The sequence below is a fragment of the Haematobia irritans genome, chromosome 4 (assembly GCF_050003625.1).
Source record: "Haematobia irritans isolate KBUSLIRL chromosome 4, ASM5000362v1, whole genome shotgun sequence".
Classification (NCBI taxonomy): Eukaryota; Metazoa; Arthropoda; class Insecta; order Diptera; family Muscidae; genus Haematobia; species Haematobia irritans.
The window spans coordinates 35447790-35519878 of NC_134400.1; the positions used below are offsets into that span (position 1 = coordinate 35447790).

General features: G+C 33.2%; 5 long non-coding RNA genes across 6 annotated transcripts; 1 reads left to right on the forward strand and 4 right to left on the reverse strand.

Moving 5' to 3' along the window:
* Positions 1-22032: 22032 nt before the first annotated feature.
* On the reverse strand, positions 22033-22429 carry LOC142234034 (uncharacterized). The gene is made up of 2 exons (XR_012721544.1): positions 22351-22429; positions 22033-22295 (listed from the first exon to the last, which is right to left on the reverse strand). It is a non-coding gene; the product is annotated as an uncharacterized LOC142234034 (long non-coding RNA).
* Positions 22430-25244: 2815 nt separating this feature from the next.
* LOC142234108 (uncharacterized) lies at positions 25245-25632 on the reverse strand. The gene is made up of 2 exons (XR_012721563.1): positions 25577-25632; positions 25245-25519 (listed from the first exon to the last, which is right to left on the reverse strand). It is a non-coding gene; the product is annotated as an uncharacterized LOC142234108 (long non-coding RNA).
* A 3090-nt stretch (positions 25633-28722) lies between these two features.
* LOC142233905 (uncharacterized) lies at positions 28723-29206 on the reverse strand. Its single transcript, XR_012721510.1, has 2 exons — positions 29051-29206; positions 28723-28993 (listed from the first exon to the last, which is right to left on the reverse strand). It is a non-coding gene; the product is annotated as an uncharacterized LOC142233905 (long non-coding RNA).
* Positions 29207-42879: 13673 nt separating this feature from the next.
* Positions 42880-43522, reverse strand: LOC142233683 (uncharacterized). The gene is made up of 2 exons (XR_012721468.1): positions 43200-43522; positions 42880-43138 (listed from the first exon to the last, which is right to left on the reverse strand). It is a non-coding gene; the product is annotated as an uncharacterized LOC142233683 (long non-coding RNA).
* Positions 43523-44878: 1356 nt separating this feature from the next.
* Positions 44879-45556, forward strand: LOC142233940 (uncharacterized). 2 transcript variants are annotated; one of them, XR_012721518.1, is made up of 3 exons: positions 44944-44958; positions 45083-45237; positions 45298-45556. It is a non-coding gene; the product is annotated as an uncharacterized LOC142233940 (long non-coding RNA). The 2 variants fall into 2 exon arrangements; XR_012721517.1 differs by having other exon boundaries at positions 44879-45237.
* Positions 45557-72089: the final 26533 nt, after the last annotated feature.

Below are 72089 nucleotides of genomic sequence, written 5' to 3' on the forward strand. Positions count from 1 at the left end.
AATTTTGTCAAAATTTAATTTCTAAAAAAATTTTCTCAAAATTTTATTTCTATAGAAACTTTTCTCACAATTTTATTTCTGTAGGAAATTTTGTCAAAATTTTATTTCTATAGAAACGTTTGTGAAAATTTTATTTCTATAGAAAAAGTTTTATTTCTATAGAAAATTTTGTCAATATTTTATTTCTAAAGAAACATTTGTCAAAATTTTACTTCTATAGAAAATTCTCTCAAAATTTTATTTCTATAGAAAATTTTCTCTAAATTTTATTTCTATAGAAAATTTTCTCAAAATTTTATTTCTATAGAAAATTTTCTCAAAATTTTGTTTCTATAGAAATTTTTATCGAAATGTTATTTCTATAGAAAGTTTTCTCAAAATTTTATTTCTATAGAAGATTTGGCAAATTTTTATTTTTATAGGAATTTTTGTCAAATTTTTATTTTTTATAGAAACTTTTGTAAAATTTTTATTTCTATAGAAACTTTTGTCAAAATTTCATTTCTTTAGAAAATTTTGTCAAAATTTTATTTATATAGAAAATTTTGCAAATTTAATTTCTAAAGAAAATTTTCTCAAAATTTTACTTCTATAGAAAATTTTGTCAAAATTTTATTTCTATATAAAATTTTGTAAAAATTTTATTTCTATAGAAAATTTTGTCAAAATTGTATTTCTATAGAAAATTTTGTCAAATTTTTATTTCTATAGAACTTTTTGTCACAATTTTATTTCTAAAAAAAATTGTCAAAAGTTTATTTATATAGAAAATTTTGGCAAAATTTTATTTCTATAGAAAATTTTGTCTATATTTTATTTCTAAAGAAACATTTGTCAAAATTTAACTTCTATAGAAAATTTTCTCAAAATGTTATTTCTATAGAAAATTTTCTCTAAATTTTTATTTTATAGAAAATTTTGTCAAAATTTTATTTCTATAGAAAATTTTCTCTAAATTTTATTTCTATAGAAAATTTTGTCAAATTGTTATTTCTATAGAAAGTTTTCTCAAAAATTTATTTCTATAGAAAATTTTGTCTATATTTTATTTCTAAAGAAACATTTGTCAAAATTTAACTTCTATAGAAAATTTTCTCAAAATTTTATTTCTATAGAAAGTTTTCTCTAAATTTTTATTCTATAGAAAATTTTGTCAAAATTTAATTTCTATAGAAAATTTTCTCTAAATTTTATTTCTGTAGAAAATTTTGTCAAAATATTATTTCTATAGAAAGTTTTCTCAAAATTTTATTTCTATAGAAGATTTGGCAAATTTTTTTTTTTAAGAATTTTTGTCAAATTTTTAATTATATAGAAACTTTTGTAAAATTTTTATTTCTATAGAACATCTTGTCAAAGTTGTATTTCTATAGAAAATTTCGTCAAAATTTTATTTATATAAAAAATTGTGTCAACATTTTATTTCTATAGAAAATTTTCTCACAATTTTATTTCTATTGAAAATTGTGTGAACATTTTATTTCTATAGTTTTTTTTTCAATTTTCTATAGAAGATTTTGTCAAATTTTTATTTTTATAGAAATTTTTGTAAAGTTTTTATTTCTATAAAAAATTTGTAAATTTTCTATATTTTTGTCAATTTTCTATAGAAGATTTTTTTAAATTTTTATTTCTATAGAGAATTTAGTCAAAAATTTATTTATATAGAAAATTTTGTCAAAATTTCATTTCTAAAAAAACGCTTGTGAAGATTTTATTTCTATAGAAAAAGTTTTATTTCTATAGAAAATTTTCTCAAAATTGTATTTTTGTAGAAAATTTGTGAAGTACCTTTTAGTTGGAGAAAAATATTTTACTAAATCTACCAAAACATCAAGAATTCTACCAATTTACCAAACAGTAGATAATCTAGTATTTTTGGTATTTTACCGATTGTGGCAACCGTATTCAGAAGTCAAATTGGGGGTTCGCTTTATATGAGGGCTATATATAATTATAAACCGATATGGACAAATGTTTGCATGGTTGTTAGAGACCAAAGTCCTACATCACATACCAAATTCCAACCGGATCGGATGAAATGTGTTCCTCCAATCGCTAGATCCACTCAAACTTTCACCACGACCAAGAGTAGAAATATTTTGATCTAAAGTTGAAAATAATATTTGTGGTAGAATTTAGATTTTGTTCTTGTCAACCGTAGGACACAACTCTTTCAATTTACTATGGCTACTGTCGAGAGGCAAGCCTATAGTTAATTTGCTGAACATGTGCTTGTGTTTATTTATTTGTTTGATTTATTGATTTTTGACTTAAAATACCTTGTCCCAAACAAATAAGCAAAAACTGCTGCACAATAATATAGAGCGGTAATATAAACATTTTTATAAAATATATACAAAACATAAGCCTTAAGAAATACATAAAATTTGTCTTAAATTTTATAATCGGAAAATGTTTGTTTAGGTCCACTAGGAGTTTGCCGCCTTATTCTTTGGTCTGAGAAATTATGAAAGGTAACTGTCTTCTAACATGCAGTAGCCTATGTTATATGTATACACGAAAAATACCAGTGGCTAGGAAAAGGATTCGGATTCGTCTAGCCGTTTGGAAAACGTGCACCGAAAACGTTTTTCTTTTGTTAGAGTTTTTGGAATTTCTTCGAAAATTTTTAAACTTTTATCACCAAAAAAAAATTTTGTTTGTTACAAAATTTTTATTTTTTCAAATAAAAAAAAAAATATTTTTGAACCAACAACAGTCCATTTCGTTTATATCAAGCACTGTTCTTTTCTGACATTAAGTCTTTAATAAGACATATTTTACAGTTTCATAACAAACATTTAATATAGTAGTATTTAATGTTGAAGACCTTTTCGGAATCTTCCGAACATATCTGGAATATATCGATGTCCTCATTCCAGAGTACGCTAAGTCGACTTAACCCAACTAAATGTATGTTTATGTTAAATAAAATTGTTTAATCGGTTCGTGAGCGCCGCAAACTATGCTTTGTAAATATAACTTATAACGATAATTGTCTATTAATGACAATAACAGCTACGTAGCCCAGTGGATAGTGTATTGGCTTACAAATTGCATGGTCCGCGGTTCGATTCTCTGTCCAGGCGAAAGGTAAAATTTAAAAAATATAAAATCGAACAAGTATATACGGCCGAACTTATGTACCCTCCACCATGGATTCGTAGAAACATCTTCTAAACACTGCCATCCACAATCGAATTACTTAAGTTGCGGTAACGCTTGTCGATGGCAAGGTATCTTAAAACCTCGTAATACCGTCTTCTAAATTGTATGTAAATCCATACGTGGTATATATTAAATCAAAAAAGATCGATCAAATACGTATTTAATTCAGTTTGACAAAATTTTCTATAGACATAAAATTTTGAAAAAGTTTTCTATAGAAATAAAATTTTAACAAAATTTTCTATAGAAATAAAATTTTCAAAAAATTTTTTATAGAAATAAAATTTTGACAAAATTTTCTTTAGAAATAAAATTTTGACAAAATTGTCTACAGAAATAAAATTTTAACAAAATTTTCTATAGAAAAAAAATTTAACAAAATGTTCTATAGAAATAAAATTTTGACAAAATTTTCTATAGAAATAAAATTTTGACAAAATTTTTTATAGAAATAAAATTTTGACAAAAATTTTCTATAGAAATAAAATTTTAACAAAATTTTCTATAGAAATAAAATTTTGACAAAATTTTCTATAGAAATAAAATTTTGGTAGATTATTGTTGGCTCGAGTGGCAACTATGATTACGAACCGATATGGACCAATTTTTGTGTGATTGGAGATCGGCTATATATAACTATAGACCGATAAGGACCAATTTTTGTGTGATTGGACCAATTTTGGTATGGTTGTCAGCGGTCATATACTAACACCACGTTCCACATTTAAACCGGATCGGATGAATTTTGCTCCACCAAGACGCTCCGGGGGTCAAATCTGGAGAACGGTATATAAGGGGGCTATATATAATTATGGACCGATGTGGACCAATTTTTGCATGGTTGTTAGAGACCATATACCAACACCATGTACCGAATTTCAGCCGGATCGGATGAAATTTGCTTCTCTTTGAGGCTCCGCAAGCCAAATCTGGGGATCGGTTTATATGGGGGCTATATATAATTATGGACCGATGTGGACCGATTTTTGCATGGTTGTTAGAGACCATATACCTACACCATGTACCAAATTTCAGTCGGATCGGATGAAATATGCTTCTGTTAGACGCTCTACAAGCCAAATCTGGGGATCGGTTTATATGGGGGCTATATATAATTATGGACCGATGTGGACCGATTTTGGCATGGCTGTTAGAGACCATATACCTACACCATGTACCAAATTTCAGTCGGATCGGATGAAATATGCTTCTGTTAGACGCTCCACAAGCCAAATCTGGGGATCGGTTTATATGGGGCTATATATAATTATGGACCTATGTGGACCGATTTTTGCATGGTTGTTAGAGTCCATATACATACACCATTTACCAAATTTCAGTCGGATCGGATGAAATATGCTTCTGTTAGACGCTCCGCAAGCCAAATCTGGGGATCGGTTTATATGGGGGCTATATATAATTATGGACCGATGTGCAACAATTTTTGCACGGTTGTTAGAGACCATATACCAACACCATGTACCAAATTTCAGCCGGAGCGGATGAAATATGCTTCTGTTAGAGGCTCCACAAGCCAAATCTGAGGATCCCTTTATACGGGGCTACACGTAAAAGTGGACCGATATGGCCCATTTGCAATACCATCCGACCTACATCAATAACAACTACTTGTGGCAAATTTCAAGTCGATAGATAGTTTCGTTCGGAAGTTAGCGTGATTTCAACAGACGGACGGACGGACGGACATGCTAAGATCGACTCAGAATTTCACCTCGACCCAGAATATATATGCTTTATGGGGTCTTAGAGCAATATTTCGGTGTGTTACAAACGGAATGACAAAGTTAATATACCCCCCATTCTATGGTGGAGGGTATAAAAATTGCGAATTTGTGAAAATATTTGAGATCAAAGGTTTCAGATAAGCCTTAGAATGCATTAAAAGTCATAAAAAAATTAAAAAATTATCTGGCAAAATATTACAAATTTGTTTTAATCACATTCAAAACACTGAATTCGGATGACACCTTAAGCGGTAATGCAAATCCAGTGCAACGGGTATTCTAATGGTGGACATCCGCCCTGTGACAAGTCCGCACTCAAAAAAAAGTTTACTTGGATCCAAAGATTTTGACCTTCCTGTAAGGATTTTGGTATTGATTCCGAGCCAAAGATGCGGCTTCTTTAAAATAAAGACATTTTTTAGGGACCTCCCTGGCTTTAAATCTAGGATTGATAAAATTAAAATTGGTACTTCAAAGTAAAAACTGTTTTCTTAATGCTAAAAAAAAACTTAAAAACAAAGATGCAAATCCTTAAAATAAGTCTTATCCTATATTTGAAGCATTTTTATCTAAAATTTAAAAATTCAATATGTCATGTGAGTTAAAGACGATTTCTTTATATTAGAAATGTTTGTCTTTATTTTAAGGAACATTTGCCTTACTTCAAAGATCTACAACTTCAACAGAGCGACGCAAAATTTCAAGATTTGTGTCCTTAATTGAATGAAAAAAATTTTTGAAGCATGGATTAAAAACACTCTTTTAATTAAAATGTCATTATTTTAAAGAATTTTGCCCTTAGCATTGCGTAAATTTCAAGTCCTACAATTTAAGTTGCATAATCTTCCATATTAGGCCAATATTTTTTTCAGTGCGTATGAAATTCATCGCCAATTTTGCGTCACCTCTGGATACAAAAAGAAAATTTTCACAACGTTTTTGGCGACGCTATTTTTGCTGGGCTACAATTTAGAGTTAATACACAATCCACGGTGGGGGGGGTACAGAGGATGCGGTCTGGCCGTTCTTTCGGCCATATATATTTGTTTTCTTTTAATTAACAGCCTTTGCAAACATTTATACAGCTGAAGTGTCCAAATCCTTTCCCATATACACTACGAATTAGTGTTTGAATTAGGAGGCAGGTTTTATGCTTGTAATTAACCATGAAACATGGCTACCTAGATGCACTAGTGGCTACTGACTTAGAATTTTAATAATTTGCTGGACATATGTTTTTTCGGACTCCTTGATTTTTATTATGGCTTCGAGTGGCTTTTCCCAAGCAAATATAAGTCACCGCCTTTGTGGGATATTGGCCACTTGAAAAAAAGCAATATAAACATTTTGGTAAAATATATACCAAACATATTACAGGCCTTAGCGAAAATATTCAAATAGCCTTCACAAATTTTATAGCCGAAATTTTGTTTGCTTAGGTTCCCTGGAATGAGAAGCACTTATGGCTTTCTTGGGTTAGTTTGAAAGGGTATTTGTTCAGTGGTCAAATATTGGCTTATTTTAAGATTGCCATGTCATATTTGGCGGCTTGGACTTTTAGTCCTTTGAGTGTTACTAGATAACCCATCGATCATGACTCTTGACATGTGTTAGTTTCCATCATCGATGGGTGTTGATGTTGGATTTCAACCATGTGTTTTTTTTTTTGTTTCTCCTATGAACGCTACAATTCCATAATGCTCGGTGTTAATTCATAATGTGTCATGTCTTTAACATGTCCTTAGCATGTGCAAATTAGTAACGCTTCACCATTGGACCACAAAACCAATGAATCGCTCACCAATAACGTTTCCACTCAATTCAAAATCTCCAAAAATAATCGTTGACATACATCCGAGTATGATTATAGAGGAAATCAGGACATGTACTCTATGAAAAAAAAGGACTAATAAACAACGAGATAACATCATACAAATGTTCTCTCAATTTTTCACGCATTTCAAATTACACTTTCTTTCATTTTATTTCATGAACGAGATAGCATTGTCCTCTAGATTCATGAACGTTTAGCTATTCACCATCGAAGATCCTTAATAGTCGATCTACTCACTCATGGAAAAATTCTTTTATCCGATCATCGTATTAGTTACGCTTGTATTTCATTCTTATAGGCTTATGGTGTATGTGTGTGCCCGCATGTGTGTGTACAGCATCTCCTGTTCCATGTCCTTTTTCCACATGATAATCAATTCGTTTTGCATGATTTTCGAAACAATTATGTATCATAATGGATGATGTTTATTGAAAATCTTTTCCAGATGTTAAACCAAGAAATTTTAGATTTGAACGCTAACATTTCATTTAGCCATATTCGTAAACTTGTTGATGCTTGATTTTCTTGTTTGAGTTTTCCTTTCTTTTTGTTTTACAGTGATGGAGATTAGAGCATTAAATATCTGTGTAATGCGTTAAATGTGCACTTAATGAAAGTTGATAAAATATTGGCTTCTGACATTATTATTTTGTCAAAGTTTAAATACCATCGTCAACGTTGGTTGCAACGAATTTCAGACCAAAATCTCAACGCTGAAAAAATGCGCAAGAATTGTTGCTTTATAGCACACAGCATGTCAAGTATAGTCTTGTTTTAGAGGATATCAAAAACAAAAAAAAAAAAAAAAACAAGTAAATAAAGTCTAAAGTCGGGCGGGGCCGACTATATTATACCCTTCACCATTATGTAGACCAACATGTGTGCTACCATCTCAACTCCTTCAAATTTTTTTTTGGCAGATTATCAAGGGTTATGTTCCCATTTACAAATATTTATATCTGAAACGATTTGAAGACAATTTTGTGTACTTCTACAAAATCGCTAGAATTAAAAATTATATGGGATGAAACACAATGTTAGTAAAAAATATGGGAAATATAAAGCTAGAGCAATTTTTATGCAATTATACAAAATAGCATTTATGATTTATCGGGCGATACATATGTATTCGAGATATGGGACAATTTGAGTAATATTTACAATTTTTGCTACTCAGCAGTGGCAATTTTACAAGGATATTGGTTAAATCTCGCCAAGATATGTGGTCAAAATTCATCACAGAATTTTGTGTAAAATGTGGGTATTTTGGCCACATTAGATCAAGATGACACACTTAAATAGCATATTAAATGTATCGAGTCCATTGGAGGAAACTCCCATTGAAAATTGGTCTAAAATATAAAACATTCTACAATATTTCCCTACTCTGGCGTACATATATATGGGAGCTATATCTCAATATGAACCGATTTTGACCGAATTTGATATGCATAGTTAGAATAATAATCTTGCTATTTCAGCCAAAAACGTAAATGGGAGAATAATTTTAACCTCCGTGGTCATATGGGTGTAAATCGGGCGAAAGATATATATGGGAGCTATATCTAAATCTGAACCGATTTCAAATTTGGCACACTTAACGATTCTATTAAACGTACTCGTTATGGAAAATTTGAAGCAACTCAGGGCAAAACTCTGCCTTTTGAAGCCATATAAGTGCAAATCGGACGAAAGATATATATGGGAGCTATATCTAACCCTGAACCGATTTGTCTGATATTTTGCATATTTTACAAAAGCCCCAAAATATTTGACTGCCCGAAATTTTGAGAAAATACGTTGATAAATATGTGAATTATAAACAGATCGGTGATAAATGTATATGACAGCTATATCTAAATCTGAACCGATTTTTTTCAAAATCAATAGCGATTGTCTGTGAGCCAAGTTTAAACTCTGTGTCAAATTTGAGGACGATCGGTATACTAAACGATGGGTCTCAGGCTTTTCCTTCTTGGCGTTACATACAAATGCACAAACTTATTATACCCTGTATCACAGTAGTGGTGAATGGTATAAAAATGACTCCTGGTGTTGGTCTAGATTAAATGTTAGACCAGATTGCCTCCTCTAAGCCCTTTTTGTACACTGAAAAAACAGTGAAGCCACCAGGAAGAAATTTTGGTTAATTGTAGAAAATTTCGATTTTTTTTTAGAAAATGTTAAATAAACAGTATTACAAACGTTGACATCACGCCGATATCACAAAAATAAGTAAATATTTGTCGACAAAATCAAGAAAATTTATTAGACGTAATTAATATTCAATTGTTAAAGAAAAATTTGTAGTTTGAAAAAAAAAAAATGGAATTCAAAATTGCAAGAATGTCTTTAGCGACATACGAAGTTTCATATTTTCTATATAAATAAAATTTTGACAAAATTTTCTTCAGCAATAAAATTTTGACAAAATTTTCTATATAAATAAAATTTTGACAAAATTTTCTTTAGCAATAAAACTTTGACAAAATTTTCTATAGAAATAAAAAATGTCTTTAGCGACATACGAAGTTTCAAATTTTCTATATAAATAAAATTTTGACAAAATTTTCTTCAGCAATAAAATTTTTACAAAATTTTCTATAGAAATAAAAATGTTGGTAGATTATTTTTGTCTCGAATAGCAACCATGATTATGAACCGTGTGTGATTGGGGATCGGCTATATATAACTATAGACCGATATGGACCAATTTTTGCATGATTGGTAGAGACCATATATTACCACCATGTACCAAATTTCAATCGGATCGGAAGAATTTTGCTCCTCCAAGAGACTCCGGAGGTCAAATCTGGGAATCGGTTTATATAGGGGCAAAATATAATTATGGACCCATATGGACCAATTTTTGCATGATTGGTAGAGACCATATATTACCACTATGTACCAAATTAGGAGGTTTTAAGATACCTTGCCATCGGCAAGCGTTACCGCAACTCAAGTAATTCGATTGTGGATGGCAGTGTTTAGAAGAAGTTTCTACGCAATCCATGGTGGAGGGTACATAAGCTTCGGCTTGGCCGAACTTACGGGCGTATATACTTGTTTTATTTTATTGTTGTGGTAAACGGCAACGACTCTACAGGATGTTAAAACATCTTCCTTATATCTTTCATTTCCACATGATTTATTTAGGTTTCACCACTTTCTCTTCTGCAATACAAATAATACACAAGGGTTGCCAACTTATAGCTTTACCGTAAAAATAGAATTACATTGTCTACAACCTTCGATGTAGATTAACTTAACAACAGCGCATTGATGAACCTAATTCAAATTTTGGCGTTGAAGCTCGGTCAAGGACTAGTGTTTATCGTTTATTTAAAGAGCATATACTGACACTGTACTAAATGTCAATTGATTTATATGGGTCTGTATCAACAAATAGTTCGATATGGTCGTGTTGCAATCACAATTGCCAGCCAAAAATAAACTACAAAAAATTTGGGAAAGATTTTACTAAAAAACTACCCAGCAAAAAAAAATTGGAAGTTCTTCTAAAGGCCCAACTTTAAAAGCACTTCCAAAAATGTCCTTCCAACGAAGTTCTTTATCTTAGCTGCACAGGAAGTTCATTTGAGTCAATTTTTTTATAACTTGCTTTTTTCATATTTTTTATGGAAAATTTAATATTTTTTTTTTCAAATAGGTTAAAAATAGATTAAGAAATAATAACATGGAAAAATTATTTAAATTTTTCCGAAAAAAATGCCAAATCCATTCTGGAAAAATTGCGAATTTCAAACGTTCCACACAAGCGTAAAAATGCATTAAAACTCATAAAAAATTTTGAAAATTATTTATATGTCAAAATATCACAAAATTTCTTAATTCACATCCAAAACACTGAATTCGCATCATACCTTAAGAAGTGATGCAAATTCAGTGCTTTGGTTGTTAAAATGGTGGACATCCGTCCTATGAGAAGCCCATGATAAATTCATCGTTCTGTGCCAATTTTGGATCACTTCCGGATCCAAAAAGAAAATTTTCACTATATTTTAGGCGACGCTTGTTTTTTGCTGCACTGAAAAATATATTTACGTGATATTAAAGATAAAGATAAATTTTAGGATACGCAATTTACAAAATATTAAGGACCGAATTCTTCAAAATAATGACATTTTTATTAAAACAAAGTTTATAATCTTTACTTCAAAATTTTTTCCTTTAATTTAGGACACAAATTTTATAATTGGACAAATTTTGCTTAGAATAAAGAAACAAATTTTTGATTTATAGAAATCGCCCTTAAATTAACTGAAATATTGAATCTTTAGATTTAAGATAAAACACTTCAAATATAGGCTAAGACTTATTTTGAGGATTTAGCATCTTTGGATTAAAGTTTTTTTTTTGGAATTAAGAAAACAGTTTTCCTTTGAGGTATCCGCTATAATTTGGATTTTGAAACTGGCATTTGTTTGTATTTGAATAGCTTTATTAATACACCGCGAAAAGAAAATGAAAATTCGATAAATGAGATCTGAATCCTAATTTTAATTTTATTGATCCTAGATTTAAGGCCAGATAGGTCGCAAAAAAACTCCTTATTTTAAAGAAGCCGCATCTTTGCTTCGAAATTAATTCCAAAATCCTTAAGAGAAGGTCAAAAACTTGGGATCCAAGTAAACTTTTTTTGAGTGTGGGTACCAAACAAAAAAATTATTTTTCCAAATTTTATTTCTATAGAAAATATTGTCAAAATCTTATTTCTATAGAAAATTTTGTAAAAATTTTATTTCTATAGAAAATTTTGTCAAAATTTTATTTCTGTAGAAAATATTTTGTCAAAATATTATTTCTGTAGAAAATCTTGTTAAAATCTTATTTCTATAGAAAATTTTGTTAAGGTTTTAAAGCTATAGAAAATTTTGTCAAAATGTTATTTCTATAGAAAATTTTGTCAATATTTTACTGCTATAGAAAATTTTGTCAAAATTTTATTTCTATAGAAACTTTTGTCAAAATTTTATTTCTATAGAAAATTTTGTCAAAATTTTATTTCTATAGAAAATTTTGTTTCTATAGAAAATTTTGTCAAAATTTTATTTCTATAGAAAATTTTGTCAAAATTTTATTTCTAACATATAGAAACTTTTGTCAAAATTTTATTTCTATAGAAACTTTTGTCAAAATTTTATTTCTATAGAAAATTTTGTCAAAATTTTATTTCTATAGAAAATTTTGTCAAAATTTTATTTCTATAGAAAATTGTGTCAAAATTTTATTTCTATAGAAAAATTTCTCCAAATTTTATTACTATAGAAAATTTTGTCAACATTTTAAAATTAAAATTTAATTTTTAAAGAAAATTTTGTCAAAATTTTGTTTCCATAGAAAAATTGTGAAGTCAAAATTTTGTTTCTATAGAAAATTTTGTCAAAATGTTAGGCAGTAGCCGCCTATCAAACCCTTTTTCGGGAGGTTCAAGTGTAGTTCACTTTGGGTTGAGTGAATTACTCGAATTTATTCTGATAATTGGTTGATAGTTTTGCTGCAAGTAGAGGATGCTGATGAGGAATGTGGTAATTCCGAAACAGCTGTACATCCAACCATCTTGTAGTCTATAGGGCTTTGCCCAAATAAATTTGACAAGCATACTTTTCCTCTGTTGGTTAAGCTACACTTGTAGTTTTGTCAATGCATGGCTTTAAGCTGAGATAAAAAAAGAACAACAACAAAAATAAATTTTATTTCTATAGAAAATTTTGTCAAAGTTTTATTTCTAACATATAGAAACTTTTGTCAAAATTTTATTTCTATAGAAAATTTTGTTACTATAGAAAATTTTGTCAAAATTTTATTTCTATATAAAATTTTGTCAACATTTTATTTCTATAGAAAAACTTCTCCAAATTTTATTACTATAGAAATTTTTGTCAAAATTTTAAAATTAAAATTTAATTTTTAAAGAAAATTTTGTCAAAATTTTGTTTCTATAGAAAAATTGTGAAGTACCTCTATGGAAAATTTGTGAAGTACATATCAGTTGGAGCGGAAAATTTGGAAAATCTATCAAAATTCTGTCAAAATTTTATTTCTATAGAAAATTTTCTCAACATTTCATTTTTAAAGAAAATTTTCTCAAAATTTAATTTTTGAAGAAAATTTTGTCAAAAATATAGAATAGAATTTTGTCTAAATTTTATATTGCTTCTAGGGAAATTTTGTGAAGTGCCTCTCAGTTGGAGCGGAAAATTTGGAAAATCTACCAAAATTTTGTCAAAATATTATTTCTATAGAAAATTTTCTCAACATTTCATTTTTAAACAAAATTTTCTCAAAATTTAATTTTTAAAGAAAATTTTGTTAAAAAATTTATCAAAATTTTATTTCTATGGAAAATTTTGTCAAAATTTTATTTCTATGGAAATTTTATTTCTATAGAATTTTGTCTAAATTGTATATTGCTTCTATGGATAATTTTCCAAATTTTCAGTTGGAGCTGAAAATTTGGAAAATCTACCAAAATATAAAAATTTCTACCAATCTACCAAGCAGTAAAACAATGTACTATTTTCGGTAGAATTCTACCGACTGTGGCAACAGTGGTTGCAATACCAACCGAGCTTCATAAATAAAAACTAATTGTGCCAAATTTCAAGTTTTTGGCATTCGGAAGCTAGCTTGGAATAAGGATGGATGGATGGTTGGATGGACGGGCGCCGGTTGAATGCCACGGCCAAGAATTTATACACTTTATGGAATCCAAAATCAAAATTCCGATGACTAAGTTGGTATAAAAATATATGTTTTGTGTTAAATGGACCTAAAATGGGTCTAATTAATTAATCATAGAAAAAGACAAAAACAAATTAAAGCATGAAATTTCCCAAGAAACCAAATGGACTCTAAACAATTCTATAGAATTTCCTAGAAATATTGTCAATTAAGTAGTCTAGAAAAAAGACATTGTGAGGAGAAAAGTTCTATGATGACAATAAAATTAGCAGGAAAATTGCAAATTTCATAGTGTGTCGCCAGAATTAAGCAAAAAATGAAAACCCTATTTGCCTTAATGTCTCATTGGAGATATTTCTTTTCTTGAATTACAAGTCATGGTCACGGTTTAAAAGTAGCATAAAGTTTTCAAATTGCCCATAGCAAACAGCTGTAACAAATTCTGGTGTCTTTTTTTTTTTCTTGTTTTGCTCTTTTCTCTCAAGGATACATAACCCACCGAATACTGGCTAGCCGAGAAATTCGATACAAAACCTTAGAAATGCAATGATATGTAGCAAATCGATTCTGTGTGGCCGATTTGAAGTTCAGGTCATTTGCTATTGTGTGGCAAAATTTCGATAGAATAAAAAGTTGCAATGCGGCGACATGACAAAGAATCCAACAAGAACGGCAAAAGGCAAAAATGTAACATCGAGCCTCTGTGGGATTCTGGGACAAAAACAAGGACATGCGAGAGAGACAATGATCGAATCTAAAATGCTAACAATAGAGAGCATAACGAATTGTCTTAGACGAAGGAACAAAAAAGAACAACAACTATCAACCATTTGATTTGAGGACAAGAAGTGTGTCCTCTTCTATGTCATAGCTAGAAAGACGTGCGCATGCGCACAGCATGTTGGCTGCCGGTGTGCTACAGTAGGAACTACTGACCTCATTGATACATTTCCTTTTGAAAATTGTAAATTTGTTACGCTGCCTCTGTACATTATTTGTTCATCCTTTCCCGTAGACCAAGGATGTTCATGGTAAATTATAAACTTTTTATTCTAAAGAATTTTAGGGAAAACTCTTGGATGCTTGGATATTTTCGTGTTCGTATTCAGACTCGGGGAATCGATTTGTTCCATACGTTTGACATTCAATAAGTAAATTTTCCAAGTCAAGTCATTCCATCTATTCAAAAATTCGTGACAGCTGTTTAGTTATGGCTAATATTTCCTCTTACATAAAATTTGAAGTAATTTCAGTTTTGTTTTTTTTTTTTTCCTTCGAATATTGACGAAAAATACAAAAAAGCATGACTAAATGACCCAAAATCAAAGGAATATGCTTTCTTCGATTTTTATTGAAGAAAGCCTTGAAATTCCTATGAAATTTTCATAGGATGTGATGTTCAACTAATTATTGTGTCTGTGTATATGGGGTAACAATGAAATTTGCAATTTTCCCCGTAATTTTATTGTCCTCAAGATTTTATGCTTTCCTTTTAAATTTTAGTCATTCCATTTAATTGTCTGTGAATGAGAATTATTGGTTTTTCGGCAAATTTCATGCGTTTCTTGTGAAATGTTTTCGTTTTACGGCTATTAGAATGTATTTAGCTAGATTACTAGCGTAACCAGATATTTTCATTAAACATGGATAGTTTACTACTTGGCACAATGACTTAATTAAATTATATTTTTACGATAGAATACAAATTAGTTAACGGAAGGACAGACAAACAGATGCTCTATTAAATAACACCCAAAAAAGAAAACATAACAAAGCAAAAGCGACTGTATAGAGAAAAGTATATACGGCCATAAGTTCGGCCGATTCTTATGTAGTTCGGGCAGGTCGATTCTTATGGAGGTCAAACCTACCAAAATTTGGAGAAAATTTGACCAACAACTACCAAACAAAAAATCTTATATCTATAGATATAACAATTATATTTCTATAGGAAATTTTGTTACAACTTTGGTTCTATAGAAAATTTTCTCAAAATTTTATTTCTATAGAAAATTTTGTCAAAATTTTATTCCTATAGAAAAGTTTGTCAAAATTTTATTTTTATAAAAAATATTGTCAAAATTTTATTTCTATAAAAGTTTTTGTCAAAATTTTATGTCTATAGAAATTTTTGTTAAAATTTTATTTCTATAGAAAATTTTGTTAAAATTTTATTTCTATAGAAAATTTTGTCAAATTTTTATTTCTTTAGAACATTTTGTCAAAATTTTATTTCTATACACCCTCACAAAAAATCGCTTCTGTAACATATACTCCCAAACATATTTTGCTTCAAGCATATACATTTTTGGTTATTGCCCAAACATTTATATGTTTGATCTCAACCAATATATAATATGTTTGAAAGCATATTGGTCTAAACAATATATGTTTGGGTAGTCTAAGTTCCAAACATTTTGTATTTTTGCATCCAAATTCAATAATGTTGTCTTCCAAAAAACAATATGTTATTATGTGACCATATAATATGTTTGGAAGCATTTTGCACCCAAAAATATTATATGCTTAAAAAAAATTCTCCCAAACAATATTGTGCTCAAAATTTTATTTATTTATTTATATATTTACAATCATAATGAATTATGAAAATAAACAGGTAATATAGGTGCTAACAACATAGGTTTTCGACCTGAATGCTCAAAATTTTGTTTCTGCCCAATTGTATATTCCCCGACATCTTTCTCACTTCCACGAGATTTTTTAGTTCTTAGCACCTTTTTCTGTAATACAAACATTGTAGAAGAAATTATTCAATTTTATGATTTTTTTTATTTTAATTTTACCTTTTGCCTGACGGGGATTCGAACAGCGGACCACACAGTTTGTAAGGATCAAAGAAGTAGCTGATCAATTGCCCAAGGAAAAATAAAATGTTAATTTTGTAATAACAAGCAAAAACCACCAACTTAATTCAATATCGCTCCCTGTTAAATAGCGCTCCAAGCTACTAAACACATATATGTTTATAGGCTATTTCTAAATTAATATATGTTTGCATCCAAGCATATTATATTTACAAACATTTTATGTCCCAAACATAATATGTTCTAACATATTAACATATATGTCCCAAACATGTTATGCTAGTTTATGAACATTATATGCTTGCACTCAAAAATATTGTGTTTAAATATTTGTGTTCAAAACATATAATGTTTATAGCCAAACATATGAAAACCAGTCTTTTTTCATCCGTGTAGACAATTTTGTCAAAGTTCTTTTTCTATAGATAATATTGTCTAAATATTATTCCTATAGACAATTTTTTCAAAATTTTATTTCTACACCCTCAAACAAATCGCTTCTCTAACATATGTTCCAAACATATTTTGCAGGAAGCACATATATTATTGGATACTGCCGAAACATAAATATGTTTGTTTTATGTGAAAATATCATATGTTTGGAAGCATTGTGAGCCCAATAATATGATATGCTTGGAAGAAATTTCCCCAAAGAAGATTGTGCTCATTCTCTCACATAATTTTCACTTCCACGAAATTTTTTAGTTCTTGACACTTTTTCTGTAATACAAATAATGTTGAAGAAATTATTAAATTTTATAATTTTTTTAATTTCACCTTTCGTCTGGATAGAGAATTGAACCGAGAACCATACAGTTTGTAAGCCAACACCTATCCACTGGGCTACGTAGCTGTTATGGTCCTCAATAGACAATTATCGTTATAAGCATAGTATGCGGCGCCCACGAGCCGATGCAAACAAAACATTATTTAACAGATACATACATTTGTTTGCCACGTGGAGCAATGGTTAGCATGTCCGCCTTGCAATGAAAGGGTCGTGGGTTCAATCCCTGCTCGGACCGAACCCCAATTTTTATACACTCCTCCATAAGATGGGGGGTATATTAACTTTGTCATTCCGTTTGTAACACATCGAAATATTGCTCTAAGACCCCATAAAGTATATATAATCTTGGTCGTGGTGAAATTCTGAGTCGATCTAAGCATGTCCGTCCGTCTGTTGAAATCAGGCTAACTTCCGAACGAAACAAGTCCGAAAGCTATCGACTTGAAACTTGGCACAAGTAGTTGTTATTGATGTAGGTCGGATGGTATTGAAAATGGGCCATATCGGACCACTTTTACGTATAACCTCCATATCATGGGGGGTATATTAACTTTGTCATTCCGTTTGTAACACATCGAAATATTGCTCTAAGACCCCATAAAGTATATATAATCTTGGTCGTGGTGAAATTCTGAGTCGATCTAAGCATGTCCGTCCGTCTGTTGAAATCAGGCTAACTTCCGAACGAAACAAGTCCGAAAGCTATCGACTTGAAACTTGGCACAAGTAGTTGTTATTGATGTAGGTCGGATGGTATTGAAAATGGGCCATATCGGACCACTTTTACGTATAACCTCCATATCAACCGACGCTCAGATTTGGCTTGCGGAGCCTCTAAGAGAAGCAAATTTCATCCGATCCGGTTGAATTTTTGTACATGGTGTTAGTATATGTTCTCTAATGACCAGGCAAAAATTGGTCCACATCGGTCCATAATTATATATAGCCCCCATATAAACCGATCCCCAGAGTTAAACTCCGGAGCCTCTTAGAGGAGCAAAATTCATTCGATCCGGTTGAAATTTGGTATGTGGTGTTAGTATATGGTCTCTAACAACCATGCATAAATTGGTACATATCGGTTCATAATTATATATAGCCCCCATATAAACCGATCGCCAGATTTTGTTTGCAGATCCTCTAAAAGCAGCAAATTTCATCCGACCCAATTCAAATTTGGTACGTGGTGTTAGTATATGGTCTCTAACAACCATGCAAGAATTGGTCCATATCGGTCCATAATTATATATAGCCCCCATATAAACCGATCCCCAGATTTGACCAGATTTGCAGGAGCAAAATTTATCCGATCCGGTTGAAATTTTGTACGTGGTGTTAGTATATGGTCGCTAACAACCATGCAAGAATTGGTCCATATCGGTCCATAATTATATATAGCCCCCCATATAAACCGATCCTGAGATTTGGTTTTGGAGCCACTTGGAGGAGAAAATTTCACCCGAGTCAGTTGAAATTTGGTACATTGTGCTAGCATATGGCCGTTAACAACCATGCCTAACTAGGTCCATATCGGTCTATAGTTATATATAGCCCTTAGATAAATAGATCCCCAATCACACAAAAATTGGTTCATATCAATTCCTAATTATATATAGCCCACATATAAGCGACCCCCATATTTCAATTCTGGCTCTCTACGTAGCGTGCAAAAGTCCATATCGATTCGTAATTATTTGTAGACTTACCTATACATACCTTTTTTGTCTAATACAACGTATGGACTAACTCGTAATTTAGAAAACGATGTTAAGAAGTTTTAAGATACCACAACCCAAGTAATTCGATTGTGAATGACAGTCTTTCGTAGAAGTTTTTACGCAAACCATGGTGGAGGGTACATAAGATTCGGCCTGGCCGAACTTACGGCCGTATATACTTATTATTTTTTTTTTTTCAAATGTCGTTGTCTTGGTTCCGATGTCTATTCTTTTTACTCCGAATACTCATTCTAATATTCAAATCAAATAATATTTAGACTTAAGCTTATAAAATTTTTCGCCTTATCATAAAACAGTTTTCCAAAACAACATAAAAGCGATTTCACAGAAATTGCTCTCTTTTGATTCTCTCGCTGTGTTATGTTGATATCCAATAAAATTTTAAAGAAAATCGTCACTTTTTCCCGAAAAAATCGTCATAATTGGCACTTGCATTATAAAAATCGTCCAAAAATCGGAAATTTAAATAATATTAAAATAAATGCATCCAGATTTTATATCCTAACCCACATAGTGTTTAGGGAATAATAACTTTTATTGACTTTAGACTCCATAAGACATACTGATCGACTCAGAATCACCTTCTGAGAAACTTGGTTCAGTGCTTTGTGGGTACAAGTACGAACGCTATTGAATTTGAAAAAAAAAAATCGGATCACATTTAGATATAGCCCACATATATAGGCATCGCGCGATTTCAACAAATGGGGTCGTAAAGGGTGATACGGTCAAAATTTGGTCAAGGGAAAACGCGTGTAAATCGGTGAAATCGTTTTTTTTAAAAATCAAATTAAATTTCTTTTTCAAGTTCAATTAGTATAAAATTCAGGAAAAATATTCAGTTAGGCTTTCGCTTTTCCAAATCCGAATTGCCGGGCCTCACACTTGACACCTGCCATCAGATTTTGTACAGCCACCTTGTCCAACTTCTTCGCCGCAGAAAGCCAGTTTGCCTTGAACTGCTGCTCGTCCTTAGCAGTTTTGTTGGTCTTCTTTAGGTTACGCTTGACAATAGCCCAGTATTTCTCAATTGGACGGAGCTCTGTCGTGTTGGGAGGGTTCTTGTCCTTGGGAACCACCTGCACGTTGTTGACGGCGTACCACTCTATGGCCTTTTTACCGTAATGGCAAGAAGCCAAATCCGGCCAAAACAAGACGGAACAACCGTGTTTCTTCAGGAAAGGCAGCAGACGTTTATTTAAACACTCTTTCACGTAAATTTCTTGGTTGACAGTCCCGGAAGCTATGAAAATGCTGCTTTTCAAGCCACAGGTACAGATGGCTTGCCAAACCAGATATTTCTTTGCGAACTTTGACAGTTTTATATGCTTGAAAATATCTTGAATATATTTCCCCTTCCTTTTGCCGTATAAAACTCCTGTCCCGGAAGCTGCTTGTAGTCGGCTGTGAAGTAGGTTTCGTCGTCCATTACCACGCAGTCAAACTTCGTCAGCATCGTCGTGTACAGCCTCCGGGATCGCGCTTTGGCCGTCGTATTTTGTTTATCATCGCGATTTGGAGTCACTACCTTTTTGTAAGTCGATAGTCCGGCTCGTTTTTTGGCTCGATGCACGGTTGTAGACGATACACCCAGCTTATTTGCGGCATCTCGGAGAGAGAGGTTAGGGTTTCGCTTGAAACTACCGGCAACTCTCTTTGTCGTCTCAGCGGCTTCCGGTTTTCGATTTCCCCCCGATCCAGACTTCCTGGCTGTCGACAAACGTTCCCCAAACACTTTAATTACATTTGTAACGGTTGATTTTGCAACTTTTAGCGGTTTTACCAGCTTTGCGTGCGAGTAGTTCGGATTTTCGCGATGCGCGAGCAAAATTTTGATACGCTGCTCTTCTTGCTTGGACGGCATTTTGACAACTGAAGAGTGAATTCCAAAATCAAAATAGGAGCAACATTCTACACACACACACACCTTCAAAATGAGGGGTGTTCAGGTTTTTTAAATGCAAAATTGAAAGAAATACGTCAAGTTTATATTGACCGTATCACCCTTTATAGGGCTAAATAGGTCGTCTTCAAATTTAATACAAGGTAAAGTACCCTTAAAGTAAGCAAAATTGTATCGAAATCGGTTAAGATTTCGATTTTTCCAAATTTTTGAACCGAGTAAATATCTTCATTTTCGAGACAAAAATTGGAAACCGCTATTTTTGAATCAAAAATCGTCAAAATGCCGATAAATCGGCAAAATTGGTAGCCATGTTTCCATCTCTATTTCTTTCTCTATACTCTCTCTCACTCTCTGTCGCTCTCTGTCTAAAATATTACAACATATCTATGTTCATTCGAAGTTTGTAAATTTATATATGTGTACATTATTATGAAACATTCATGCCCCGAACATAATATATTCTAACATATTAACATATGTGTCCCAAACATTTAGTGTTTGCATGTAAATGTTTGCACTTAAATATAGTGTGTTTAAAAATTGTGCCCCAAACACATTTTGTTTATATCGGAACATATGAAAAACATATTTTTCTAACAGTGTATAGAAAATTTTGTCAAAATTTTATTTCGATAGAAAACTTTGTAAAAATTTTAGTTCTATAGAATATTTTGTCAAAATTTTATTTTTTTAGTAAATTTTGTCAAAATTTTATTTCAATAAAAAATAAAAAATTGTCAGAATTTTATTTCTTTAGAAAAATTTTGTCAAAATTTTAGTTCTATAGAAAATTTTAAGAAAATTTTATTTCTATAGAAAATTTGTTCAATACTTTATTTCTATAGACTATTTTGTTAACATTTTATTTCTATAGATAATTTTGTCAGCATTTTATTTCTAATTAAAATTTTGTCAAAATTTTATTTCATTTCGTTTTATTTAACAATACAGTAATCCTTCGCCTAAGCCTTTATTTCTATAGAAAATTTTGTCAAAATTGTCTTTCTATAGAAAATTTTCCTAAAAATTTATTTCAGATTTTTTCAAGATTGTACTTTTGGTCGTTTCGCAGGTCTTTAGAATATACTTTCAAACCCACTTGTCCATTAAATTTGGAATCATCGGTGTAGAAATCTATCTAACGTTTATTCCCAGGTGTATGTGTCCCCCACGCCGCACTGCTGGGAATTAGAGTTTCAAACTTTGTTGAAATTTTCTTGGAATAGTAAATCTATGTACGGACCCGTCTACATAAACCTATCGCCTCTATAAACTCCTTGTATATCTTATCTTATTATAAAATAAAATGCTTGAATATTTCAGTTACGTATCTTTTTTTAATTTATTTTCAGCCAATTCATAATTTTAAATGCTTTTTTAATTATTATGATTTCGTACATAGTCGCCTGTTAGCCGCAATAGGAGTCCTATATTTGTAAGCTTACTTATACTGGTACCAAAGAGGCAATTATATTACCGCCGGGAATTCCGTCCGTAAACCTTTCAGGATTAGCAGAAGCTATAGACAAAACGCTCATTACAGCAATAGCGACAATAGCGAAAATGGATTTCATTTTTAACTGGCGAAAGAGACAATTGAGAAAAGTAAACGAATCTGTTGTTAAATGAACTTACATTCTTTGTTTTTTTCTTTTGTTGAGATAATCTAGGAAACTTCATACTTAAGCTTCAGAGTGTGAAACTTTTATAGAAGTCTCTTCACTATATGCCTCTACATTTTTTTTTATTTTTTATTAAACTTAAGCACGAATATTTTGTATGATAAAGAAATTGTTGTCTCAATTTGTTTAAGGAAAACTAATTAAATTGGTTTATGTGATTAGGTGATAAATTAAACAAGTAAGTTCGGCCAGGCCGAAGCTTATGTACCCTCCATCATGGATTGCGTAGAAACTTCTTCTAAACACTGCCATCCACAATCGAATTACTTAAGTAAGTAACGCTTGCCGATTGCAAGGTATCTTAAAACCTTCTAACATCATCTTCTAAATTGTATGTAAGTCCATACGTGGTATATATTAAATCAAAAAAGATCGATCCAATACGTATATAATTCAGTTTGACAAAGTAGACATAAAATGTTGACAAAATTTTCTACAGAAATAAAATTTTAACAAAATTTTCTAGAGAAATAAAATTTTCACAAAATTTTCTATAGAAATAAACTTTTGACAAAATTTTCTATAGAAATAAAATCTTGGTAGGTTATTTTTGGCTCGAGTGGCAACCATGATTATGAACCGAATAAAATTTTAACAAAATTTTCTATAGAAATAAAATTTTGATAAAATTTTCTATAGAAATAAAATTTTGACAATGATGAAAATTTTATTATGAACCGAATAAAATTTTAACAAAATTTTCTCTAGAAATAAAATTTTGACAAAATTTTCTATAGAAATAAAATTTTGGTAGATTATTTTTGGCTCTAGTGGCAACCATGATTATGAACCGATATGGACCAATTTTTGTGTGATTGGACCAATTTTGGTATGGTTGTTAGCGACCATATACTAACACCACGTGCCTAATTTGAACCGGATCGGATGAATTTTGCTACTCCAAGAGGCTCCGGAGGTCAAATCTGGAGAATGTTTTATATGGGGCCTATATATAATTATGGACCGATATGGACCAATTCTGGCACGGTTGTTAAATATCATATACTAACAACATGTTCCAAATTACAACCAGATTGGATGAAATTTGCTTCTCTTGGAGACTTCGCAAGCCAAATCTGGGGATCGGTTTATATGGGGGCTATATATAATTATGAACGGATGTAGACCAATTTTTGCATGGGTGATAGAGACCATATACCAATATCATGTACCAAATTTCAGGCGGATCGGATGAAATTTGCTTCTCTTTGAGGCTCCGCAACCCAAATCTGGGGTTCGGTTTATATGGGCGCCATATATAATTATGGACCGATGTGGACCAATTTTTGCACGGTTGTTAGAGACCATATACCAATACCATGTATTAAATTTCAGCCGGATCGGATGCAATTTGCTCCTCTTTTTGGCTCCGCAAGCCAAATCGGGGGATCGGTTTATATGGGGGCTATATATAATTATGGACCGATGTGAACCAATTTTTGCATGGATGTTAGAGACCTTATACCAACACCATGTACCAAATTTCAGCCGGATCGGATGAAATTTTCTTCTCTTTTTGGCTCCGCAAGCCAAATCGGGGGATCGGTTTATATGGGGGCTATATATAATTATGGACCGATGTGAACCAATTTTTGCACGGTTGTTAGAGACCATATACCAACACCATGTACCAAATTTCAGCCGGATCGGATGAAATTTTCTTCTCTTTTTGGCTCCGCAAGCCAAATCGGGGGATCGGTTTATATGGGGGCTATATATAATTATGGACCGATGTGAACCAATTTTTGCACGGTTGTTAGAGACCATATACCAACACCATATACAAAATTTCAGCCGGATCGGATGAAATATGCTTCTGTTAGAGGCTCCACAAGCTAAATCTGAGGGTCCCTTTATATGGGGGCTATACGTAAAAGTGGACCGATATGGCCCATTTTCAATACCATCCGATAACAACTACTTGTGCCAAGTTTCAAGTCGATAGCTTGTTTCGTTCGGAAGTTAGCGTGATTTCAACAGACGGAGAGACGGACATGCTTAGATCGACTCAGAATTTCACCACGATCCAGAATATATATACTTTATGGGGTCTTAGAGCAATATTTAGATGTGTTACAAACGGAATGACAAAGTTAATATATCCCGCATCCTATGGTGGAGGGTATAAAAAGACGTAAAGCTAATAGGTCTAAAATCCTTAGCCGTTCCATGCATTATTCCGCCCGCTTATGGAATGAAGATCACCTTAAATCTTTTCCAAGCCTTTGGTAATTTCAAAAAGCCGAGAATAATCCAATATAAGAGTCACATACGAGAAGGATGGACCTGTTGCAGGAGAAATAAAATTTTGTCAAAATTTTATTTCTATAGAAAATTTTCTCTAAATTTTATTTTTATAGAAATTTTCTCAAAATTGTATTTCTATAGAAATTCTTTATCAAAATTTTATTTCTACAGACGAACATCGTTAAATCGATCCAGAATTTAATTCCTTCTGGGCGTTACATACAAATGCATAAACTTATTATACGCTGTATCACAGTAGTGGTGAAGGGTATAAAGAAACACCTGATATCCTTTTTGATAAAAATACATGATCTTAATTTACCTTTATTTGCATGAAATAACGCTTAATCCTTATCATCATGAGAGGGTGCAATTTCGTGAGTTGTAGTGAAAAAGTACACCAGGACATTTTTCCTGGCTTTAGCAACGCTTTGTGGAAATCTCAAAATGTGGAGTATAATTTAGTTCAATTTTCCAACGACATAGTTCATTTTTGTTTCTTGCAGTTTAGCCCAAAGATTGGTGCATAGTGGGTTGTTTTCTTTTATTACCCATGCCTCCATGTATATCTCAATTATTATAAAATAAAATGTTTCAATATTTCTGTTACGAATCTTTTTTAATTTATTGTCAGCCAATTCATAATTTTACATGTTTTTTTTTTGTTTAATTATTATAATTTCGTTCATAGTCGCATGTTAGCCGCAATAGGAATTCCATATTTTAAGGCTGTAACCTTGCTTATATTGGTGCTCCCAATCCACTTGCCAGAGAGGTAATTGCGTCAATGCCAGGAAGTCCTGGTTTAGCAGAAGCTAAAGACAAAACGCTCATTACAGCAATAGCGACAACAGCGAAAAAGGATTTCATTTTTACTGTCGAAGAAGAGAATTAAGAAAAGTCTAAAAAAATCTCTTGTTTAATGAACTTACGTTTTTTTTTTTGTTTCTTTTGAGATATTCTAGGAAACTCTATACTTAAGCTTTAAAGTATGAGGCTTTTTATAGAGGTATCTTCAATAATGCCTCTAATTTTTTTCTCTTAAACTGAAGCACGAATATTTTGTGTGATAAAGAAATTGTTGTCTCAATTTGTTTAAGGAAAACTAATTAAATTGGTTTATGTGATTAGGTGATAAATTAAAAAAGAAATTCAATTCATCCCCCAGCAATCCCCGACCACGCGTACAGTGCCGCACAGTCCTTCTTTAGACGAAGTGCCATATTTTCTAGGCTGTTTAGTATGGAATCCAAGACAACTCCCAAGTACTTGGACGATTTCGAGAGGGTCAATCTCGTTCCTTGGAATCGTGGGTCCTTATACCCACCTCTAGTGAAGACCCTGAACTAGTGGTCTTCTTTGGACTAACGCCCAAGCCACAGTTCCTTGCCCAGTCGAGGAGAACTTGTAAAGCCTCAATCATTATGTCGGAGATTGTGTACAGAAATTTACGTGACGCCATCAGAACAATACCATCCGCATACCCCACTATCTTTATTCCTTTGCCGTGAAGCAAATTTTAGAATCTCAGATTGTTTTTGGAACAATCTGGTTGGTTCAACAGAAGAAAATAATCGAGAAGGTTCAACGGTTAAAACTAGAAGTGCCCTTATGTAATAGGTACTTTTAGTTAATGTGGTATCACAATGGACTGAATAGTCTAAGTGAGCCTGAATCTTAATCGGGCTGCCACTTTAACCTAACCTAACCTACTATCAGTAGCCAAAGGAAAGGCGATATCACACCCCCTTGGGGTACTCCTCTTGTTGTAATCGCGTTTATCGTAGACTTTGCCAGTACTGATTCCATGTTTCTATGAAATAACACCCCTCATTCCAGTCGATTATGAAATCACTCACACCATTCCTTTCCAATGCAAGTAATACCGTTTAAATTCTTGTATTATTAAAGGCGCCTTCAAGATCAAGAACAGGCGCCAGTGTATGCTCCTTGTGTGTCACGGATCTCTCAATATGATGTACTATAGAGTGTAATTCCGAATCCACAGATTTCCTCTTTAGATAATCATGTTGACAGTTTGATAAACTTCCGTTCAGTTCGTTCATAATGTGGTTATCCAAAATTCTATCTAGCGTTTTAGCAAACACAAGTAAATACGGCCGTAAGTTCGGCCAGGCCGAATCTTATGTTCCCTCCACCATGGATTGCGTAGAAAATTCTATGAAAGACTGTCAACCACAATCGAATTACTTGGGTTGTGGTAATACTTAACATCGTCTTCTAAATTGTAAATAAGTCCATACGTGGTAATTCTAAAATAATTACGAACCGATATGGACTTTTGCGCGGTAATTAAAGAGCCAGAATTGAAATATAGGGGTCGCTTTACATAGGAGCTCTATACAATTATGAACCGATATGGACCAATTTTTGTGTGATTGAACATCAATTTACCTGAGGCTTATATATAACATCTGACCGATATGTACCAATTTTGGTATGGTTGTTATATACCATATACTAACACCGCGTACCAAGTTTCAACCGGATTGGATGAAGTATGCTTCTCCAAAAGGCTCCGGAGTTGAAATCTAGAGACCAGTTTATATGGGGGCTATATATATAATTATGGACTAATTTGTGCATAGTTGTTAGTGTCCATATAGTTACACAAAACACAACACTTCAACTGAATTAGGTTAAATATGCTCCTCCAAGAGGATCCGGAAGCCGAATCTGGGTATCGGTTTATATGGGGAATATATATAATTATGGACCGATAAGGACCAATTTTTGCATGGTTGTAGAGACCATATACTAACACCATGTACCAAATTCCAGCCGGATCGGATGAAATTGGCTTCTTTTAGAGGCTCCGCAAACTAAATCTGGGGATCGGTTTATATGGGGCTATATATAATTATAGACCGATGTCGACCAATTTTTGCATGGTTGTTAGAGACCATATACTAACACCATGTACCAAATTTCAACCAGATCGGATGAAATATGCTACTCTTAGAGGCTCCGCAAGCCAAATCTGGGGGTCCGTTTATATGGGCGCTATACGTAAAAGTGAACCGATATCCGACCTACATCAATAACAACTACTTGCGCCAAGTTTCAAGTCGATAGTTTGTTTCGTTCGGAAGATAGTGTGATTTCAACAGACGGACGGACGGAGGGACGGACATGCTTAGATCGACTCAGAATTTCACCACGATCCAGAATATATATACTTTATGGGGTCTTAGAGCAATATTTCGATGTGTTACAAACGGAATGACAAAGTTAATATATCCCCCATCCTATGGTGGAGGGTATAAAAAGACGTAAAGCTAATAGGTCTAAAATCCTTAGTCGTTCCATGCATTATTCCGCCCGCTTATGGAATGAAGATCACCTTAAATCTTTTCCAGGTCTTTGGTAATTTCAACAAGCCGAGAATATTCCAATATAAGAGTCACATACGAGTCTGAAGGATGGAACTGTTGCAGGAGAAATAAAATTTTGACAAAATAGAAAATTTTCTCAAATTTTTATTTCTATAGAAAATTTTCTCAAAATTTTATTTCTATAGAAAATTTTCTCAAAATTTTATTTCTATAGAAAATTTTCTCTAAATTTTATTTTTATAGAAATACTTTGTCAAAATTTTATTTCTATAGAAATTCTTTGTCAAAATTTTATTTCTACAGACGAACATCGTTAAATCGATCCAGAATTTAATTCCCTCTGGGCGTTACATACAAATGCATAAACTTATTATACGCTGTATCATAGTAGTGGTGAAGGGTATAAAGAAACACCTGATATCCTTTTTGATAAAAATACATGATCTTAATTTACCTTTATTTGCGCATAATCCTTATCATCATGAGAGGGTGCCATTTCGTGAGTTGTAGTTAAAAAGTTCATCAGGACATTTATCCTGGTTTTAGCAACGCTTTGTGGAAATCTCAAAATGTGGAGTATAATTTAGTTCAATTTTCCAACGACATAGTTCATTTTTGTTTCTTGCATTTTAGCAAAAAAATTGGTGCATTTGGTGGTATTTCTTTTTATTACCCATGCCTCCATGTATATCTCAATTATTATAAAATAAAATGTTTCAATATTTCTGTTACGAATCTTTTTTTATTTTATTTTCAGCCAATTCATAATTTTACATGTTTTTTTTTAATTATTAAGATTTCGTTCATAATCGTCTGTTAGCCGCAATAGGAATTCCATATTTTAAGGCTGTAACCTTGCTTATATTGGTGCTCCCAATCCACTTGCGAGAGAGGTAATTGTGTCAATGCCAGGAAGTCCTGGTTTAGCAGAAGCTAAAGACAAAACGCTCATTACAGCAATAGCGACAACAGCGAAAAAGGATTTCATTTTTACTGTCGAAGAAGAGAATTAAGAAAAGTCTAAAAAAATCTCTTGTTTAATGAACTTACGATTTTTTGGTTCTGTTGAGATATTCTAGAAAACTCTATACTTAGGCTTTAAAATGTGAGGCTTTTTATAGAGGTCTCTTCAATATATGCCTCTAGTTTTTTTCTATTAAACTTAATTTTTTTCTATTAAACTTAAGCACGAATAGTTTGTAGATAACGAAATTGTTGTCTCAATTTGTTTACCCAAAACTAATTAAATTGCTATATAAATTTAAAAAAAATAAATATGTATACAGTCAGCAAACAAAAAGTTGTACGCTTATCAATTTGAAGTAAATTGTGGAACGACATGAAAAATATGAACTAAATATATATGTATTATATCTTAAATTAAATACGCGTGGAGAAACAAGGGAAATAAAGGGGGAAAACGAAATATTACGCATACTGTTACCCACGTAGGTGGGCATGTGACGACATGCGAATGGCGTGAGGAATCTCATATTTCTTGAAGGAAATATAAACAAAATAGATAATTTACACATTTTGAAGAATAATTTGTCCTATTTAATCTGCCCAAAAAATGAGTCTGGAAGATGTATTTGTCCAAGATAATGACCCCAAGCAGATGTCCCATATTGGTATACAACACTAAAAAAGCATTACCTCACCCTCCGCAAAGCCAGGACAGGAATCTAATTGTACACTCGTTGATGTATATGAAAACAAAGCTGAATAACTTTAAAATTTTTAGCAAAAAAAATTTAAAAAATATCCCTATGAATATATGGAGCTCAATTCCCGTAGAATTGACGAAAACCATAAGCCACTCAATGCCAAATAGACTACAGGCAGTAGAAACCACTAAGGGCTACCATACACGCAGAGAAGAAACATGATTGTCACAATCATATTCGAAGAGCAAAATAATATGATAGGAGCTATTTTTGCGGCGGCCATGTAACATTTTCACCTGCAACCATGTTAGCTCAGTGAATATGGTTCTAAGAAAACTAAAATTGTCCTCATCTAAAATGTTATTATATTGATAAGATGAATTTTGTTGGAATCAAACGACAATGGTCACTATCTAAAATGTTTTGATCTTTATGAAAAAACTTTTTTCGTCGTCGAAAAAGGACGCCACTTGAGAAGAGGAAACACAAAATTGACATTATTTATTTATTTTTATTCATTTACAAACTAATTCATTGTTTATTTGTATTTATAATTTATAAACATCACATATTTTTACACGCTATTTTAGTTCAATTTCAATAATAAGTAATCACTCCATATTTATTTCGTGCCCATCAAATGTACAAAGGCAGACATCATGTAACTGCAAATAAAAACAAGTATATACAGCAGTAAGTTCGGCCGGGCCGAATCTTAAACACCCACCACCATGAATCAAATATTATGGTTTCCTTTGAAATTTCAAAGGGTTTGAGGACAGATCAAGCAGAGCAGTTCAACCAGTACACTTCACGAAGATAAATTTAAAGATTTTACCTATGAAGACTATATCAGATTCTGGATTTATAAGAACCATTTTTGTTTGAGTTTTGGAGGAATCATTAACATCTCTTGTAAGTGTGCAAGAAAATTATAAAATAACGTCTTGATTTGAAATCTTAAATATGTAGGAGAAATAAAATCTGGAAATTTTACATAGAGTTTCAAGCAATTTTCATGATCAGTGCGCCTTCTATACTCTCAAGAAGTGAAATCGGTCTATATGGAGGCATTACCAAATGGACCGATAAAAACTTAATCCGATACACGTTTTTGTGAGCCTTAAATACCAGAATATTTACAATTTCAGGCAAATCGGAAAAAAACTACGGTTTCTACAAACCTAAGGAGGTAAATTGGGAGATCGTTCTCACCATTTTTGGCACACCTCTTTATGGCCACAAAATACATCTAGATTTCCAATTTCAGGCAAATTGGATAAAAACTACGGTTTCTATAAGCCCAAGAAGTAAAATCGTGAGGTCGGTATATTTGGGGGCTATACCAAAACATGGACCGATACTCACCATTTTTGGTACACCTCTTTATGGTCACCAAATACATCTAGATTTCCAATTTCAGGCAAATTGGATAAAAACTACGGTTTCTATAAGCCCAAGAAGTAAAATCGTGAGGTCGGTCTATATGGGGGCTATACCAAAACATGGACCGATACTCACCATTTTTGGTACACCTCTTTATGGTCACCAAATACATCTAGATTTCCAATTTCAGGCAAATTGGATAAAAACTACGGTTTCTATAAGCCCAAGAAATAAAATCGGGAGATCGGTCTATATGGGAGCTATACCAACACATGGACCGATACTCACCATTTTTGGCACACCTCTTTATGGTCCTAAAATACCTCTAGATTTCCAATCTCAGGCAAATTGGATAAAAATTACGATTTCTATAAGCCCAAGAAGTAAAATCGGGAGATCGGGCTATATGGGGGCTATACCAAAATATGGGCCGATACTCACCATTTTTGGCACACCTCTTTATGGTCCTAAAATACCTTTAGATTTCCAATTTCAGGCAAATTGGATAAAAACTGCGGTTTCTATAAGCCCAAGACCCCAAATCGAGAAGTCGGTTTATATGGGGACTATATCAAAACCTTGACCGATATAGCCCATCTTCGAACTTGACCTGCTTGCAGACAAAATACGAGTTTGTGCAAAATTTCAGCACGATTGCTTCATTATTGAAGACTGTAGCGTGATTACAACAGACAGACAGACAGACAGACAGACAGACGGACAGACGGACAGACGGACATGGCCAGATCGTCTTAGAATTTCTCCCTGATCAAGAATATATATACTTTATATAGTCGGAAATCGATATTTCGATGTGTTAAAAACGGAATGACAAACTTATTATACCCCCGTCACCATTCTATGGTGGTAGGTATAACAAGTATATACGGCCGTAAGTTCGGCCAGGCCGAAGCTTATGTACCCTCCATCATGGATTGCGTAGAAACTTCTTCTAAACACTGCCAACTACAATCGAATTACTTAAGTTGCGGTAACGCTTGCCGATGGCAAGGTATCTTAAAACCTCCTAACACCATCTTCTAAATTGTATGTAAGTCCATACGTGGTATATATTAAATCAAAAAAGATCGATCCAATACGTATATAATTCAGTTTGACAAAGTAGACATAAAATTTTGACAAACTTTTCTTTCTTTCTTTATAGAAATAAAATTTTCACAAAATTTTCTATAGAAATAAAAATTTTGACAAAATTTTCTATAGAAAGAAAATTTTGACAAAAATTTTTACAGAAATAAAATTTTAACAAAATTTTCTATAGAAATAAACTTTTGACAAAATTTTCTATAGAAATAAAATCTTGGTAGTTTATTTTTGGCACGAGTGGCAACCATGATTATGAACCGAATAAAATTTGAACAACATTTTCTATAGAAATAAAATTTTGATAAAATTTTCTATAGAAATAAAATTTTGACAAAATTTTCTATAGAAATAAAATGTTGACAAAATTTTCTATAGAAATAAAATTTTGACAATGATGAAAATTGTATTGTGAACCGAATAAAATTTTAACAAAATTTTCTCTAGAAATAAAATTTTGGTAGATTATTTTTGATTATGAACCGATATGGACCCATTTTTGTGTGATTGGACCAATTTTGGTATGGTTGTTAGCGACCATATACTAACACCACGTTCCTAATTTGAACCGGATAGCCCCCATATAAAGGGACCCTCAGATTTGGCTTGTGGAGCCTCTAACAGAAGCATATTTCATCCGATATGGCTGAAATTTGGTACATAGTGTTGGTATATGGTCTCTTACAACCATGCAAAAATTGGTCCACATCGGTCCATAATTATATATAGCGCCCATATAAACCGATCCCCAGATTTTGGTTGCGGAGCCTCAAAGAGAAGCAAATTTCATCCGATCCGCCTGAAATTTGGTACGTGATATTGGTATATGGTATCTAACAACCATGCAAAATTTGGTCCTCATCGGTTCATAATTATATATAGACCCCATATAAACCGATCCCCAGATTTGGCTTGCGAAGTCTCCAAGAGAAGCAAATTTCATCCAATCCGGTTGTAATTTGGAACATGGTGTTAGTATATGATCTTTAACAACCGTGCCAGAATTGGTCCATATCGGTCCATAATTATATATAGCCCCCATATAAAACGTTCTCCAGATTTGACCTCCGGAGCCTCTTGGAGGAGCAAAATTCATCCGATCCGGTTCACATTAGGAACGTGGTGTTAGTATATGGTCGCTAAGTACCATACCAAAATTGGTCCATATCGGTTCATAATCATGGTTGCCACTCGTGCCAAAAATAATCTACCAATATTTTATTTCTATAGAAAATTTTGTCAAAAGTTTATTTCTATAGAAAATTTTGTTAAAATTTTATTTCTGTAGAAATTTTTGTCAAAATTTTCTTTCTATAGAAAATTTTGTCAAAATTTTTATTTCTATAGAAAATTTTGTCAAAAGTTTATTTCTATAGAAAATTTTGTTAAAATTGTATTTCTGTAGAAAATTTTGTCAAAATTTTATGTCTACTCTGTCAAACTGAATTATATACTTATTGGATCGTTCTTTTTTTATTTAATATATACCACGTATGGACTTACATACAATTTAGAAGAAGGTGTTATGAGGTTTTAAAATACCTTGCCATCGGTAAGCGTTACCGCAACTCACATAATTCGATTGTGGATCGCAGTGTTTAGAAGAAGTTTCTACGCAATCCATGATGGAGGGTACATAAGCTTCGGCCTGGCCGAACTTACGGCCGTATATACTTGTTTCTAGCTATTTTTTTTAACATTTTTTAGCTTTTTTGGCTAGTTTTTTGGACAAATCTAGCGGTTTTTGGTGAAACAATTCTGGCAACGCTGAATACAATGAGCCCCGTCTGACTTTGAACTTTTTTTACCTGTCTATAAATGCATATACTGAAAACTATTGGTATCTGCTCATATTGTGATGGGTATTTATATCATTATTTTATTTATTAAACATAGGACCGACATTGCCTTAAATTTAAAATATAGACTTCGATTGGCATCAAAAGTGAAATTAAGATCTTTTTTTTCAAACATAAATAAATACGATAATTTATGTCGATCCATTTACGGTACCCCCACAATAGAACTTCAAATTAGTGGTATTAAAATGAGATTTAGTTATGTTACCGGAGTCGACTCCGGAGTTGGAGTCGAGACTGATAACAAAAGGCTGGAGACGAGCAAAATTGATTCGACTCCACATCCCTTAGCCACATCATCGGCGTATGTCACCTACATTTTTCTTTACTTAGTCTAGGGAAATCATAAGGTTGTTTATAGCAACATTCCAAAGAAGCGTTGATAGAACTCATCCTTGAGGAGTGCCTCTGTTCACATACCTTTGTATATTTGTTTGTCCTAGTGTGGCTGAAATACGTCCACGGTACCCACAGTTGGTTGAATTCTACCAAAAATGATAGATTTTTTACTACTTGGTAGAATTTTCTATAAAAATAAAATTTTGACAACATTTTCTATAAAAATAAAATTTGGACAAAATTTTCTATAAAAATAAAATTTTGACAAAATTTTATATAAAAATAAAATTTGGACAAAATTTTCTATAAAAATAAAATTTGGACAAAATTTTCTATAGAATAAAGATTTGAAAAAAATTTTCTGTAGAAATAAAATTTTGAAAAAATTTTCTATACAGAAAAAACACTCAGAAATGTCACCAGCAGTTCTTACGCCCTCAAAAAATCGCTTCTTTAACATAGTATACCCCAAACACATTTTGCTTCAAACATATATATTTTCAGGATTTTTCCAAATAAAATATTGTTTGTATTGTTTAAACATATTATGTTTCACCTTAAGCATACACTGGTAGAAAAAAAAAATTAAGGAAGTTTTCTTATGTATATATATGTTTAAGGCGCCAATAGGTTACTTCCATTCGTTTACTTGCACCATACCCTCTAGGTCTCTCTTACTAAACACATATATGTTTATAGGCTATTTCTAAATTAATATATGTTTGCATCCCAACATAGTACATTTAAAAAAATGTTACGTCCCACACATAATATATTCTAACATATTAACAAATGCTAGTTTATGAACATTATATGATTGCACTTATAAATAATTTGTTAAAAAATTTGAGTTCCAAACATATAATTTTTATAACCAAGCATATGAAAAACAATCTTTTTCGTTCGTGTAGGTGTACTTTTTGTTGTACAAATAAAAACTTTGGCTAATGCACTATATGTTTCTTTTATTTATTTAGTTTTGGTCAATGCATAATTCAATTTTTTTTTATTATTTTTGATGGTCATCATTTCTTGAATAGCAGCCTTAGTCGCCGTAATCAGAATCCGATTGTTTTACGCTTTAAACTCGCTTACTTTCCCAATCCCACTAACTTTGTTATATCTTCAACACCTGAAACTATAGGCTCAGCAGAAGCAAAAGCTATAACGCTCATTACAGCCATAGCGACAATTGCGAAAAAGGATTTCATTTCTAGCTGTTGAAGAAAAAAGTTAAGAAAAGTCTTAAAAAAAGTCTTAAAAAAAACTTGTGTTTAATGCACTTACGATTTTTTGTTTCTTTTGTTGAGATATTAAAGGAAACTTCATATTTAAGATTCAGGGTGCAAGGCTTTTTATAGAGGTAGTATACCTCTATTGCGTCTATATTTGGTTTTCAATTAAATTTTCTCACGAATAGTTCTTATGATAAAACAATTGTTGTCTATTTAGTTATGGCAAAAATAAATTACTTTGTTAATGTGTTTAGATAATAAAGTCGAGTAATATTAAGTCTGAGTCCATTGGAAATTTTCTTTAACATTGTAAATTTTCTTTAACATTGTTATTTTTTTTAATGTAATAACGTTGTTTCAAGCAGACCATATTGCAACATTTTTACTGTACACTGAAAAAATATGTTAGGTAATCACAAAATTTCATGTCCATAAACTACGAATGTCTGTTTTTGTGTAGAATAGAAAACAATGTAAAAACAAGTATATACGGCCGTAAGTTCGGCCAGTCCGAAGCTTATGTACGTTCCACCATGGATTGCGTAGAAACTTCTTCTAAACACTGCCATCCACAATCGAATTACTTGAGTTGCGGCAACGCTTGTCGATGGCAAGGTATCTTTAAACCTCCTAACACCGTCTTCTAAATTGTAAGTAAGTCCATACGTGGTATATATTATAGAAATAAATTTTTGACGAAATTTTCTATAGAAATAAAATTTTAACAAAATTTTCTATAGAAATAAAATTTTCACAAAATTTTCCATAGAAATAAATTTTTGACAAAATTTTCTATAGAAATAAAATTTGACAAAATTTTCTATAGGAATAAAATTTTGACAAAATTTACTATAGAAAAAAAATTTTGACAAAATTTTCTATAGAAATAAAATTTTGGTAGATTATTTTTGGCTCGAGTGGCAACCATGATTGTGAACCGATATGGACCAATTTTTGTGCGATTGGGGATGGGCTATATATAACTATAGACCGATATGGATCAATTTTGGCATGGTTATTAGCGGCCATATACTAACACCACGTTCCAAATTTCAATCGGATCGGATGAATTGTTTGCTCCTCCATAAGTTTCCAGAGGTCAAATCTGGGGAACGGTTTATATGGGGGCTATATATAATTATGGACCGATATGGACCAATTTTTGCATGGCTATTAGAGACCATATACGAACACCACTTTCCAAACTTCAACTGGATCGGATGAATTTTGCTCCTACAAAAGGCTCCGGAGGTCAAATCTGGGGATCGATTTATATGGGGTCTATAGATAATTATGGACCGATATGGACCAATTTTAGCATGGTTGTTAAAGAACATATACCAACACCATGTACCAAATTTCAACCGGATCGGATGAATTTTGTTCCTCTAAGAGGCTCCGGAGTTCAAATCTGGGGATCGGTTTATATGGGGGCTATATATAATTATGGACCGATATGGACCAATTTTTGCATGGTTGTTAGAGATGATATACTTATACCATGTACCAAATATATATACTTACATCATGTACCAAATTTCAGCCAGATTGGATGAAATATGCTAGTCTTAGAGGCTCCGCAAGCCAAATCTGGGGGTCCGTTTATATGGGGGCTATACGTAAAAGTAGACCGATATGATCCATTTCCAATACCATCCGACCTACATCAATAACAACTACTTGTGCCAAGTTTCAAGTTGAAAGCTTGTTTTTTTCGGAAGTTTTCGTGATTTCAACAGACGGACGGACGGACATGCTTAGATCGACTCAGAATTTCACCTCGACCCAGAATATATATGCTTTATGGGGTCTTAGAGCACTTTTTCGATGTGTTACAAACGGAATGACAAAGTTAATATACCCCCCATCCTATGGTGGAGGGTATAAAAATGTTGCTAAAATATTTCCAATTAAAACGTTAATTGAGTTAAAGTTAAAATTACGGTTTTAACTTTTTAATTAATTAAATAATTAAGTTATACAAATTGACTTTGTCGTCAAATTAAAATATAAAGTCAATTATGAAAACTATTGAAATTTATATATTATTAGAATATTTACTCAAGAATATTAAGGGAACGGTAAAAAAATTTGCCAAATTATATCCAATCAAAAAGTTGATTGAAGTTGAAATTACGTATTGAGGACGTATTTTGCAACACTTTATTTTTAAGAAGTTTTTATATCCTCCACCACAGGATGGGGGTATATTAACATTGTCATTCCGTTTGTAACTCATCGAAATATTGCTCTCAGACCCCATAAAGTATATATATATATTCTGGGTCGTGGTGAAATTCTGAGTCGATCTAAGCATGTCCGTCCGTCGTCTGTTGAAATCACGCGAACTTCCGAACGAAACAAGCATTCGACATGAAACTTGGCACAAGTAGTTGTTATTGATGTAGGTCAGATATTATTGCAAATGGGCCATATCGGTTCACTTTTACGTATGGCGCCCATAAAAAGTACCGCGAGATTTGGCTTGCGGAGCCTCAAAGAGAAGCAAATTTCATCGGATCCGGCTGAAATTTGGCACATGGTGTTAGTGTATGGTCTCTAAGAACCACGCAAAAATTGGTCCACATCGGTCCATAAAATTATATAGCCCCCATATAAACCGATCCCCAGATTTGGCTTGCGGAGCATATAAGAGAAGCAAATTTCATTCGATCCAGGAATTTCGAACATGGTATAGTCTCTAGCAACCATGCAAAAATTGCGGAGCCTCTAAGAGAAGCAAATTTAATCCAATCCGGTTGAAATTTGGTATGTGGTGTTAGTATATGGTATCTAAGAACCATGGCAGAATTGGTCCATATCGGTCCACAATTATATATAGCCCTTATATAAACCGGTCCCCAGATTTGACCTCCGGAGCCTCTTGAGGAGCAAAATTCATCCGATCCGGTTGAAATTTGGTACATTTCGCAACCATGCCAAAATTGGTCCGTATCGACCTATATTATATATAGCCCCCAAAAATTTTATATTTCTATAGAAAACTTTGTCAAAAATTTATTTCGTCGTATTTAATCAACCTTTTTTTTTGTCTACTATATATCCCGCATGGACTAACTTACAATTTAGAAGGTGATGTTAAGAAGTTTTAAGATGCCTTGCCATCGGCCGCAACCCAAGTAATTTAATTGTGGATGACCGTCTTTATTAGAAGTTTCTACGCAATCCATGGTGGAGGGTACATAAGATGCGGCCTGGCCGAACTTACGGCCGTATATACTTTTTTTTGAATTTGTCGAAAAATATGTACTTATTTTTTCGATATCGGCGTGATGTTAGTGTTTGTAATACAGTTTAATTGAAATTTAAAAAAAAATCTAAATTTTCTAAAATTAACCAATAAGTTTATTCCTGGTGGGTTCACTCTTTGTTTCAGTGTGGTTTTGCTTAAAACGTGGTGTATTTTGTATACTTGAAGTCCAGTTTGAATTTGCAGTTTTAAATTGAGGTTTAAATAATTATGCACTGAAAAAAATATTTTCGTGAGGCCAAAGATTTCACGTCCGTAAAATAGGAATACGAATTTTTCATAGCATAGAAGACGCATTTCTCTAATATGAAGTTTCCCTCTTACAAAAGTCAATAAACCTGTGAATGAAGTCGTTCTCTTTATAGTTATGTGATTCGACTTAAACTTGGGATTCTTTGCATAAAAAAAAAAATATTTTAGTAAGGTCACCTTGGCTTTAATACTTTTGAAAAATTCTTTAAAATTAATTAAATCGTTTTCACTACAAAGCAAAAAAAACGTTCAAAACTAGGAGATGTTAATACTTTTTTTTTAAAGACGGTTTGTTCTTGAAACATGGCACAATTTTTCCCCAGATTTGCTTGTGGAGCCTCTAATAGAAGCAAATTTCATCCGATCCGGTTGAAATTTGGAACATCCCAGCAAAAAAATTTGGAAGTTCTTCCAAAGGCAGTTCTTCCAAAAGCACTTCCAGAAGATGCACTCCCAATGATGTTCTTTATTTTAACTGCCCAGGAAGTTCTTTTAATTAAATTTTTTATGACTTGTTTTTTCATATTTTTAATGGGTAATTTTAACTTTTTTTGTTTCAAATTGTTTAAAAACAGTGTAAGAACACATGAAATGGTACAAATCATTTAAATTTTGTCGAAAAAAATGCTAAATTCAATCTGAAACAAGTATATACGGCCGTAAGTTCGGCCATGCCGAATCTTATGTACCCTCCACCATGGATTGCGTAGGAACTTCTACTACAGGCTGTCATCCACAAACGAATTACTTGGGTTGCGATAACACTTGCCGATGGCAAGGTATCGTAAAACTTTTTAACACTGTCTGCTAAATTGTAAGTTAGTCCATAAGGGGTATATATTAAACAAAAAAAGGCCGATTAAATACGTATATAATTCAGTTTGACAAAATTTTCTATAGAAATAAAATTTTGACAAAATTTTCTATAGAAATAAAAACTTGACAAAATTTTCTATAGAAATAAAATGTTGACAAAATTTTCTATGGAAGTAAAATGTTGACAAAATTTTCTATAGCAATAAAATTTTGACAAAATTTTCTATAGAAATAAAATGTTGACAAAATTTTTTATAGAAATAAAATGTTGACAAAATGTTCTATAGAAATAAAATGTTGACAAAATTGTCTATAGAAATAAAATGTTGACAAAATTTTCTACAGAAATAAATTTTTTACAAAATTTTCTATAGAAATAAAATTTTGACAAAATTTTCTATGGAAATAAAATGTTGACAAACATTGCTATAGAAATAAACTTTTTACAAAACTTTCTATAGTAATAAAATTTGACAATTTTTACATGGCTGTTAGAGGCCATATACTAACGAAATGTACCAAATTTCAACCGCATCGGATGACTTTTGCTCCTCCAAGAGGCTCCGGAGGTCAAATCTGGGGATCGGTTTATATGGGAGCTATATATAATTATGGACCGATATGGACCAATTTTTGCATGCTTGTTAGAGACCATATACTAACATCAGGTACCCAATTTCAAACGGATCGGATGAATTTTGCCCCTCCAAGAGGCTCCGGAGGTCAAATCTGGGGATCGGTTTATATGGGAGCTATATATAATTATGGACCGATATGGACCAGTTTTTGCATGGTTGTTAGAGACCATATACTAACACCACGTACCAAATTTCAATCGGGTAGGATCAAGTTTGCTCCTCCAAGAGGCTCCGGAGGTCAAATCTGGGGATCGGTTTATATGAGAGCTATATATATTTATGGACCGATATGGACCAATTTTTGCGTGGTTGTTAGAGACCGTATACTAACATCAGGTACCAAATTTCAACCGGATCGGATGAATTTTGCCCCTCCAAGAGGCTCCGGAGGTCAAATCTGGGGATCGGTTTATATGGGGGCTATATATAATTATGGACCGATATGAACCAATTTTTGCATGGTTGTTAGAGACCGTATACTTAGACCACGTACCAAATTTCAACCGGATCGGATGAATTTTGCTGCTCCGGAAGGCTCCGCAAGCCAAATTTGGGGATCGGTTTATATGGGGGCTATACGTAAACGTGGGTCGATATGGCCCATTTTCAATACCATCCGACCTACATCAATAACAACTACTTGCGCCAAGTTTCAAGTCGATAGCTAGTTTCGTTCGGAAGTTAGCGTGATTTCCACAGACGGACGGACAGCCGGACAGACGGACAGACGGACGGACGGACATGCTTATATCGACTCAGAATTTCACCACGATCCAGAATATATATACTTTATGGGGTCTTAGAGCAATATTTCGATGTGTTACAAACGGAATGACAAAGTTAATATACCCCCATCCGATGGTGGAGGGTATAAAAATTGTGAATTTTTGAAAATTTTTGAGGTCAAACGTTTCCGACAAGCATTAGAATCCATTAAAAATTATAAAAAAATTTATAAAAATTATTTATTTGACAAAATATCACAGAAATTTTTAATTTACATCCAAAACATTGAATTTGGATCACACGTAAAGAAGTGATGCAAATTCAGTGCAACGGCTGTTGAAATGGAGGACTTCCGTCCTATGACAAGCCCATGTTAAATTCATCGCTTCTGCGTCAATTTTGCACCACTTCCGGATCCAAAAAGAACATTTTCATTACATTTTTGGCGACGCTTTTTTTGCTGGGATGTTGTAGGTATATAGTCTCTAACAACCGTGCCAGAATTGGTCCATATCGGTCCATAACTATATATAGCCCCCATATAAAACGTTCTCCAGATTTGACCTCCGGAGCCTCTTGGAGGAGAAAAATTCATTCGATCCGGTTCAAATGTGCAACGTGGTGTTAGTATATGGCCGCTAACAACCATACCAAAATTGATCCAAATCGATGATTTGACGGTGGCAAAGGAAAAGAGATATGTTTGTACGAATTTATTTCGGCATTAGCCGGCTATCAATGTAAAACCTTTTATCGGTAGGTTCAAGTGTGGTTCATTGTTGGGTTTAATGAACTGACTGAATTTATTCTGATAATTGGTTGATAGTTTTGTCAATGCATGGTTTTAAGCTGAAATCAAAAAAAACAACAACAATGATTAAAGTACAAAACCAACAATAACAAAACAAAACAAATTTCATAAAAATAAATTTTTGTATAAAAATCATATTTTTCTAAAATATTGCTATTAATTCGGTAACATTTTTATTTAAAAATAACAAATTCCGAAACTCCAGAAAAGGACCCGTGTTTTCCAAAACGGGTGATTTTTTTGATGGTCCAATAGAAAGTCTATATGTGATTTTATTTTTATACTATACTACAATTTTTATGGCACCATACTACAATTTTATCTATTATACATTCTGAGTAAATCATTGTCAATTTTTGTGTGGTGTGGAAGAATCATGATTATTTGTACGAATTTGACAATTTTGACAAAGCTTGAAAAGTCAAAGTACTCCATGTTTTATTTTCGAAAATTTTTCCAAAAATTTTCAACTTTATTTCAATATTTGCAAATATTTCTTCAAAATCTAAAAAGTTAAATGATTTCCCCACTATCGTCATTTTCGAGGCAAAAATCGGAATTATCTATTTTTTGAGTAAAAATCGACAAAATACCTATAAATCTGTAAAATTGGCAGTCCCGCTTGTCACCGTTGCCACAATCCAAGTAATGCGATTTCTACGAAATCCATGGTAGAGGCTACATAAGATTCAGCCTGGGCGAACATACGGCCATATATACTTGATAATTTCCCTATAGCTCTTAGAAAATTATCCTTTAAAATATAAAGTTTAAATATTGTAACAATATTTTTTATTTTTATTAGTTTTAATCAATTCATATCTTTTTTGTGTTTAGTTTTTTAATGGTCATAATTTCCTGTATGTCGAGCTGAATAGTACACCATTCTTCTTAGATTGTAAGCAAGGTTACTTTCCATATCCCAATTGTTTTATTATTTCCGAAACATCTGGAACTTGAGGTTCAGCAGATGTAAGAGCCAAAACGCTCATTACTGCCACAGCGACTATTGCGAAGAAGGATTTCATTTTTAACTGTCGAAAAAAAAATTAAAAAAAATAAAACAAAAAATAATCTTTTATTCACTGAACTTACGATTCTTTGTTGGTTTTTGTGAGAAGGAAATTTCATACTTGAGCTTCAGTGGGCAATGCTTTTTATAGAGGCCAGCTAAGTGTATTGCTCTGCATATGTTTAATTTAAATGTTAGCACGAATATTTGTTATGATAAAGAAATTGTTGCGGCAAAACTAATTTACTCAGTTAATGAAGTTAGAAAAAATGTTGAATAATTTGATTTTACTATAACATTGCTTGTTGTTTGTAAATTGATAATTTTTTAACACTGTACAAAGGTATAGTAAAAATATTTTAAATTATGATAACGTAGATAGTTGACTTTACTTTAAGGCCTTATAAAGTAGTTTAACTACGATTAGGCAAAAAATCAGAAATCTGAATTCTTGAAGCCGCTGCAATACAGACTCAAACAAGCTTACCCAGTTCCAAAGAGTTTGTGTTCACTTCTCTGCAAAAAAAAAGCGGCACCAAAAAAGTAATAATGTTCTTGTTGGATCCGCAAGAGGTGCAAAATTAGCCCAGTAGCGATAAATTACATCCCAGCAAAAAAATTGGAAGTTGTTCCACAAACATTTCTTTTATAGAGCATCCCGGCATCTTTCATAAATTTTTTCTACTTCCGATGCAGTTTAAAAGAATGCGCTTTAAAAGAAATGTTTTGGACAAGTCCACAAACATTTCTTTTAAAGCGCATCCCCGGAACCCCATAAATTTTTTCTCTTTCCGATGCAATCCTTTTGGACAAGTCTTAGTAAATAGGGAATTAGGCCGCTTTAAGTGAAAATTTAAGTTTTGGACAATTACATTTCGCAAAAACGAATAGAAAATCAATAAAAAAGTAAAACAATAATAAAAAAATCCTCGTCGCTGGGATTTGAACCTGTGCCCTTTGGCATTGTCACTTCCAAGGAAATTCTTTTGAGGAAGTTTTGTAAATTACGACAATTTTTAATTTTTTTATGGGAAAAATAAATTTATACAAAAACAAGTATATATGGCCGTAAGTTCGGCCAGGCCGAAGCTTATGTACCCTCCACCATGGATTGCGTAGAAACTTCTTTTAAACACTGCCATCCACAATCGAATTACTTGAGTTGCGGTAACCCTTGCCGATGGCAATGTATCTTAAAACCTCCTAACACCGTCTTCTAAATTTGAAGTAAGTCCATACGTGGTATATATTAAATCCAACAAGTATATATGGCCGTAAGTTCGGCCAGGCCGAATCTTATGTACCCTCCACCATGGATAGCGTAGAAACTTCTACGAAAGACTGCCATCCACAATAGAGTTACTTGGGTTGTGGTGTCTTAAATCGTTTTCTAAATTGTGAGTTAGTCCATACGTGGTATATATTAGACAAAAAACGTATGTATGTGTAGGTAAGTCTATAAATAATTACGAAAAGATATGGACTTTTGCACGGTACGTGGGGAGCCAGAATTGAAATATGGGGGTCGCTTAAATATGGGGGCTATAGACATAAACAAATATTAAAAAAAAAATAAAATATAAAAGAAATGTTTATGGAACAACTTCCAATTTTTTTTTTTTGCTGGGATGTTAAATTTATCACTTCTGCGCTAATTTTGCACCTCTTACGGATCCAACAAGAACATTATCACTTTTTTGGTGTCGCTTTTTTTGCTGAGAAGTGAACACAAACTCTTTGGAACTGGGTAAGCTTTTTTGAGTCTGTATTACAGGGGCTTCAAGAACTCAGATTTCGGATTTTTTGCCTAATCGTAATTAAACTACTTTATAAGGCCTTAAAGTAAAGTCAACTATATACGTTATCATAATTTAAAATAGTTTTACTATACTTTTGTAAAAAATCAAATCATAGTAAAATCAAATTATTCAACATTTTTTCTAACTTCATTAACTGAGTAAATTAGTTTTGCTGCAACAATTTCTTTATCATAAAAAATATTCGTGCTAACATTTAAATTAAGCATATGCAGAGCAATACACTTAGCTGGCCTCTATAAAAAGCATTGCCCACTGAAGCTCAAGTATGAAGTTTCCTTCTCACAAAAACCAACAAACAATCGTAAGTTCAGTGAATAAAAGATTATTTTTTGTTTTATTTTTTTTAATTTTTTTTCGACAGTTAAAAATGAAATCCTTCTTCGCAATAGTCGCTGTGGCAGTAATGAGCGTTTTGGCTCTTACATCTGCTGAACCTCAAGTTCCAGATGTTTCGGAAATAATAAAACAATTGGGATATGGAAAGTAACCTTGCTTACAATCTAAGAAGAATGGTGTACTATTCAGCTCGACATACAGGAAATTATGACCATTAAAAAACTAAACATAAAAAATATATGAATTGATTAAAAGTAATAAAAATAAAAAATATTGTTACAATATTTAAAGTTTATATTTTAAAGGATAATTTTCTAAGAGCTATAGGGAAATTATCAAGTATATATGGCCGTATGTTCGCCCAGGCTGAATCTTATGTAGCCTCCACCATGGATTTCGTAGAAATCGCATTACTTTTATTGAGGCAACAGTGGCAAGCGGTGCTGCCAATTTTACAGATTTATCGGTATTTTGTCGATTTTTACTCAAAAAATAGATAATTCCGATTTTTGCCTCGAAAATGACGATAGTGGGGAAATCATTTAACTTTTTTGATTTTGAAGAAATTTTTGAAAATATTGAAATAAATTTGAAAATTTTTCGAAAAAAAAAATCGGAAATAAAACATGGAGTACTTTGACTTTTCAAGTTTTGTCAAAATTCGTACAAATAATCACGATTGTTCCACACCACACGAAAATTGACAATGATTTACTCAGAATGTATAATAGATAAAATTGTAGTATAGTGCCATAAAAATTGTAGTATAGTACAAAAATAAAATCACATATAGACTTTCTATTGGACCATCAAAAAAATCACCCGTTTTGGAAAACACGGGTCCTTTTTTGGTGTTTCGATTTTTTTTTATTATACACTTCACCACTACTGTGGTACAGGGTATAATAAGTTTGTGCATTTGTATGTAACGCCAAGAAGGAAAAGTCTGAGACCCATCGTTTAGTATACCGATCGTCTTAGAATTAAATTCTGAATCGATTTAGCGATGTCCGTCTGTCTGTCTGTCTGTCCGTCCGTCTGTCTGTCTGTCTGTTGATGTATTTTTGTGTGCAAAGTACAGCTGGTATAGGGTCCTGTTTCGGCTCAAAGACGATCCCTATTGATTTTGGAAAAAATCGGTTCAGATTTAGATATAGCTGCGATATATATTTTTCACCGATCTGGTCATAGTTGGCGTGTATATCAACCGATCTTCCTCAAATTCCGTACATCCGAATATTTTATGAATCTCGAAAAACTTGCAAAATATCATCCACATCGGTTCAGATTTAGATATAGCTCCCATATATAGCTTTCGCCCGATTTACACTCATTTGCCCACAGAGGCCAATTGTTTACTTCGATTTAGTTCAAATTTTGCACAGGGAGTAGAAATAGCATTATAGGTATGTGTGTCAAATTTGTTGGAAATCGGTTCAGATTTAGATATAGCTCCCATATATAGCTTTCGCCCGATTTACACTCAAATGACCACAGAGGCCAATTTTTTCCTCCGATTTAGTTGAAATTTTGCACAGGGAGTAGAATTAGCATTGTAGCTATGTGTGCCAAATTTGGTTGAAATCGGTTCAGATTTAGATATAGCTCCCATATATATGTTTTTCTGATTTCGACAAAAATGGTCAAAATACCAACATTTTCCTTGTAAAATCGCCACTGCTTAGTCGAAAAGTTTGCACAGGGAGTATAATTAGCATTGTAGCGATGTGTGCCAAATTTGGTTGAAATCGGTTCAGATTTAGATGTAGCTCCCATATATAGCTTTCGCCCGATTTACACTCAAATGACCACAGAGGCCAATTTTTTGCTCCGATTTAGTTGAAATTTTGCACAGGGAGTATAATTAGCATTGTAGCGATGTGTGCCAAATTTGGTTGAAATCGGTTCAGATTTAGATGTAGCTCCCATATATAGCTTTCGCCCAATTTACACTCAAATGACCACAGAGGCCAATTTTTAACTCCGATTTAGTTGAAATTTTGCACAGGGAGTAGAATTAGCATTGTTTCTATGCGTGCTAAATTTGGTTGAAATCGGTTCAGATTTAGATATAGCTCCCATATATATGTTTTTCTGATTTCGACAAAAATGGTCAAAATACCAACATTTTCCTTGTAAAATCACCACTGATTAGTCGAAAAGTTGTAAAAATGACTCTAATTTTCCTAAACTTCTAATACATATATATCGAGCGATAAATCATAAATAAACTTTTTCGAAGTTTCGATAAATTTCTTCAGATTTAAACGTTTCCCATATTTTTTTACTAAGATTGTGCTCCACCCTAGTGCATTAGCCGACTTAAATTTTGAGTCTATAGATTTTGTAGAAGTCTATCAAATTCTGTCCAGATAGAGTATATCACTTAAATGTATGTATTTGGGACAAACCTTTATATATAGCCCCCAACACATTTGACGGATGTGATATGGTATCGAAAATTTAGATCTACAAAGTGGTGCAGGGTATAATATAGTCGGCACCGCCAGACTTTAGACTTTCCTTACTTGTTTTTAAATAAAAATGTTTCCGAATTAATAACAATATTTTAGAAAAATATGATTTTTATACAAAAATTTATTTTTATGAAATTTATTGAAATGTATGGCTACACTGAAAAAAATATTTACGTGATATTAAAGATTACGCAACCTCAATTTTAGGATGCGCAATTTACACACTATTAAGGACAAATTTGGTTAAAATAATGAAATTTTAATTAAAATGAGAGTATATAATCTTTGCTTCAAAAATTTTTTCTTTAAATTTAGGACACACATTTTGAAAATTTGCGTCCCTTCGTTAAAGTCGCATGCCTTTAAACTAAGGCAAATTTTCCTTAAAGTAAAGAAACACATTTTTGATTAATATTATTAATATACCGGAAAAATAGAATGCAACTTCGATAAATGAGATCTGTAACCTAATTTTAATTGTATAGACCTAGATTTAAGACCAGATATGTCGCGAAAACATTTCCTTATTTTAAAGAACCCTCATTTCTGGGCTCGGAATCAATACCAAAATCCTTAAAGAAGGTCAAAACCTTTGGATCCAAGTAAACTTTTTTTTGAGTTTATGTGTAGTTATTTTTCTGTACGAAATATTTTTGTTTAACCACAAGATGGTTTTTATTTTAAGGTAATTTTTTACAAAGCTGACTTCATTATGTTTTTTATACCCTCCAGCATAGGATGGGGGTTATATTTTGACCTCCGGTGCCTCTTGGAGGACCAAACTTCATGCGATCCGGTTGAAATTTGGTACGTGGTGTTCGTGTATGGTCTCTAACAACCATGCAAAAATGGGTCCATATCGGTCCATAATTATATATAGCACCCACATAAATCGATCCCCAGATTTGACCTGCGGAGCCTCTTGGAGGACCAAACTTCATCCGATTTGGTTGATATTTGTACTCCTTTTGCAGGAGCAAAGTTCATCTGATCCGGTTGAAATTTGGAACGTGGTGTTAGTATGTGGTCTCTAAGACCACATAAGATTTGGTCCATATCGGTCCATAATTATATATAGCCCCCATATAAATCGATCCCCAGATTTGACCTCCGGAACCTCTTAGAGGAACAAAATTCATCCGATCCGGTTGAAATTTGGTACATGGTGTTGGTATATGTTATTTGACAACCATGCAAAAATTTGGCGTCGCTAGTATTAAATTCATATTATTTTTATATATTACCAACCTTCAAATGATTCGTGTCAAAATTTGATGTCTGCAAGTCAATTAGTTTGTGAGATAGTGCGTCTTTTGTGAAGCAACTTTTGTTATTGTGCATAAAATGAAAAAAAAAGCAATTTCGCGTTTTTATAAAATACTGTTTTCCGAAGGGAAAAAATACGGTGGAAGCAAAAACTTGGCTTGATAATGAGTTTCCGGACTCTGCCCCAGGGAAATCAACAAGTATAGATTGGTATGCAAAATTCAAGTGTGGTGAAATGAGCACGGGGGACGGTGAACGCAGTGGACGCCCGAAAGAGTTGGTTACCGACGAAAACATCAAAAAAATCCACAAAATGGTTTTGAATGACCGTAAAATGAAGTTGATCGAGATAGCAGAGGCCTTAAAGATATCAAAGGAACGTGTTGGGTGCCGCGCGAGCTCACATTTGACCAAAAACAACAACGTATTGATGATTTATGATTTGCAGCTGTTAACTCGTACTACACCCGAGTTTTTCCGTCGATATGTGACAATGGATGAAACATGGCTCCATCACTACACTCCTGAGTCCAATCGACAGTCGGCTGAGTGGACAGCGACCGGTGAAGCGTGGAAAGACTCAAAAGTCCGCTGGCAAAGTAATGGCCTCTGTTTTTTGGGATGCGCATGGAATAATTTTTATCGATTATCTTGAGAAGGGAAAAACCATCAACAGTGACTATTATATGGCGTTATTGGAGCGTTTGAAGGTCGAAATCGTGGCAAAACGGCCCCATATGAAGAAGAAAAAAGTGTTGTTCCACCAAGACAACGCACCGTGCCACAAGTCATTGAGAACGATGGCAAAAATTTATGAATTGGGCTTCGAATTGCTTCCCACCCACCATATTCTCCATATCTGGCTTTTACCGACTTTTTCTTGTTCTCAGACCTCAAAAGGATGCTCACAGGGAAAAAATTTCGCTGCAATGAAGATGTGATCGCCGAAACTGAGGCCTATTTTGAGGCAAAACCGAAGGAGTACTACCAAAATGGTATCAAACAATTGGAAGGTCGTTATAATCGTTGTATCGCTCTTGAAAGACACTATGTTGAATAATAAAAACGAATTTTGACAAAAAAAATGTGTTTTTCGTTGTTAGACCGGGGACTTATCAGCCAACCTGTTACCAAAATTTTATTTCTATAGAAAATTTTGTCAAAATGTTTTTCCTATAGAAAATTTTGTCAAATTTTATTTTTATAGAAAATTTTGTCAAATTTTCTTTTTCTATAATATATACCACGTATGGACTTACTTACAATTTAGAAGACGGTGTTAGGATGTTTTACGATACCTTACCATCGGCAAGCGTTACCGCAACTCAAGTAATTCGAGTGTGGATGGCAGTGTTTAGAAGAAGTTTCTACGCAATCGATGGTGGAGGGTACATAAGCTTCGGCCTGGCCGAATTTACGGCCGTATATACTTGTTTTCAATTACACTTTCCTTTTTTGTGTTCACATAAAACCACGTGCCACTTCTGAATAAATAAATTAACACAAACCACAGTAATTCCTCATTCTCCGTCCATTCCAAGAAACAATCAACAAACGACTGACGCGCAAAATAAAAATCGTGTGAACCTGCTCAATGTTTTTATACAATTCTTTTCGCTGCAAAAAAATTAAATTGTCACGAAAACAATGTACATGGTCTTTATGGCCATGTAATGGTTCTAGATATGTCTATACGTAACCAATAAAAATACTTTTTTCTCATGATTTTTCCGACCATGTAATGGTCTCAAATTCTAACATTTAAATAATAGAATATGGTTGCGGCATTTGAGAACCATTTAAATTCTTATTGCCAACATATATTTTTCTCAGCTCGAAAATTATTTTTACAAAGACAAAATACATACATGGTTTTCGCGACAATTACATACTCTAGATAAGCATTAAATGGATGCGGCAACCATGTCCAAATATGTTTTTTTTCTGTGCGTGTACATAAATATATTGCCCGATTTTCTAATTCAGTAGTGGTTGTTTAATGTATGATATAGAAATAACAGTTGTGGTTTTTCTGACTTTCTTATATCCACAGTTCGACCAAATAAATGAGTCACAGAAATCTCCCACAAATTTTCAATAATTTGATGGTACGAGAGAAGCACTTTACATTACATTAAATAGTCCATAACTTTCATAAATTTCAAAGAAATATTTTTTTTATAGATTTTGTATGCAATGAGGATCTTACTACCATTAAATAACGCTTCATTAATTGTTTATCGACTATCGATAAAAATGATTTGGATTCTATAAACACCTCATGGAATTTTAACGATGTTAAAGACTAACAAATACCACCAACAAAGTTTAACATTAATTAACTTTGTTGGTTTTGTGAATAGAGTAAAGTGAATTTCAAACAGAGAACGGGAAAGAAGAGATATGGAAGGAAATAGTAGGAGAGAAAATGAGAGAGGGAGATATTAAAAATAAGTACAGTTCATAGTTTAATACCCCCTGAAGGATTCTAAAGCCATTCCATATAGGTTTTGTTTTTTGTTGTTGTATATGCAATTAGAAAATAAACAAAACCAACACCAACACCGCCAAACTAATTTTAGAGAGAAATCCCAAAAACAAAAACCCACCCTTGAGTTCTCAATTGATTTTTTCACCATTCCGGGGGTGGATTTTACAGCCAGCAACAGGTATAAATAGTCAAGTAGCGCAATGAACTGACATACACTACAAGTGCATCGTTCTTAGGATTAACATCATGCCTTAGTGGCTTTGGGAGAGGACTCCCAGCTCATAAGGAATGTTAGTTTTTCCTAAAATAAAATTCAGCTTTAAATAAAATTTTTTCGTAAAAAAATAAATTTAAACGCTAAGGTATTTTTCGAGACACCTACCTAGTGAAAAAGTCGCTGGATAGGCCTAATCGCAATGTTGCCTTTGTCGTGATGCCTACAACAACTACTTAAACCATCAACGTTGGAGAGAAGTGAAATAACACCAATAATGATATGCTGCCTTTGTGGTTCCACTGGAAAGCGAAAAGAAGCTGTTGATTTTTTTAAATCCCGACTCCATCAATACTTCTTGGCTGACTTGCAGAAAAACTAGAAAGAGGTCTGAGCATTCATCGTCATTGGAAAGTGTGAGTTATTTTGCTGATTTCCCCCAAAATGAAACGTTGTAAAATATGTTCATTTTTACCTACAAAAGCTTTAATATATTTTCTTAAAGGGAATTTTTAAAATTCCCATTTCGACTGTGTTCGTATTTTGAAAACAATGTGCAAAAATAATGTTAATTTAAATTTAAGCAAAATTGAAAAAAAAAATTAATGTCTTCCTATTTTAAGATTTTAGTTTAAGGATTTGTCTTCCGGTTTGTTTGTTTTGCTATTTAGGGTTTTAGGATATCTCTTAGTTTTAAGTTTAGTATGTAATGTCTTCTTGTAAATAAAATATGTAACTAAGAAAACCGAAATTATGAATATTTTTATTTTTGGGGCAGGCTGGTGTGGTGAACTATATGAAATCTATAAAACACAGAAGAAAATATAACCAATATTTTTTTACTTAAACTACTTATTAATTTAAAGGATTCATCGATTCATTTAATTTCTTAATTGAAGTAAAAATCTATCTAAAATCTAAAATTTGAATTTCTTCAATTCATATATGTGAATTGAACAAATGAAAATTTTAATTCAGTAGTCTAATTTTTTAATGAATTTCCACGAATAAATCAGTTTCGATAAAAAAAAAAAACATATTTGGATCAAATTTCTTCAACAAGTTAAACGAAGCTGACAAATGTTCAGTTTATAAACATATTAATACAATTAACTTCCAAGTAAAATAATTGAAAGTTCTTACCCAACCAATTCTTTTTAAGCGCATCCCACGATTTTCCATCAATTTTTTTCACTTCAACTGAAGTTCTTTTGGAGAAGTCTTAGAAAATATTTTGTGCCGTTTTAAAATGAGAATTTTTTTTACTTTTGAACAATTAAATATCCCAAAAAAGATCAAATAGATTTAAATAAAACAAACAATTTCACACACACACGGGGAGTTTAACCTCTGCTGTATGACTTTTTCACTTCGATGGAAATACTATTGAGTTTGAGCACATTACGAGAGTTATCAGAATATTTAACGACAAAAAAATAACAACAAGAAAAAAAACATCGATACATATCATTAAAAAAAACAAGCTTTTAGAAAAATATTTTATAAAAACATCGCCGCTGGTGATGTTTTTAAATCTCCGATAGGTAATAAGGTCCCTGTGGAAGTTTTCGACTTTTATTATTTCATAACTCTGTATTTTACAGAGTCTCAAATAAGATGATACTTAATAGTACAGGAAGTGATAAACCATCATATTTGAGATCAAACAAAAGACAGATTTATGCATAAATAGAAATCCACAGCCATTGGAAGGCTAAACCTGCATTATTTATTTATTTATTATTTTTATACCCTCCACACGAAAAAAAAGCATGCCCGGTTCCATAGATTTTGTCTTTACTTTACAAATTTTGGTATTGATTCCGAGCCAAAGAAGCGGAGAATACAAGTAAGAATACTTTTAACACAAAATTCTCTTTTAAATTTGGGTTTTGTGTACTTGCTTCTAGGAAGAAAAGTTTAATTTTTCGCTTTTTCAGCTTTTTATACCCTCCACCATAGGATGGGGGGAATATTAACTTTGTCATTCCGTTTGTAACACATCGAAATAATGCTCTAAGACCCCATAAAGTATATATATTTTGGGTCGTGGTGAAATTCTGAGTCGATCTGAGCATGTCCGTCCGTCCGTTCGTCTGTTGAAATCACGCTAACTTCCGAACGAAACAAGCTATCGACTTGAAACTTGGCACTAGTAGTTGTTATTGATGTAGGTCGGATGGTATTGCAAATGGGCCATATCGGTCCATGTCCGTCCGTCCGTTCGTCTGTTGAAATCACGCTAACTTTCGAACGAAACAAGCTATCGACTTGAAACTTGGCACTAGTAGTTGTTATTGATGTAGGTCGGATGGTATTACAAATGGGCCATATCGGTCCACTTTTACGTATAGCCCCCATATAAACGGTTGCGATTGCTCTAAGAGAAGCAAATTTCATCCGATCCGGCTGATACGTATAGCCCCTATATAAACGGACCCCCAAATTTGGCTTGCGATTGCTCTAAGAGAAGCAAATTTCATTCGATCCGGCTGAAATTTGGTACATGGTGTTAATATATGGTCTCTAACAACCATGCAAAAATTGGTCCATATCGGTCCACTTTTACGTATAGCCCCCATATAAACGGACCCCCAAATTTAGCTTGCGATTGCTCTAAGAGAAGCAAATTTCATCCGATCCGGCTGAAATTTGGTACATGGTGTTAGTATACTGTCTCTAACAACCATGCAAAAATTGTACCACATCGGTCCATAATTATATATAGCCCTCATATAAACCGATCCCCAGATTTGGCTTGCGGAGCCTCAAAGAGAAGCAAATTACATCCGATACGGCTGAAATTTGGTACATGCTATTAGTATATGGTCTCTAACAACCATGGAAAAATTGGTCCATATCGGTCCATAATTATATATAGCCCCCATATAAACCGATCCGCAGATTTGAACTCCGGAGTCTCTTAGAGGAGCAAAATTCATCCGATCCGGTTGAAATTTGGTACGTGGTGTTAGTATATGGTCTCTAACAACCATGCAGATATTGGTCCATATCAGTTGTAATGTACAGGACCACGGAGGATCTCGATGCAAGTTCTAATAATTTATAAACATCCTTCCGTCTATGCTGAGTTAGGACTGCGGGAGCCTTTTTCTAGCTAACTTCAGTCGGGTGGGGGGTTCTCGTCCTGCTCATCATAGACTAAGTTCCCATTACAATAATTAATTTTTATAGACTCCCTATTTTTTTAAGCTGCTCTGAAACTAAATGGACCAATATGATTACAGAAAATAAAAACAAACACCCGCTTTAATCAAGAGAAAATTAATTTAAAAAGAATAACACTAAAAATGGTATTTTCCGAAAGCCAATATTATATATATCTCTCAGGTGACATCGAGAGACAAGCCTCATAACCCTCGCCTTCCTATGTTCTAGTGGCTTAATTTCATTACCTAGAACCCCAATTCTAAAGCTTTTATTACATTTTTATTGATTTACATTCCAATAAGAAAACATGAAAATTTTAGTTTAGCAATCCATTATAATTATCGAATTTTATTCAAAACATTTTTAAATAGAATTTTTAGAAATCGTGCAATATAGATATAATAGCTAATATAGAATAATTTTAAGTAGATAAGTTTTAATTAGTGAAATTTAACATTATACCTTGATATAAAACATATTATGGCATAGTAATTTTGTTTAGTATGCATTTATGAAGGAATCATCAAAAACCATAACTCTAGTATTTAAGTTTTTCAATATGAATTCAAGTTGATAAATATAAAAAAAAATTAAAAAAAATACGTTCTGATTATATACCAGAAACAATAGAAATATATATTTATACAAACGAAAGATATTGATTTTACAAAATTAATTTATGATTCGGGACACCCCTATAAACCCTTATCTTTGTGCATTTGATTTTGTTATTTTTTTGTTTCATTTCATAACAAAGCAATTATCAGGTGATAGAAATATTTACTATGAGTTTGTGCTTATGCCAGAGAGCCGTATAGGGTATAACACTTATGATGATCAACAGTACTCATGAATGAATATTCTTGTTAATGCTTGTGACGTCATTGCTGTGGGAGCTCAGCTCCAGACATGAAGAAGAAGACTCAGCAATAGTATAACATTTATGAATGATTGTTTTGTTTTGTTTTTTTACGCACAGGTGTCTGGTAATAGTCACAATCTCATATTAAAGATTTCTACACTCACGCAAAAACCTCAATGCAAGAAAATATAATATCACAAAATATATTATAAATTTTTATAAAACTCACCAGCATATCGATCCGTAGAAGGCCTTCGCAGGTAACGATGCTGTAGATGCTGTTTATGGGATAAAAATTGGATTATACTTTCTTGCAAATATTTTTAAATCTGCAATTCCATTCAGCAATAGCACAATAAAAATGTTATGGTCGAATCCCAATTTTTTAACTTAGAGTTTAGATGTCAAAAATACAGGCTTATCTCCTTGAATTCATAGCACGATATCGATCTTGACGTAATTGATGAATTTAAACGAAAAAGATGATGTAGCTGGTCTTAAAACATATGTAAAACAATGATGACTCTAGGGTGAGGCTGGAATGGATGTCTGGAGGTTTCTTTACATTATGCCGATCACGATGAAATTGATCATTTTAAGTAGAAATGATGAGATGACTTGGTTTAATTCAAATGATGACTATATGGTTAAACCCAGAGATAGATTCCATTACATTATACGATTACAATTTTGGTTGAAGTTGATTGAAATAATGAGGTGACTCGTAGTTACTTGTAGACTTTATGATAAAACTGTGAAGTGTAGTCTGTCGAACTAGGGACTTGCCTTAATTCAGAAATAACATGCTGATGGCTTTATGTAAAAATTATGAAACTGGGATGGATCCATAATGAAATTGATGATTTTAAGTTAAAATCATGAGATGATTCGACCTAATTCAGATGGTGATGAATAGGTGAAATGTGAATGGCTTTTAGTCAGCCAGCCCAGGGACTTGCTGTAATTTCCCACTGGCCTTGTGTAGAAATTTATGGTTCCTCTTATTACTTCATTTCTACCATTTCGCCATAGAAATAAATTTCAGGAAAATAGTGTTCGGAGTACGCTCTCCCTATGGAAATGTTGTTGGTTGCGTATATTACTTAATGTAAGTGGGGAGGCGCGGAACCCTTGACAATGATATAACTATTCGTGGACACAACTCGTTCTCGAATGGGAAAAGCTTATTTTCTCTTGATGCTGGGATCCCATTAAATTTGGTCAATGAATATATTAATTTCCAACTGGATGAGTCGAAAGCTGACTCCACGTGATGAAGTCAGATTGGAGTAGGCAACAAATTTGCATAAACCTGAATGAAATTGGAGTTTTATTACGCTGCCGAAATTATTAATTCGTCGAACCTACCTCGTTTTGCGACTAAATATGTTTTCTGATTGAAAATATAATTTATATGAAATATAAATTTCATTAAAAATTCCACTGATGTTTGTCGATTTTTCTAGTAAATTAAAAATTAATTTCTTGTGACTTTGATCCGAACACCTTACTGGATAAAATGGAAAGGAAGTTCTTGAAAATTTTGCAAGCCTTGTGGGGTTCGATTGCTGACATGCAAGTGGCTAAAGAAAAACGTCAAAAGGTGTGATCGAACAATCACTGTAAGTACGATTACCGTCCCAAAAGTTGCCATTGAAAAATCGCGATTAAATTCAGGGTTGCCACAACATAAATTGAAATTCATAGATACCATCACTTTAAGAGATTCATTCACTAAAATTTGTTTTATCAGGTTAGTGAATAACATATTCACTAAATGTTAAAAATTTGGTTTATTCACAAAAATATTCTTTGACTAATTATTTAATATTTCTGTTCCAACTTTCTGTGTAACAAACGTATGAACAGTCAAGTAAAATATGAAACAAAACTATGATGTGTAAAGTGATCTGAGTCTGAGACAAGCGCCTGATAGTAATATGAGAGAGTTCTACTACTCTTTGAGAAGACAAAAAAAAATGAAATAAGTGAGGATTTGAGAAAAAATTGATTTATAACAAAGAGTCATTTAGGCAGCGTAGACAGCACAATTACCAAAAAAAAATGAGAATATTGAATTCAAGTTTTTGTTTGTGATCCTGGTATAACAAATAAAAGTGTTCTTTCGACCTTCTATATTTTTTTTTTCTTTGGCAAACAAATTCTTGGTTTCATCCCCTTTTCGTCTTTCTTTCCTTTATGAGGCATATCAGAAATTTTTGTGTCTACGCGGTACTAGTCGACAAAGACGTCCACTACAAAAACAGATTATTTGATAGATTTTCATAGGCAAATAACCTGGAAAACGGACGTCTATAATTTGATATCCTTTCCATGGAAAGTACCCACTATTTTCCCAGTCATATCCTCCAATACATAATAGCTATTGCCCAATTTCTCACGAATTCTAGCCTTAATAAATACCGGTGATAATTTTGCATTAAAGCCTTTTTCAAAATTACTTTGTGCAAAATTACGCCTATATACTTCCTGGCCAATTTTATAATTTTGTGGTCGAGCCCTGAGATTATATTGGCATTGATTCCTATCGTAAGCCTCTCTAATACGCTTTCGTAAACAATTTCTGAGAAGCTGTAGCTGATCATCTCTGCATAAATCAGTAGTCGGTTCGTTAAGCAAATTTAATTTCTTCAAAAGTTCATAAGACGAAGCATGCGTGATCATATCAAATCCATATAAAGCATGATATGGTGAGCAGTTTATGGATTGATGGTATGAATTGCGAAGAGCACAACTGATCGCGCTGAGATTTTGATCCCATTGTCTATGGTCGTTTTTCAGAAAGGCTCTAATTCCAGCAATTATCGATCGGTTTACTCTCTCCGAGGCGTTAGCCTGCGGGGAGTAAAAAGCCGTGTACATATGGTTAATGCCATATTTGGTGAAAAAAGCGTTTAGTTCATTGGCTTTGAACTGGCTGCCGTTATCTGAAACGATTGTTTCAGGTACACCATATGTATGGAATATCTGCGTCTGTAGAAAGTCCATTATAGCCGTCGAAGTAAATTTTTTGAGTGGACAAAGCCAATGAAATTTACTAAGATGGTCAAGTACAATCAAAATACCAATAAAGCCTGATTTGCTCCTTGGATAAGGACCAAGCAAATCAATATAAAGGCGTTGAAAAGGCCGTACGGAAGGTATGTGCTTACCCATAGGAGGTCTCATAATAATGTTTGGGTTTTTAGTGGTTTTACACACATCGCAATTCTGCACATACTCCCTAACGTCCTTAACCATTCCTGGCCAGTAAAAGTTTCTGCGCAACAGTTCTAAAGTTTTGAATGTACCTCCATGAGCTGTGACAGCAGTATCATGGGCCCTATAAATGGTATCATTTCGAAGACCATGTGGAATCCATAGTTTCCATGAGCGCTGTTCCTGGTCGTCATTACCAGAATAATGTTCTGTGCGAAAATACACATATTTATCAATGACCTTAACATCTGGAAATTTCGCTTCATTTTCCACAACCCTGCTACGCAAATCCACATAATCTTCTGCATCGAAAAATTTAGAATTCAGGTCAACTTCTGCCTCCACAATTTCTACACTGCTAACTTCATCGAATGGTATCCTTGACAAAGCATCAGGGACCACATTCTCTCTACCCTTTCTATGGCTGATCGTGAATTTATATGGCTGAAGCTTAAACACCCAGCGGGCCAAACGTCCGCTTAAATCGGGCTGCCGCATCAGCCATAGAAGGCTAGAGTGGTCAGTGATAACTTCAAAATCTTGAAGTTCTAAATAACAACGAAACCTTTTGATTGCTTCCAGAGCAGCTAAACACTCGCGTTCGGTAACGCTGTAGTTACGTTGCGCGGTGTTTAGCTTCTTGCTCATGAAAGCAATCGGCTTCTCGTTACCCTCGTCATCTTTCTGCACAAGTACGGCTCCAATTCCGTAATCACTTGCATCGCAGTGAAGATAGAACTTCTTGGCAAAATCCGGGTTTGACAATACAGGCGTAGAAGTTAATAACCCCTTGAGTCTCTCGAACGCAATCTGAGCTTCTGAGGTCCACTGGAATTTTTTCTTACTTTTCAACACTTCAGTTATTGCAAAAGTTTCTGAGGCAAAATTTGGTACAAATCGACGGTACCAACCGGTTAACCCCAAAAAACCTCGCACCTGCTTCAAATTACGGGGGGCAGGCCAGTTCAGAATGGCAGAAACTTTTTCGGGGTCGGTAGTAATACCACCATTACCAATCACATACCCCAAATAGTTCACTGTCCTTACACAAAATTTGCTTTTCGAAATATTTAAGGTAAGATTGGCTTTCCTAAATTGGGATGATATCCTTACCAATACTTCAAGATGTGAGGGAAAGTCTTCAGACACGATGACGAGATCATCCAGATAGCCAAAAACGCAATGGCGTAAGTCCGGTGGGATAATCTCATCCATTAGCCTGCACATTGTCTGTGGGGCATTACAGAGCCCGAAAGGCATTACCACAAATTGATACAATGGCCTTCCAGGCACTGTAAATGCCGTCAATGCTTTCGACTTTTCGTCCAGGCTAATCTGCCAGAAGGCATCCTTGAGATCCAATTTGGATATCAAGTTTGCCTTCGGCAATCGTGCGAAGATTCCCTCAATATTTGGTAATGGATATGCATCCTTTTTCGTAACCGAATTTAATTTTCGAGCATCTAAGCACAATCTTACTTTATTCGGTTTTACTACCAATCTCATTGGAGAACTCCAAGGAGAATTGGAAGGTTCAATGACTCCAAGTTCTAACATTCTGTCTATTTCCCCAAACATTAATTTTTCAACCGCAGGGGAAACTGGGTAAAATCTCTGCTTTATAGGTAGAGCATCGCCAACATCAATGGTGTGCTTAATGAGGCTAGTTCTACCCAGTCCCTGGGTTTCGAAATTAGGAAATAATTCAATTACAGATGCCAATTGTCTATTTTGTTGGTCAGTCAGACGAAATCGTTCTTCCTGCGCTAGATTAGATTCCATCTGGCGATCTTGATCTAGAGAGGATAACTCAGAAAAATCACAAGGTGTTTTGTTCGTAAATAGCAAATCAACAGATCCAGTAATATCTGGAAAAAGTCCAAATGTGCGGCAAAAATCTACCCCTAGGATAACCCTTTGGGCGATAGATGGCACAATGAAAAACCTTACACTACCGCTCTTGGATTTAAATGATACAATGACATCAAGCCAGCCGAGTACATTTTGCACATTACCATCTGCTGTTCGCACCTGCGATTTACATTTAGAAAAATTTGGGTATTTATGAAAATTGTGGCTTGCCAATCCTGCACCGATGCAGCTAACATTAGCACCAGTGTCTAACAGACCATATTCATCGAATTCCAAAAATGAAATTTTCGCGTAAAAGCGCATATCTTTCGGATTAGAGAAAATTGCAGAAATTAAAAATTTCTTACACAATTTTCTTCGATTAAAAAACATCCTCATTCGTGTGGTTGATCGTTTAGGTCGCTTTTGGACATAATTGGAAACAGATGAAATATTAAAAATTTCGTTACGTTTCTTAACATACATTTCATACCGTTTATGGTATGGTAACTTCGGACAAAGTATTCGAGAATTATCAATTAAATCAGGTATTTCATACTGTGATATCCGCTTTAGGATCGATATTTGTTTTCGTGGCATATCAGGATTCGTATCCGGTTTATTCAAGTCATGGCTGTTAGGAATGTCATTATCAGAAATTAAATATTTGTCACATTGGGAATCAGAATTCAAAGCGGGATTCTCTATTGGATTTAATCCTTTGGAGAACCCAGGGTTCGAAAGTTTTTTGTCGTGTTTGAGTTTCGGGTTTTACAATCAACACAATTGGGTTTAAAAATCCCTTTTGCACCACACCCATAACAAAATATGGTTCTTTCGGCCAAACAATCTTGCCAGTAGTGCCCCACTGTGTTGCAATTCCAACATTTAGAATTCTGTCCAACCTTATTCAAGGCATCGACATTAGGCATTAAATCTAATGTCTCATCAATCTCTTCATCTATACCTATCTCCGCAACCTGTCTACGTTGCATTTGACTCGATGGGTGACTGCGTGTCACCAAATTTCGTCGTACATACTCGTCATTAAGAAAATTCTCACGAGTTTGTACCAACTGACGCAGATGAGAAATCGAATTTATCTCAACATACAATAAATCTTGACGAACTTCTGGACGGAGATTTCTAGGAAGAATTTCCAAAAGTTCATTTTCTGGAATAGGCGTTGGTAATCGATCCATAATGGATGAAATAGATTCGAAAAACGAGTCAAACGTTTCGTTTGGCTTTTGTTTTCTATTACGGATCTCTTCTCTCAAATCGAAAGAAGTTTTACATTCCTTATATTGACCCCTAATAGCCTGTGAGAAATCATTCCACGATATGGAGGGCGTCTGTTTGTGATACCACCAGTACCATTCTTTCGCTTTTCCAGTCAATAGGGTATTCAAATTCCTAATTATGACGGAAAAGTCGCCTCCAAAATTATCATTAGTCAGTGACTTAATCCTATAAAGGAACTCCTCAACGTTTAATCCAGAGGACGATCCATCGAACTTAATGTTCCAACTTTGGATTATAGATGTCACTTTATCAGATGGCATTCCATTCACACTTGACCCAGAAAATACATTTGGAGACATATTTACCAAACGCTCACTATTTGATATGTGTTCCTGGAAACCACCATTAACATTGATACCATCATTCGACACATTTGCATGATTTCGATTTGACAAATTTTGTCCCTGGGGTAAAATATTCATTCCCCGTAACAATCGGGCTAAATTTGATTCAATCATGCGGTTTATTTCACCGTAATCGATTGAAATGGGAGCCGGTGGATTGCTTAATCCAGGGCCAGGAGAATTGATATGGTCCTGATTTGTGTTATTAACATTTCGATTCGGTGTCACTGGTACTCCAGTACCTTGGTCCACGTAGCCGTATTGAGGTTCTTGAAATAAATTACGAGTAGCATTACGGGTATTATAATGCTTAGACATAGCACCCCTTGGTTTACCCCTTTTATTTCCTTTCGCTGTAGGAACTGATTTGGACGATATCACGTGACTCCTCAACTCACTGAGTTGACAAGGTCTCTTACAGACGGGACATTCCGAAGAATTTGATAAATAATCCTCGATACATCGTCTATGAAATGGGTGAGAACAATCATTGATTATAAGACAATCTTGTCCCTCACTCATTACCTCATTACAAACATGACAAACTGAAGGTTCTATCACCAAAGGTGCTAAAGCTGATGCTTGGTCACCTTGGCTATCCAAGTTTGGATTAGCTCCCGGAGGAGGTGTGTGATGCATTTCAGCCAAAAAAAATTACTAATGATCAATTAACGAAAAATATTTTCCCTAAACAATAAAAAAAAAATAAATCTCCGAAAAATTTCCAGCTCAATATCGAAACCAATTTGCAAAAATTAGAATGTTGCAATGAAAATTACGGAAAAATTGTTTTGACAAGGCCAGAAAATATTTACTGATTGAATATAAAAATATCATAAAGTTATGTTTTCTTATTTGGAATGCATATCAATGTAAATGGAATAAAATTGGCTCTCTATCGATAAGTACAGGATAATACTAATGGTCTATGGGACACTTTTATATTTTTCTAAGATACAAGTCTACCGAACAAACCAGCAAAGAGAAAATTCTATACTTAAACTCTCCTACAAAACATTGGTCGTCAAAATGCTGTCAGCAGTTTTGCCGAAATCCTAATAGATTCATAGCTACTGATATCTAAGTTCAAGATAAAAACTAATCCCAAGAGAAAAAAAAATAAAAGTGTACAAAAAAATAAAGAATATCTCACATTTGCTCATACCAATCTACGAAAATGTTAACAGCAGATAAGCGGTTAGCTCTTTCGATCGTTCAAAATGCTAATTATCCAGAAAATCTCTGAAAACTATTCATAAAATGGAAATTGCAAAAATTAAGACATTCAAATTTGACTAAAATTAACTCTAAAAGAAAAAGTTATTAAATAAAAAATAGAGCCAGGGGACAGCGTCCCTCGGGCCCCACACGGTTGGGCGCCAAATTATGTAATGTACAGGACCACGGAGGATCTCGATGCAAGTTCTAATAATTTATAAACATCCTTCCGTCTATGCTGAGTTAGGACTGCGGGAGCCTTTTTCTAGCTAACTTCAGTCGGGTGGGGGGTTCTCGTCCTGCTCATCATAGACTAAGTTCCCATTACAATAATTAATTTTTATAGACTCCCTATTTTTTTAAGCTGCTCTGAAACTAAATGGACCAATATGATTACAGAAAATAAAAACAAACACCCGCTTTAATCAAGAGAAAATTAATTTAAAAAGAATAACACTAAAAATGGTATTTTCCGAAAGCCAATATTATATATATCTCTCAGGTGACATCGAGAGACAAGCCTCATAACCCTCGCCTTCCTATGTTCTAGTGGCTTAATTTCATTACCTAGAACCCCAATTCTAAAGCTTTTATTACATTTTTATTGATTTACATTCCAATAAGAAAACATGAAAATTTTAGTTTAGCAATCCATTATAATTATCGAATTTTATTCAAAACATTTTTAAATAGAATTTTTAGAAATCGTGCAATATAGATATAATAGCTAATATAGAATAATTTTAAGTAGATAAGTTTTAATTAGTGAAATTTAACATTATACCTTGATATAAAACATATTATGGCATAGTAATTTTGTTTAGTATGCATTTATGAAGGAATCATCAAAAACCATAACTCTAGTATTTAAGTTTTTCAATATGAATTCAAGTTGATAAATATAAAAAAAAATTAAAAAAAATACGTTCTGATTATATACCAGAAACAATAGAAATATATATTTATACAAACGAAAGATATTGATTTTACAAAATTAATTTATGATTCGGGACACCCCTATAAACCCTTATCTTTGTGCATTTGATTTTGTTATTTTTTTGTTTCATTTCATAACAAAGCAATTATCAGGTGATAGAAATATTTACTATGAGTTTGTGCTTATGCCAGAGAGCCGTATAGGGTATAACACTTATGATGATCAACAGTACTCATGAATGAATATTCTTGTTAATGCTTGTGACGTCATTGCTGTGGGAGCTCAGCTCCAGACATGAAGAAGAAGACTCAGCAATAGTATAACATTTATGAATGATTGTTTTGTTTTGTTTTTTTACGCACAGGTGTCTGGTAATAGTCACAATCTCATATTAAAGATTTCTACACTCACGCAAAAACCTCAATGCAAGAAAATATAATATCACAAAATATATTATAAATTTTTATAAAACTCACCAGCATATCGATCCGTAGAAGGCCTTCGCAGGTAACGATGCTGTAGATGCTGTTTATGGGATAAAAATTGGATTATACTTTCTTGCAAATATTTTTAAATCTGCAATTCCATTCAGCAATAGCACAATAAAAATGTTATGGTCGAATCCCAATTTTTTAACTTAGAGTTTAGATGTCAAAAATACAGGCTTATCTCCTTGAATTCATAGCACGATATCGATCTTGACGTAATTGATGAATTTAAACGAAAAAGATGATGTAGCTGGTCTTAAAACATATGTAAAACAATGATGACTCTAGGGTGAGGCTGGAATGGATGTCTGGAGGTTTCTTTACATTATGCCGATCACGATGAAATTGATCATTTTAAGTAGAAATGATGAGATGACTTGGTTTAATTCAAATGATGACTATATGGTTAAACCCAGAGATAGATTCCATTACATTATACGATTACAATTTTGGTTGAAGTTGATTGAAATAATGAGGTGACTCGTAGTTACTTGTAGACTTTATGATAAAACTGTGAAGTGTAGTCTGTCGAACTAGGGACTTGCCTTAATTCAGAAATAACATGCTGATGGCTTTATGTAAAAATTATGAAACTGGGATGGATCCATAATGAAATTGATGATTTTAAGTTAAAATCATGAGATGATTCGACCTAATTCAGATGGTGATGAATAGGTGAAATGTGAATGGCTTTTAGTCAGCCAGCCCAGGGACTTGCTGTAATTTCCCACTGGCCTTGTGTAGAAATTTATGGTTCCTCTTATTACTTCATTTCTACCATTTCGCCATAGAAATAAATTTCAGGAAAATAGTGTTCGGAGTACGCTCTCCCTATGGAAATGTTGTTGGTTGCGTATATTACTTAATGTAAGTGGGGAGGCGCGGAACCCTTGACAATGATATAACTATTCGTGGACACAACTCGTTCTCGAATGGGAAAAGCTTATTTTCTCTTGATGCTGGGATCCCATTAAATTTGGTCAATGAATATATTAATTTCCAACTGGATGAGTCGAAAGCTGACTCCACGTGATGAAGTCAGATTGGAGTAGGCAACAAATTTGCATAAACCTGAATGAAATTGGAGTTTTATTACGCTGCCGAAATTATTAATTCGTCGAACCTACCTCGTTTTGCGACTAAATATGTTTTCTGATTGAAAATATAATTTATATGAAATATAAATTTCATTAAAAATTCCACTGATGTTTGTCGATTTTTCTAGTAAATTAAAAATTAATTTCTTGTGACTTTGATCCGAACACCTTACTGGATAAAATGGAAAGGAAGTTCTTGAAAATTTTGCAAGCCTTGTGGGGTTCGATTGCTGACATGCAAGTGGCTAAAGAAAAACGTCAAAAGGTGTGATCGAACAATCACTGTAAGTACGATTACCGTCCCAAAAGTTGCCATTGAAAAATCGCGATTAAATTCAGGGTTGCCACAACATAAATTGAAATTCATAGATACCATCACTTTAAGAGATTCATTCACTAAAATTTGTTTTATCAGGTTAGTGAATAACATATTCACTAAATGTTAAAAATTTGGTTTATTCACAAAAATATTCTTTGACTAATTATTTAATATTTCTGTTCCAACTTTCTGTGTAACAAACGTATGAACAGTCAAGTAAAATATGAAACAAAACTATGATGTGTAAAGTGATCTGAGTCTGAGACAAGCGCCTGATAGTAATATGAGAGAGTTCTACTACTCTTTGAGAAGACAAAAAAAAATGAAATAAGTGAGGATTTGAGAAAAAATTGATTTATAACAAAGAGTCATTTAGGCAGCGTAGACAGCACAATTACCAAAAAAAAATGAGAATATTGAATTCAAGTTTTTGTTTGTGATCCTGGTATAACAAATAAAAGTGTTCTTTCGACCTTCTATATTTTTTTTTTCTTTGGCAAACAAATTCTTGGTTTCATCCCCTTTTCGTCTTTCTTTCCTTTATGAGGCATATCAGAAATTTTTGTGTCTACGCGGTACTAGTCGACAAAGACGTCCACTACACAGTCCATAATTATATATAGCCCCTATATAAACCGATCCCCAGATTTGGTTTGCGGATCCTCCAAGAGAAGCAAATTTCATCCGATCCGGCTGAAATTTGGTACATGGTATTAGTATATAGTCTCTAAGAACCATTCAAAAATTGGTCCATATCAGTCCATAATTATATATAGCCCCTATATAAACCGATCCCCAGATTTGAACTCCGGAGCCACTTGGACGAGCAAAATACATCCGATCCGGTTGAAATTTGCAACGAGGTGTTAATATATGGCCTCTAATAACCATGCCAAAATTGGTCCATATCGGTTTATAGTTATATATAGCCGATCCCAAATCACACAAAAATTGGTCCATATCGGTTCATAATCATGCTTGCCACTCGAGCAAAAATAATCTAGCAAAATTTTATTTCTTAAGAAAATTTTGTCGAAATTTTATTCCTATAGAAAATTTTGTCGAAATTTTATTCCTATAGAAAATTTTGTCAAATTTTATTTCTATAGGAAATTTTGGCAAAATTTTATTTCTGTAGAAAATGTTGTCAAAATTTTAATTCTGTAGAGAATGTTGTCAAAATTTTAAATCTTTTTAAAATTTTGTAATTATTTTATTTCTATAAAAAATTTTGTCAAAATGTTATTCTATAGAAAATTTTGTCAAACTTAATTATATACGTATTTAATCGGCCATTTTAAGTTTAATATATACCACGTATGGATTACGTGGTATATATTACGGTATTAGGAAGTTTTAAGATACCTTGTCATCGCCAAAAGTTACCGCAACCCAAGTAATTCGATTGTGGATGACAGCCTTCAGTAGAAGTTTCTACGCAATCCATGGTGGAGGGTACATAAGCTTCGGCCTGACCGAACTTACGGCCGTATATACTTGTTTTTATTCATATGCTATCAAATTCCTTTAAAAACAAGTTTACGACAACATTATTTTCGAAATTGAGACTCGACTTCCAGAAGAAATTATGCTATGTTTGAAGTAAAAAACGTCTTAAAAAAAGTGTTGAAAAAAAATTTTTGCTTTGTAGTCAAGATGAAAAAAGACAATAAATTTAAAGACAATTTCATTAAATGTAAATAATTTTTCTGAATTATTAAAGTCAAGTTAGGTTAGGTTAGGTGGCAGCCCGATGTATAAGGCTCACTTAAACTATTCAGTCCATTGTGATACCACATTGGTGAACTTCTCTCTTATCACTGAGTGTTGCCCGATTCCATGTTAAGCTGAATGACAAGTGACCTCGTTTGTATAGCCGAGTCCGAACGGCGTTCCACATTGCAGTGAAACCACTTAGAGAAGCTTTGAAACCCTCAGAAATGTCACCAGCATTACTGAGGTGGGATAATCCATCGCTGAAAAACTTTTTGGTGTTCGGCCGAAGCAGGAATCGAACCCACGACCTTGTGTATGCAAGGCGGGCATGCTAACCATTGCACAACGGTGGCTCAAGTTGACTTTAGCCCAAAATTTTTTTCTTTCATGTTATGATTCCTATGTTTAAGTCAAATCACTTATTAGATAAATGCGTCTTCTATGCTAAGCAAAATTTTCATTCGTATTTTAAAACAAGTAAGTAAAGTAGAAAGTCGGGCGGGGACGACTATATCATACCCTAAACCACACTTACTGAATTAGTAAACATAAGCATTTGTGGGGTAACATTGATATAGGTATGGGAGATAAACCACAGTTGCATATTTAAGAAAATTAAGGGGTACATATTTATGGGTGCTTTGTATCAATCTGACTATAGTTCATAGTCAGTGTTGCCAGAGAAAATGTTCGGTTTACCCTACAAGGACAAAAAAGTTCCCCACTTTCCCATACCTTCCCAAACAATTTTCCCTTCAATATTTTTCGTTAAATTTAAACAAATTTTACAAAACAAAAATGGTTCTAAGTACTTTATTATCTTAAAACATGAATATGCAACGTATATAACTTAGAATATAAATTTGTATTACCCCCACGGTTGCCACAGTTGGTAGAATTCTACCCAAAATAGTAATCTGTTTTGTTAAATCTCTATAAAAATAAAATTTTTGAAAAAGTTTCTATAAACAGACAACAATTCTATAGAAATAAAATTTTGAGAAAAAATTCCATAGAAATAAAATTTTGAGAAAATTATTAATAGAAATAATATTTTGAAAAAAATTGCTATAGAAATACAATTTTGACAAAATTTTCTATAGAAATAAAATGTTGACAAAATTTCTACATTAATAAAGTTTTGACAAAAATTTCTATAGAAATATTTGCTTAGTAGATTTGTGGTAAATTGTGGTAATCTTAAAATTTTGTTGGGTTTTTTTTTCGGCACGAGTGGTAACGGTTATTACCACACATTGTTAAAGATCAAGCCTTGCCGGCATCTAATTTCCTCCTCTAGAGCCACCAAATTGTAAAAATTATTACAAATTGTGTTGAGTGAAAATGTCCCTACATTGTGGCCCTACGTCCCTACAAGACGCTAAATATTAGAAAAACCCTACATATAGGGAATTTCCCCTACTTCTAGCAACACTGGCTGTGTTGATATTGCGCCTACGGAGTTAGTATGCCACTAATATTGAACCCATTATTAAAAAAGAGAAAATCGCTCAATTAGTGTGGGTAATAAATCCATATTTGTAAAAATCAAGCAATATTCTTATGTAAGAGCTACAAGTACGTATAAATACGATTGGCTAGTTCATCAAAATTTTAAATTTGAGTAACATTGGTTAATAAATAAAAGTATTATGGCCAAATTTGGGAAAATCGAGCGATGCATATATATGGAAGCTATATGTAAATCTGAACCTATTTGCATTATATTTTGCGTGTTTGATTAATACCACAAAAGGTTCCCTTGTGCAAAATTTGAGTAAGATCAGTTAAGAAATGAGGCCTCTATGGTCAAAAATAAGGTTATTAGGGGCGAATTTTTCAAAATCGGGCGATACATATATGGGAGCTATATCTACATCTGAACCGATTTCGATGAACTTTTTCAGGCTTGAAGGGCGGTGAAAAAGATTACCTTTTGCCAAATTTGGTGACGATCCGTTTGAAAAAAAGCGCAACGTGACCCCATTTGTCGAAATCAAGCGATACATATATATGGGAGCTATATCTAAATTTGATCTGATTTCTTCCAAATTCAATAGCGTTCGTCCTTGTGCCCAAAAAACTCCCTGTACCAAATCAATTGTACTACAATTTAAGAAAAACAGTCATTAATTGTTATAAAATTGAACTGACTGACATGAAACAGTGTTGGGTAAAATTTATTCTAAATAACGAATCAAAAAATAACGAATAAATTCGATTTAGTTTTTATTTGGAATAACAAATAATTTTATACCCTTCACCACTACTGTGGTACAGGGTATAATAAGTTTGTGCATTTGTACGTAACGCCAAGAAGGAAAAGTCTGAGACCCATCGTTTAGTATACCGATCGTCTTAGAATTGAATTCTGAGTCGATTTAGCGATGTCCGTCTGTCTGTCCGTCTGTCCGTCTGTCTGTCTGTCTGTTGGTGTATTTTTGTGTGCAAAGTACAGCTCGCAGTTTTAGTCCGATTGTCCTAAAATTTGGTACAGGGTCCTATGTCGGCTCAAAGACGATCCCTATTGACGATCCCTAAAATCACTTCAGATTTAGATATAGCTGCCATATATATTTTTCACCGATATGGTCATAATTGGCATGTATATCAACCGATCTTCTTCAAATTCCGTACATCCGAATATTTTATGAGTCTCGCAAAACTTGCAAAATATCAGCCAAATCGGTTAAGATTTAGATATAGCTCCCATATATAGCTTTCGCCCGATTTACACTCATTTGCCCACAGAGGCCAATTTTGTGCTACGATTTAATTGAAATGTTGCACAGGCTGTAGAATTAGCATTATGGCTATGCGTGCCAAATTTGGTTGAAATCGGTTCAGATTTAGATATATCTCCCATATAAAGCTTTCGCCCGATTTACACTCATATGACCACAGAGGCCAATTTTTAACTCCGATTTAGTTGAAATTTTGCACAGGGAGTAGAACTAGCATTGTAGCTATGCGTGCCAAATTTGGTTGAAATCGGTTCAGATTTAGATATAACTCCCATATATAGCTTTCGCCCGATTTACACTCATTTGCCCACAGAGGCCAATTTTTTGCTCCGATTTAGTTGAAATTTTGCACATGGAGTAGAACTAGCATTATAGCTATGCGTGTCACATTTGGTTGAAATCGGTTCAGATTTAGATATAGCTCCATATATAGCTTTCGCCCGATTTACACTCAAATGACCACAGAGGCCAATTTTTTGTTCCGATTTAGTTGAAATTTTGCACAGGGAGTATAACTAGCATTGTAGCTATGCGTGCCAAATTTGGTTGAAATCGGTTCAGATTTAGATATAGCTCCCATATATAGCTTTCGCCCGATTGACCACAGATGCCAATTTTTAACTCCGATTTAGTTGAAATTTTGCACAGGGAGTATAATTAGCATTGTAGCTATGCGTGCCAAATTTGGTTGAAATCGGTTCAGATTTAGATATATCTCCCATATATAGCTTTCGCCTGATTTACACTCATATGACCACAGAGGCCAATTTTTAACTCCGATTTAGTTGAAATTTTGCACAGGGAGTAGAATTAGCATTGTAGCTATGCGTGCCAAATTTGGTTGACAACGGTTCAGATTTAGATATAGCTCTCATATATATGTTTTTCTGATTTCGACAAAAATGGTCAAAATACCAACATTTTCCTTGTAAAATCGCCACTGCTTAATCGAAAGGTTGTAAAAATGACTCTAATTTTCCTAAACTTCTAATACATGTACATCGAGCAATAAATCATAAATAAACTTTTGCGAAGTTTCCTTAAAATTGCTTCAGATTTAAATGTTTCACATATTTATACCCTTCAAATGTTTCACAT